A 72,089-nucleotide genomic window follows, 5' to 3' on the forward strand; every position below is an offset into this window, starting at 1 on the left:
TGTTAGAAAGAAAGCTAAAACTTACAAACCATTAGTAAATAGACTGACTTCAACTGGTAAGTTCTGTTCAGCTTCCACCTGCTCTAATAAACTGTATACTTCATAACTTGAGGTAATTTAGCCCATTCAATGAGAGCAATATAACTAGGAAAAGCCTAGTTAAAAGAACATAAAATACTTTTAAAAAGAATTTACTGGACTTACAGACATTGGCAATTGGGCATTTGAAATGTAAAGACTTAAGCTTCTCAATTTTTTTAGGAACCCACACTAGAATCTTTTTTCATGACTAAATTATTAAAGTAATGATGTAACTATTATATAATATATTATATACCTTAGTAAGAATGAACATTTTCAGGAGCACTAGAAGGAAAGAAGACTGGATAAGTATATCGTGGAAACTGAATTGTGACTTGGACAGCATTAGGATCAGGATTACTGTTACATGGAGCACAAGGGTTCTTGTTAAACGAGGGACAATCCATAGTTTAATTTGCTATTGTAAGTTGGACCTTTCCATAATGTCCATAGTGTATGAACCAGTCTGTAATATACCTCTGTAACAATAACAAATCTCTATACTAGTTATATCCTCAACTCATACCTGTGATCAAACACAGGAACCAGTCCCCAATACAAGATATTTTGAAACTCTTTTCTTTGTAGAGTCTTTACGTAATAGATCATCTTGAAACACAGACCATAATTTTTGCAGCCTTTAAAAATAATATTAACAATGACATCATTATTAGTTATTAATAATTATTAATACTTTAGGAAGATTTTTAATCTGTAGTCCAAACAATAATGTTTCATGACATTCAATACTTCCATTGATTGTTTAACAAGTGGTCATTAGTACGCATGACACTACCCAATGGTTGATTAGCATGATAGATAGTTGCTGTAACAATGACTTGTATCTTCTTGCTTTCTTTAGTAGTTGGTATTGGTAAATTATTAATCTGTGATACAATAAGACTAAAGAGAGATAAACTTTAAAAATAAAACACTAAATTACTCACGCAAATTCTTCTACTTGATCCCAAACAGAGGCAGCAAATACTTCATGAGTAATATCACTTTTTTGTTTACGAGCGATATCAGTATGTAGAGGTGGTTGTCCACTAAATGGATCAATGGGTAGCCACTAAATGGATTAATGGTAATAAATGGATGTCTAAAAATGTCTTTTAAAGAAATATTATTAGTAATAGTAACAGGAATAGTTTATGATAACACTTAACAGGAAAGGATAGTAAATCTAAGTGGTAAGGCGTCATTAAAGAGACCATATTTATATTTACTATAATCACACTTCAAACAAATCATGCGACTTCAAAGGATCCTCTAAATATTTTAAAGGATATCGTACATTTAATGAACAGATATTATCTTCCTCTGGGGTTGGTTTTGCGGTCACAGAGAGGTGAATAGGTTCTGATTTTAATATTGACCTAATAGACAATATATATTAGTAATTATAAAAACTATATATTACTTTCTGATATCTTTAAAAGAAATTAATTCGTTCTCTCCATCTAAATAAACTCTGCTCACCAGTTATCTGAAGTGTATATTTGTTAATACTGAAATAAATTCAATATAACATCAGTAGATAATATATTATAATATAACTCACTCATCTTCTACAAGACCACACGCATGAATGCAGGGAAAATGTCCTTCAATAAAGTACTGGCATATTGATTTACTATAATATAATGAAAATTATATAATAATTTTGTATGTAGAATATTTCACTGACCATTGACTTTTCTTACAAGAGAAAACAAAGATTTGTAATGAAAATTCACTTCAATTTTGTTATCATAAGGTGTCTATAGAGATAAATAGATGGATAGATAGAGATCTATTCAATGAAGGTAGCTCTTACCTGAAATGCTAATCTCATTGGTGCTTCTCCTGTCTCTAACTCCATAGAGAGAGCATACATTGATGGATTTCTCTCTTTAACTACTTCATTGAATAACTAATTTAAGATACAGATCATCACACTTCAAGTCATTGTTAATAATCTACCTGTGTAATGTTCTACGAGTCCATTCTACTTCAATTCTGTCATTTTTAGCAATCTTTACTAAGTGAGATATCTCTGATGAGTCACATGATGTAGCCCACAACTTCATCCAATAATACACCAGTTAATTTACTAATTCTAACTAATGTAGGAATTGCCTAAATACAGAAATATAACAGAGTTAATAGCAACTAAACACTTACAACATTGTTTCCCTTGAGTTCAATATTAACAGGAGTAGTTGTACTACCAGTTTCCTTCCAGTGTTGATAGAGTTTAGTTTTGTAACTGTTTACATTTTTAGTTAAGGAGGAAGTTGTACTACAAATAGTTTATAGTTCTACATTTACTACTAAATTTACTATATTATATTATTGTTACTATTGTTTGAAGTAACTAAGATATGACATAACACATGATTAGTCACGTACACACATAGAGGTTACCAAGGATACATTAGTTGTCTCTCATTAAAGAGTTCATACACAGTACCATTAAGTTTATAAGTCAATGTGAACTCAAAATGATCATCAGATACAACCAAATTCTTCTCCTAAAAAGAAGAGAGAGAGAGAGAGAGAGAGTACTATTATTACTATGTTATAGACATACCTCATTTCTTGTTGTACAAGATTTTTCAATGCACCTACTGTTTCAAATTCTAATAAAAAATTAACTTATTACAAAAAACATTATTAAAATGATTACCTCGACAATTGACATTAAAAGATGAAGATTCTGATTCCTCAAGTTGTATCATAATCTTATGAATCTATAGGTTCACATGACAATCACATGACTATTATATTATTAGTATGCCTACTTCAAAATCAGAATATGACACCACCAGGTATATATAGTAGCCTCCTTCTTGGGTCTCTTATCGTTGCCTTTTCTGGTTGTTCTCACGGCCCCTGTTTTACGAGACTTCCAGTCAAATGGATGCTGTTCAGGTCCCGATATCTCAAGAGGTGATTCTGATTCTTCCTTTTTAGAGTCAGTAGATCCTCCAAAACTAAACACTGTTTTTCTCTTTTTTAGTGAGCTTGTAGATTTTTCCTGAGTAAATGAGTCTCCTTTACTTTCGTATGGTCTTTGTGATAATACTATAGCTCTTGGTCGAGGTGGACTAGCTACAGTCAGCTCATCACAGTCATCATCATTGTTGTATCAATTGAAGTAATCATTGAAATAGATCGAGAAGATTTTCCAAACTTTTTCTTCTGATTTTGCCTGGATTATTTTCAGTTGACAAATCATACTTGGTCCTTGTATTTCAATTGTAGGAGACATGGGGAGAGATGAAGGGGAAGATAAGGGAGAAGTACATTCTTCTAACATTTCAAAGTCAGGAGGTGATGGATTGTATATATCTCCTATCATTTCACGTAGGAAATTACTTAGTGTACGATGAGGACGTGGTGAGGGTGAAAGTAGTGGTGGAGGTGAAGCTGAATTGTTCCTGTGAGATAATGTATATAAAAATGTATATAGCTAATATGTTCTTACTCTTTAAGAAGTATTAAAGTGGAACTTGTTTCTTTCTGAATGTATCAATGATATAAGAGACTTCTGTAGGTTTACTTTCAAGATTAATATATTCACCCTGTATGTGTGTGTGTGTGTGTGTGTGTGTATGTGTGTGTGTGTGTGTGTGTGTGTGTGTGTGTGTGTGTGTGTGTGTGTGTGTGTGTGTGTGTGTGTGTGAGAGAGGGTGGATATGCTAATATAATGAACAATATATAACATACTCTGATATTTCCAGACTGACACTTTATATTCTCAAGACTTACATCTGACCACTAAAAATAGATAATAATAAAAATTGTATAAATTGTAGAGTGGAGTGTTATAATAATTAACACAGCTGGTACATACCTAACAACATACAACATACTACTGAGGATGCCCAGCTCGTGGCTTTACTGATAATATTTAGTGAATGGGCGGCTTGTGGTTTTTACTGATAGTTAGTTTGGCTTGTGGTTTTTATTGACATTTAGTTAGTTTATACAGGAGCGCATAGAGTCTTTCCCTGAGGCTATGGGCTCCAGTTAACACGACATTAGTGTATTTAGTTATAGTCATGTTGTCATGTGTTTTGTATCAACTACAATTCTTTTTGATATAATTTCTATAAGTTTTATTTAAGCAATGTGCAGTAGAAATTAGTCATTATGTGGGGGGGTTAATATCAAAGAGAGTATTTTCCTATTTAAAGCCTGATAACTGAAGTTCTCAAGTTCACTACTACCACCATTAACTGTTTATCTATAATGACAATAGATAAAATGGGTAATGGGTGATAGCAGTGAGTCATTCTGGTATCTTGTAAATATAATCTTATTGATTACATTTACAAGGCACCAAAATGACTCAGTTAATAATACATTTAAACATCAATTCATGACCTGACTGAACAGATCAACATTTTAGTAATAAAATTATCTTTATAATCAGTAGGATATCTGCTGATTTTGTTAATTCTTTGCAATCTAGTTAATTTTTGGGAGATATTTACAAAACTGAAGCCATCGGGACATTTTCAAAATAGATCATCTATGAGAATCCAGCAATGCTTACTACTTCAACAACAAAGCAGACTGGCAATATGGCTTCTTAATTAAATAGCATAGTTTATAACGTACATGTGCTACTACAATGATTATGTAGTAGTAAGGTATGTACACTCAAAGTTATTATATAACAGGCACATCCAGACTGTTAATAAACACACACCAAATTGTCAGTCATTATGTCTCCCATAAAGAATGTCAACTACTAGGTTGTTAGTGTGATTGCTGAATTGGTAACTTTGCTACACTACATTACAACATGTGGAGTGAACTGTAACTATCTTGTTACCTCTTGAGTGAGTGTGTCTTTTAATATATTATGTAAGGAAGTGTCAGATGTGTTGATGATAACTTCAGATTTCTTGCCAAGTTTTCCTTCATTTTTCTCATATAACTCCACCTTTATGCAAGATCTGTATAGAAAGAAAGATTATTTTTAATGCAAAACCTCTATTATTTGTTTTTGACTAAAAGTAATGATGCCATCAAAGAGCTACTCGCAAACACTTGTCTTGTTGATGTATTGTACAGCTAGTATGGGAAACTCCTCTGTTAATAGAAAACGCAATCCTTACATTTTCTTATTCTTCGCTTCGGCCATCAAGCGTAGCAACACGTAGAAATTAGCAATTAACAAAGACTTAGCACTAATGTCAGTATATAAACACTGCGCCTGAGATAAACCAAACCCCCAAATTCTTAATTAGTAAATGAAACGAAAAATTACAAAAAATTTTATTATTGTTATTTGGAGTATACGATATTTCCATCTTTAATAACATATTTAATACATTGATCATGACAGGCTAATTGGTATACTAAATGCTCCCATCTAAACAATAAACAAATAATAAAATAATAAAATAACAAACAATATTTACCTAGCAGTGGACAATATTAACAAATCTCCTCTCTTTCCAACTTCAATTGATCCAACATCTTCTGCCATACCTAATGCTGCAGCAGAATTAATTGTGGCAGCGACAAGAGCTTCTTCCATTGTCATATGCAAATTAACGCAGGCTAGATGCATTACTAAAGGCTAGGGTTTATCAAGACACAGTCACCATCAATAACCTCACCATTGACATGCAGTATGCATTAGGATTGAAATCACTACCCAAAGCAACTGCCATCCCTATTAAAAACATTACAGATTTTTAATAAATACATTATATAATTTTGTAAACCTTGGTCAATCATTTTTCTGGCTGGTGGAGATTTTAGTCGTAGTATATATGCAGTCGTTGGTAACAGGATACCAACTGTACCTGACTGGACCATAGCAGATATACCAGAATCACTTACCTCCTCAAGATGGCTGACGGCATCAGCCTCCAGTTCACCAGCAAGCTTAAAGTAGAATATATATAAATAGCAACACATGATAATATATTATACTTCTCCACACTGCATTGGATGAAGCTCATCGCCATGGAAATTGATTTTCCATCCTGCTTTTTTCCCAGCTAGTAAAAATCTCACGTGATTGGTTTCTATCAAACACTCCTTTCTCACAAAATACATCAATATTATCAACATGCAGCTGATCTTGAGCACATTGTTCAACAATAGCGGGAATTTGCTCCTGAAGAATGTGATCAGTAGCCTCTTCAGCTGAACTACCTCTATAATTTAGAAAAATAATCAATAATTATTATTGGATGCTGCATATAATAATATATAAATGGACAAATTGATAAGACAACAGACGTACTTAGGTACAGCATGTGCTCCACAATATGTAATGGACAGAGAAATAGGATGTTCCTGTCGTGCTCTGTTCAATACTTGTAACATTTTAATTTCTGTTGTAGTATCAAGACCATAGCCGGATTTTGCCTCAACAACAGTAGTGCCACACCTTAACATGGCTGAGAGTCGGTCAATAAGAGAAGCATATAGCTGATCTGGTGAAGCCTGACGTACACAATTAACTGTATAGTGTATTCCACCACCTTGTTGATGTATATCCATATATGTAGCACCTGCAAGCTATGAGTAATGATAAATTATTATGGGAATAATTATATTATTATGAGGGAACTTTGTTTATCATCAAATCCAATTGTAAGGAATGAAACAAATTACATTAGTGTTCAAATTGAGATGCTTAAATGTAATTAGTCCTTATTATGAACTTACTTTTAAAGCAAATTCATGTACTCTATCTCCAACCCAAACAGGGTGTGTATGACCATCAATTAAACCAGGTAGTACACAACATCCATTAGCATCAATCACTTTATTAAATGACCAGTTTGAATATTGACTATCTAATTCATCATCATATCTAGAATACATACATTATAGCATAATATGAGAGTTGGAGGACACACCCTACTGCTGTAATACTGCCAGCTTTGCTCACGACCACGCCCACTCCTCTTCCTCCCTCTCCTTCTAATACGGCAATCTCTTTCATGGCAGCTCCTCTCAGAACTTTCTCGCCATTTGCACAAACCTGTACAATCTGGGAAGCTCCTCTAACACGAAGCAAAGCAGCCATCTCGCATGGGGTGGTTACACGTGGGTAGACATACCCACCCTGTTGTTATGGCAACGAAGTAACGGTCTAACGAAAACAATGTCTGGAGCTGCTACTGCTGTTCTTACTCCTCCATCTCAGCCAAGGAAGACAGCATCCCCTCCTCAAGAGAGCGAAAGGACTTCTTTTTCTACCTCCAATCCCTCAAGCAAAATGTAAGATATATTATTATTATTGTGGTAAGGAACCACCTAATTCATAGGTAACTCAAGAGAAAGTGACAGTAAGAATCCATTTATAATGCCACCAGATCACGAGCTGTTTACACTGAGAGAGAAAGAAAGGAAAAAATTTAAAGAGGTGCAAATGCTTAGAATGAACTGGTCACAGTCTTTTTATTATTATAATAGGAAAGAGCAAAAGAACGAATGTTAAAAGTCCATGAAAAATCAACCTATTCCTCACGTGTCAATGCTAAAATGTCATCTCTAAGAAAAACTGTTATTACTCCAGATAGCTCTGATAGTGACATAAAGGGTCTTGATCGAGCTTCAAGACTCTACGAAGATACACAATTTGTACTTGCTACAATAGAGGTAGAGATCTCTTTCCATGTCCATACTTGCATTCTATTCATTGCTAAGATTGTCAGATAGAGAAGGAGGATTTGAATAGCTATTTATGCAAGAAGAGGGAAATGTTTCTAATGCAGGTGATGAATGAAAGCATTAATACATTAATGCATTATTGCATTATTGTATTAATGCATGGTAGATGGATGGAAAGATGCATATAGAATGAATTGATGAATCAATGTCTGTTCCAGTATTCACTTGGAGTGAAGAGAGATGAGATACAAAACTTGAAGAGATACCAAGGTATCGATTATAATATTAACTATTACATGTAATGTGTTTATAGTCAGAGGAAAAGAAACTAGAATCAGCAGAAACATATTTAGAACAAAGTGCTATCATGTTTGATGAATTCCTCAAAGAAAATGACAAAAATTCTGTAGAAGCTATCAAAATGTAATTATTAGATTTCTTTCACACACAAATATATATTTGATTTCTCTAGGGCAGAAGCAGCAACTAAAGCTAAGCTAGAGAAAGTAGCTGAAATCAAGCGACTCAATACACAAATAATGGCAATAAAAAGGTGCAAATACAAGGAGTGTTAACAATATAATGTTATGTTATTGTTTAGTGAAATATCTCGCAATGAAGACCAGTTGAATGAGTTGAAAACTTATCGTCAATTTATGAATGAGTTGGCACCCAGAGGTTAGTAGCTAATAAAATAGTCTAATTTAAATGATATTGTGCTCCTATTATTCTCAGGAGTGGCATGAACAAAAGAAAGAAAGAATTGAACAATTGAAAGAGCATCTGATGCTTAGAGGAAATAGAAGAAGAAGTGAGTACAGTGAGAAAAATGACAATAGTTATTAATGTTGTTTCAAATTTCTGCAGTTATATTTCACAGATCCTATGCAATTACTAGAAATATTCACAGAATTAGAAGAGCAGAACCTTTCTCTTATTCAAAACAGTCAAGAAACAGATGAGGCATTGGAAGAAATAAGACACAATCGTCAAAGTACAGAGCAACGGCTGTAAGTCACATCTATGATCACTCAAGTTGAAGTAGTAACTGTTTAGCAATCATGAAGTGGAGATATTAAAACAACAACTTGATGAATTAGAAAGGAATATACAGAAGGAAGAAAACAAGGCTTATGATCTGGAGACAAAATCAAAGTGAGAGATGACTTAATGGAAATGAAGTTACTTCTGATCATTAGATTATTTTCATTTGGTGAATTCAAAGCTGATGACCAAGAAGCCATGTTGTTAGCACTAAATAAGAAAGTAGCTGATGTGTTCAGTAAATGTATTGGAGTAACTGATGCTACAGCAAGGTGAGTTATATATTATATTATCATAGTCTGTTATGGTGTTTTCTATTGATAGCACACTCCAAATGTTAACAGCTATTGAAGGCCGTATGGAGGAATTGTTTTGAAGAACTGGAAAGTTTTACCTGTTGATAAAGTGGAAGCTGCTGAAAAGGTGGCCATTAATGATATGTTGTGTTAATGTCTATTGTTTTAGGCTAAAGAGAAGGAAAGACGATTACGTTTGAGAGAACAGAAATTGCAAGAACAAAGATTACATCAAGAGGAACGATTTAAAGAGAGCTTTAGAAAGAGCGCAAGCAGATCCAAAGAAAAGAGTAAGTTACCAATAGCAGTACTACAGACAATAATGTTATTAATATGTGCTCAATAGACTGGTAGGCGACTGGTTTATCGATCAGAGCCTCCTGTCTTGAAACGTAAACAGCGTGACAGTGATGATCAACGTGAAAAAGAAGAAGAAGAATTACAATATTACTTCTCTTAATAATTATTACTATATTAACGACATTATAATTTTTTCAAAGAATTATATATACAATCACACAAGTACTATTAAATTTATAATAGTACAGTAAGCTAATAATATTCATAACTCGGAATGACTTTGTCATGTGACGGTCAATGATCACGAGGCTGTGAATAAGATTTAGCTTGATCATCGACAAAGTGAAGGGCTACTATAGACCTCTTTCCTCTTAGCTGAGCTGACCCCTGTACTGGTTTCAGAACAATTTATCGATCATATTAAAGATGTCTGCAAGAAGAAAAGTGCTATTAAAAGTGATCATCCTAGGAGATAGCGGGTAAGGATCTGTTAATCAATGGATACCTTAACATAATGAAAGGAAATGTAGTTAGGATCGAGATAGTCTCGAGGCTAGATGATGTCCTTTATTAAAAGCAAAGTTTGTATAAATAACTATGTTATTGTCAGTTTAGTATATACTTAATAAAGGACAGTTTGCCTTAAATAGCTGAATCTGGTGATGTTTAAAATGAAATTAGCAATAAGTATTTGCTCTTTTGTTAAATTATACTTTGATAACATTGTTTTAATAGAATATATAGAAGAGTAGTGTGTTTAAAAAGTGGGTGTGTTATCAATATTGTCCACCCCTATATAGTTTGGTAGAAGAACTTTTCACACACAACTAAAAATGTAGAAATATTGCTTGCTAATGCTCTCTTGTTGTGACTGCTGGTTCAGCAATATTTTTATCAACACATTACATAGTTCTAAGAATGATCTCTTACTTCACTTTCTGGTTTGTAGAAGGAAGTGATTAATAAATAAACAATAGTTTTTATAACTATGTTTTATTGATAATCACATGGTTGTATTAAGAGTTATGTTGCTATAGGGTGACAATAGTACTTGTGGTGAAGTTAGGGTTAAAAAAGTTTTGGCTATGTATATATAGTATTGTTATGATTACATTAGTTTCAATATTAGCTGTCAGTTATTTAAAAAAAGAAAACAGTAAGACAGTATACAGTAAAAATATACAAAGGTTTACTGAGTACCCATTGGTATTGTTATGATATCATAGTGTGATCTATTGGGACCAAACTATTACTAACTATTTGATTTAACAGTATGCCAACTATGGTAACTATGTAGTGAATATATAATAGGTCTTGTGGACCCAAACATATTCTAATAATTCTCTCTCTCTTTTCTAGTGTTGGTAAGACATCATTGATGAATCAGTATGTCAATAAAAAATTCACTTCACAATATAAAGCAACAATTGGAGCTGATTTTCTAACTAAAGAAGTTATGGTAGATGATCGATTGTAACTATGCAAGTGAGTAAAGGGTTAAATAAAAGTGAGCGTAACTGCTTATCACTCATATAGATATGGGATACAGCTGGTCAGGAGAGATTTCAGAGTTCTTGGGGTAGCTTTCTATCGAGGGCAGACTGTTGGTGTTTTAGTATATGATGTAACTAATGCCAATACTTTTAAAACTCTTGATAGCTGGAGAGATGAGTTCCTTATTCAAGCTAGTCCAAGGGATCCAGAAACTTCCCTTTTGTTGTTATTGGTACAAGATTGATTAGAAAATAGACAGGTATGTGTTTGTCATTGAACAATGTGATGTGTTTGAGCAGACTTTGTCAATTGTAACTATTAAGATTAAAGACAGTGCAATATAATATAATCTTCATTTTTTATTATTTCTTTCTAATTTTAAACTAGGTTCCCGCAAGAACGAGCACAAAATTGGTGTGAATCAAAAAATAACATTCCCATATTTCGCAACCAGTGCTAAAGAAGCTATCCAATGTAGATCAGGCATTTCCAAAAGATTGCTCGAGATGCACTCGCTAAAGAAAATGATGATATTTATAAACCACAAGTTGCCACAGTCCCGATATACGTCTTGGATCAGAACCAACCAGCAAAAAAAGGCAAATGTTGTTGAAGTTTATTATCTATTGTTAATGTACTATTATTACATACAAGTGAATGTGTATTATTATTAGGAGAACATTTCAATAAATTTACAATCTGTGTTTATATAATAATTAACTTTAAATGTGATATTATCACTTGTTCGCTTTTTTTTTCCTTTATTTTTTGTGCGCATGTTAATTATTTAGTTGTGGTTTAATAAAAAATAGTTGATTGTGGTAATTACAGTTATACCATTTCATGAATGCAGACAAGAACAGACATAAAAACCTTAAATGTGAATGTAAGTACTATCTCCACTCTTCCCGGGTGTTTTGGCGGGAATATGGATGATGTCTATTGGCTGGGTGCATGTGATTGTCATGTGAATGAGGTCGTTTATCTGTATGTCCATTTGTAATGTGCATCTCTCGATGTGATGATGTGGTTGTGGCTTCCCACCATTAGATGTATATTGGAATAACTGGGTTGGTCTGAGAAAGAAGGTACAATTGATGAATGATTATTCTCATTATGGTTGCCCAATAAAGAGGAATTGGTACCAGCAATCTGTTGATGATGCCTAGAAGAAACAAGATGATCATTGCCATGGTACATGTTTCAGGTCACCTGCCGTCCAGTAGGTGTGGAGAGACCTCTCTGGGTACACTCATTCTGGAGTTTCCGCGAACACCATTGTAAACCTGAGAATGAGGAATATGCATTATATAATATTCATCGATGATCTAAGGGGCTTACTCTCCAAGCTTTTCTACAATGCCATATTTACCACAATAAAGTACTAAAACAGCCTTTCCATACTGATGAATAACTACAAGAACACGACAATAAAATTCCACCAAAAAAAGCAGGGGACATAAGACCTACCCCTTTGTTAACTTGATTATATCACCAGTAGTCCACAGCCTCAGCCTCATCATTCCATACTGAGAATATGATACTTCCTGTACGATCAGCCACTCTACATTTTCTTACTATACTTCCATCTTTAGTTTTCTGTTGAGTACCTGAAAAAAGTTATATCACGTTTAAGCCTATCTTCCCTCTTATTTCTCTCCTAATTCATTCTAAATTCCTAACATGATCTACTTTTTATCACACACCCTTATCTATAACAATGAATATACAGTGGACCTTTTTTTAAGCCAGGTCTTAGCTCTCCTATGGGCGTTATTCTCTCCTCAGCTGCCATTTTTATCACTATAGCTTACTTTAACTAAGAGAAACCAACCCAAAATAATAATATTTTATTATTTTTTTATGTCGAGATTATTCTCAAAGTTCTCAACTTTGCACAATGTCGCAATGATAAGATTGATGGGCGTGGTAATTATTTTATCCCAACAAAAATTAATATTAGTTTTATAGATTAACAAAAGTATACGGAGAAAATGCACTATAAAATAAGAGCCTTCACAGTCATGTTTGAGAATTAGAATGGCTACCAAAGAGGACATAGGTCTAATCAAGAAATCACTGCAGGGAACTCCGCAAAGGACAAACACTGGAGATCTTACTCAAACTAGAAGTATGATTTTTAAAACAATATTACATATAACTCAATTCTCTCTGGCAGAACTTGATGAAAGGATATCCAACTTGGAGAGCAGTGATGGTGCTGAAAGTAAAAAACCTGCAGAACCAGAACCTATTCTTACTTGTGTGCAATGCTCATTTGAATACCTTGAATCTGAAAAGCAGGTACACGCATGCAACTCCACTATTTATAATATGTGTCCTTATCATTATCTGCAGAGGGTAGCTGTCATTATCACAATGGTGCTCTATAAATGGATGGGTTGGGATTACAAGTAAACTTGCTGTGATAAGAGAGTAGTCGCAATATGATGCAGCCAAGACTATCCCAGGATGCTACAAAGGGAAAGCATCGTTTTCTCAACCATCATACTGATTATGGATACTCGGCCCTACATTTTCTATATGCAAAACCAAGTAAGAGAGAGAACTAAAATCTATCTTAATGTCATAACTATTATTTTTCTTTTTAGGTCCCAATAAGGCTAAAGAAATTGGATGGAGATGGATGTTTGAAGAATCTTGTCACAGCCGTTTGTGAATGGGTCTAGGTAAGTTTCTGAATTTCATAATTTCTGATGTTATTTTTTTGCATGCATGGATGTGACAAGGTTCAGAAACCTTATTGTTTGGTTAACCTTTTTTTTTAAACCATAAAGTCATAATATCAATAGTACAACTGTTGTATAAACAATACTCTACGTGTTGGCAAGACAGAGGATGATAATATCTTCATTTTGGTTTGGACTTCCACGAATTGAATACCTGCTATTTTCAGTTTATACCCCAGAGCAGTTGAAAGCTCTCAACGTAAGGAATACTTTCAAAAAACTACGCAACACATTTGATTAGAAACAGTGATAAAGTTGATAGATACCGCATTATGATTTTCCTTATAGAATTAATATCTTTACTTTTTATAGGAAGACACTGTACCTCTGGAGAGAGATGAAAATGATGGAAAAATGCGAGATGAGGTAATTGGTCAAAGAACATGTGATACGAGTGTCACTTAAATTGCCTCAAATGCACGGCTCCACTAGGTCAAACAGGTTGGATACCATTTTTGACAAGAAGGGCCAGTTATGGCACGGGAGGTTGTGAAAGTCCTCAATGTACCCAACTATTAAGGCCAAGCAAAGATTTTAACAGAGCATAATAATCCAAATTTATTATCACAGACTGGTGGATCATACCACTCTACAACCAGGAAGATACACATGCGGTATATTATGCACATTTATAAGACCCCAATCCTTTTGAATGAACTATCTTAGGGCCCCAGAATTAAAGATAGGAGAAGATTACTCTCAGAACAGGAAGAATGATTATGAGTTGAAATCACAGGAAGGGTAAGTCACACGGACTTGGTGCACTTATAATGTGTCGTTCTTACAGCGGCCCTTGGGTTTCACTGAAACTGCAGTCAGGTTGGTAATACTGAGGTTTCCTTCACTATACAAATCATTTGAAGGGTACTTCGAGTATAATTCTGTCTGTTCTATATGAAATATATCTGATAGGAAAAATGGAATTATGTTCTCTCGCTGTAAGCCAAAGTTACTAATCCAGGGCAAGAGAAATCTCATTACTGATGTATCTGTGTTATTACAGAACAAGGTTCAAAACAGTCATTGCCTCCTTAACCTGTATTTACTTAACTAAAGGGAGAGTGGCTTATAAAAGTCTGATGAGGTAGCTGCGGGTAATTGAGTTCTTTAGACGGCAATTATGAGTGGTTTGATACCATAACTTTTGGCTCAATGGTGGACCACTGTTCTCTGTTAGTAAGCTTACCATCAAATAGAAGGTATTTTACGACTCGAAGCAAATTCTATTGGTCTTTTATCTTAGGTACTCCACCAAGTAGTCAATATGAGGCGACTTGGGCCCCCCCCCCTCATTCCTCTCTGCCTCAACTCTCCATCTCAATTCACCTTCACTGATCAAAACAATGGTTCAGTGTCTCTCCAGTTTTGCACAAGTACTATAAATATAATTACACAGACTAATATGACATAGATGATATAGGGTAACAAACCCTGACATTGCTTCAAGCGAGAACAAAGGGATTAAAAATTGGGCAAAGATGAAGCTGACTTGTTATATTGGACATGTGCTGATGATATTGACAGCAACACAACGCCCAGTGATGTTGCTATTTATAAGGTTTCAAGTATCGTATGAAATTGTTCTTCTGTTTCCACTCCATGTATTTAGGATGAAAATGGCATTCTTTGTTATCGTCCAGCTACCCTTGGTAATGGAGGACAACCATATTATTTAGAACGCAGTATCAAAATCAGCTGGGTTACAAAGCAAAGATAGCTGGCCACGAAAGAATATGACGAACTATCTGATTGGAAGAAGGAGTCTCAAAGGATCTAGTATCATCACCATAATATGCACTGGTTGATTGTAGAAACTGCAACCATGTTGGAGTCAAGGCTCTTGATCATGGCATATTACTATGACAATGGATATGTTACCCAATAGGATTTGTCTGAAAACCCCCCAACTTCAACAACAACGGTCTTTCTCTCCGTCCCTCTTTCTATCCACTGCCAGATGCAACTCCATACACAAAGAAGTCCAAGCGGACGTTACACATATCCATAGGAAGATGCTCTTTCTCTCTTAGTTGCAAGTCAAAGGTGCGGTTCTTGTTTCCTGGAAAGTTTACAAAATGAGTTAAGTCCGTGATAGTCGTGTAATCGTATCCCCCAGTGCACCATGTAAGAAAACGTTGGTGGTGACTGTCAATAACAAAACCAACAAGACCCCCAACCCGGAAGGAGATGGCAAACATTGAAATGTCACACATTCGATGTCATTATGAGGTGTAATATGTACCAATTTTCATAGGCACTGACAAAACCTGGGGTGTATGAAGTTTCGCTATATTCCTGCTTGGTTAAGGGGCAGGATTACAAGGTACGTCATGATGGAGACCATGCTGTTGCAAGGTTCTCGTTCATTGCTCTGATAACTTGGAAATACCTGTCCCACATAACGAATGACCCTAGTGACTTAAATTTACATAGCTGGTAGTTATGAATTAGTACATTTTTAGTTGTTCCAACATTTTTGATACCCATTTTTTAATAAGACAGTAATAAATGAAAACTGGACATATATGATGGAATATAAATACTGGTTATGAGGGATAAATAGGTGCCCATACGATATGATGTCTTTATGATGTCATTGAGGTGATTGTTGGCCCAAATAGATTCAGCAGCTATGTTGGCTCATAACAAATTGATGAGGATGAATCGTTTATGGCACCCTATGTACTTGTATTATTGATAGTAATTAAAGACAATAATTCACGTTTAATAAATGAAGATGTACACTTCGGAAGAAGGGGAGTGGATTCCGTGGTCGGTGTAGTTGATATGTAGTACCTCTGTAGACATCCAATTAGTGTTAGGTTCTATTACTAGCAGATAAAATCAAGGTCAAAGGTTATAGCTTTATTAACCTGTAAAGAGGCTACAAGACTTGTTTCTTTGGACAATACTTAAAGTGATGTAAGAGGAATCCGTGTCACAATAATTACTGTATATACACTAATTTGGGATAGGCACACCCACCAGTGATGTCCAGGATGAGAAATAATGTACATTAGACACCCATGTTGCAATCGTGTTGTCATGTCTGTTATTAAGCTCAAACTGACCCCACGGATTTTACCCACGGATCGAAGAACAAACTTCCTCTTCATTTTCCATCAGAAACACCTAATTGGAATGGTTGTTGTGGCTGACAAAGATAGGCGTGGTTGTACCAACCACTATAAACCTGAGTGTCCAATGAATCTGACATTTAATAACAAGCGGATAGTTCAAATTGATAAAGATCTTGTACTATGTCATTTAGTAGATCATTATCCTAACATTTCTCTTTCGAGGGGTTGCCATTGGCAACACCAGTATCTCGCCTCCAGCCTGTAATGATGTCATAAATTTGGTTAACAGCTGCTACTGAACTAGATGAGTAATTTATTTAGACTCACAAATTGTCACAAATTGACTCAGTGTCATGTGAGGATGGTAGCACTGGCTGTTAATGGTTGTGGTCTCATGTGTTGGCTTCACATCTTTCACTATTCACTTTTCCGGGTTCATAGTAATGGTCCCAATATTGATAGAGGTCCTGATAGTCACAGTGCCATATTGCAAGGGAGCATTCTCATCAATATCAAACAAAGTACCAAATTGCCCAACTTATGAGGATCACTTTATGAGATTTGACTTGCTTAACGAGACTTACTTTGATCACCATCCACCTATCGTCTCGCTGGGTCGCGCTTCCGCCTCCGCATGCAAGGCTATCTTCAAGAGCTTAATGTATGAACTTGTTTGGTGAGTCGTGCATCGGCATTAAAGGATTTTGAGGATGTTGGAATGAGGCTCCTGGCAACAAGCTATACGTAAACAAGTATTGACATGTCCCCTTGATAGCCATATATGGGGCTGTGGGCTCGCGGTGGGGGTGGGGGGGGTGGGTTGTTTCTGTGGTTAAACATTAGTTTCCAACGAGAAGGCACATCGGAGGGCGCCTCCTCGGCCATGTGTCGCTCGAGGCTCCTTTAGGGGGTTCAGCACACGGGTGTGAGGTTCAGTTCTTGTAATTTGCGGTAAAGACTGCTCCAGGGTATCCAACCCTCAAACGCGTGATAATAAACTACGATGTCAATAATCATAATTTGATTGAGATATTTTTAGATGCTTACGTTGTACAAGTGCAAATGTTTGGTTTCCTATGGTCCCTATAATTCTTTGGTACTCCAGGTTAAAGGACGCGCATTAAAATAAAAAAGACACACCCATTCATTAATTTTTACCCTCTCAACATCCATCTATCCTCCCATAGTCATTTTTTCACTCACTTTGCCTACAACAAAATCTAGATTTCCCGCAGTCAAGCTGCACCGTTTAATATCATTCTAATAAGTCTACCACAAACTTCATTTTAAGTTATAAATCTTAACTCTCACTTCTGAACACTTTCGTAAAAGTTTTAAAACAGCCATGTGCATTGTATTAGAAGCACCTAGATTCCTAGTGAGACACCTACAAGACAATAGAATTAACTAGATTAATAAGATAGACGAACTCACCAGAATGATATTCATACTAATTGTTTGTTTAAACTGTAAGAGTGATTTTCTATATCATTATCCTTATATAGGTATGGATATATCAGAGAACCGAGTAATATCATTATTACCTTTGTGTATATTTCTCTCCTGATTACAGATAGAAAACCATTCTTAATTCTTCAACTGTAGCAGGAAGAGTGGACCCTTATGGTACTTGTGGTGATACCATTGATCAGGTGGACCATCATGTGACCGATTTAAACAATAGATAGACCAATCATTTGAAATATTATGTACTGTATCGCATGTAACACAAAATCAGAATGGAACTCAAGTGCTGGACTGGGCCTTGGACCGAGTTGAATTCTATCAAGATAACATATTTGATGTCCTTCAATTCTTTTTAGTTCAACTAACCAGTTCTTATTAAACTTCCGTAAGACAAGTATTAATTGTTAGCTTTACAATCGTTTGTGTGTTTGAGTATATAGGTCAGTCGACTACTGTATGCATCTGTTGTTTTGTCTTTTGAACGCCTGTGTGTGTGAGAGATACAGGACACAACCACTATATATTAACGTGTACCTTAAATTGTTTGGTGAAAGCATTTCTCAAATAAGGTTTCATCGTTGGAGGATAGGACCTAGTGTATGATGACAAGTGTAGGTATGTAGGCCAAATATTATCTAATGAATTACAACAAATTATTTTTAGCATAGAAAATTAAAAAAAAACTAGTGATTACTTACAAAGTTATCTTTCATGAGAGTACCAGATAGATCTTCTGTCAACCTACTCTCATACTAAGAAGCAGTTCAGCTTCACTACTAGCCCTATATGAAGTATGATCTTTGGCACTTTGGCCCTTGTATACGACCTGTGGGATTTTCCAATGAGGTTATACTACTTTACTTTTGGGGCTTGGCTTTGTTTCTCTGTACTCTGTGTGCAATAACAAAAGAATAATGAGGAAAACCCGTCTACTTTAAGGATTGATTAATTCAACCTTTGAGTGCTTTTCTTTGCTCTATCTCGTTTAAGAACCCTTTCCCACCAGAATGAGGAGTTAGGGCTTGTTTCCCAATCCTTTTGTATCCACATCAACTTTATCTACCTTTTGGAGGTCGACTATTTATCAGAACGACTGTCTCTTTCGTTTTAGTTGCACATTCTCGAAGTATTTTCCAATCCATTGTCATCTTTCCATCCACACCTGCAATAGCTCCAAGACTCCATTCCTGCCCGAGGCGTCAGTCTCAGTACTATTTCAATTTCATTATTGGTATCAGATTCCAATTTCAGTGTGCTGTTTTTGAGGGAAAGCATTCAACGTTCCGACTCAAATGAGACAAAAGAGAAGGGTGGATGTCCGCCCAGGCTCCAAAAACCACTCCTATTGACAATTCATCCAATAGAACTTCCTTCTACTTTTCCAAGACTTCTCATATACCATTGATAGTCATCATCATGTACATTTTTAACTGTCTCCTAGCAACAATAGTAACAATAACAGTGAATACATTTTTAATAAGTTACCAATTGTGATGGGTTGTGGCTAGACCATATGTGATACAATTGGATCCAGTATTGTTTCCAAGTACAGTGATAGAGGAGACATTGTGTGTGAATCACATTAAATTGAGAGCTAGCTTTGCGAGGAAGGAGAAAAAAGTGTGCCTTGTAACAATATTAGATGTATCAAGTAATATCTAACGTTTGTATAAGTTTGATACTAAATCGTGAATATGTGTGTGGTGTGTAGGTGGTTAGAGCGAGAGAGAGAGAGAGAGATTAAAACATATGAAAGTAACATACATGTGAACGTCTTTTAAGATAAAGAATTGGACCATTAGAGTGATAAATTTCAATTCCTCAAGTCGCGTCATAGTTGTCCCACACAGATATCAATCACGACTAGTAGAAAAGAGATCAAAATTGAAATGTCCATTTCACAACTTACTGTGGTAACTTATAAATTTGCGTAGTTTCAAAGGAATGCTGGAATGGGCTGGGTTCTTCAAGGCAGGGATCTAACATATAGTTTAAAAAATTTGTAAGGAATTCCCGTTGACATTAAAGAGAGTAGAATATTAAAATTATTACTGGCATTACAACTTACCATTCTACCCCTCCTCTCAAAAGACTGGTTGATAATCATTAATGATAAGGGCATATGAAAGAGTATGTCATTGTATGAGACGAGAACCACACCCACTAGATCGTACTGGCAATTTCTTACACAGCTGGTATCCATGGATATAACATCTCTGGAAACATAGACTCATGTCCAGTTTCTTCATCTTGAATCTCGTCTTCTGCATGCTCAAACCCAAATGCTAAAATCCATAAGTAGAAAAATGGAAATGTTTAATACGCATGAACTTGGATGATATCGAGAGACCCTAAAGTAGGTGTGGTGCTTAAAATCAGATAATTAGAATTGTACATCGGAATAGGGTCGAATAATTATCATCTTTACTATCTTCTCTTTCATCCCACACTTTGCTATCTTCTTCAATACATTCACTGTTGGATCATTTTTTCTACATTCACTAGTTTTTGGAAGAGATTTAGAGTGAGATTTCTAAATTGGATTAATAATTACTGTTATCATTATAATTATAACATATATAAATACCTTTGTTTTAGTTTGTCTTTTGTTCTCGTCTAAACACAGCTTTTTCAATAGTATCTTTGGCCTTTTTTGTACATTCCATCAGCTCTTGTTCTGTTGCACAAGGTAGATAGTATAAAATTATCTAAGGAGAGGAGGAGAGAGAGAGAGAAGAGAAGATTAGAGAAGAGATAATAAAACTACCTGTACTTACATTCATACTAAGTCATCACTATCAATCCTTGTTCATTTCTCTGACACCAAGCGACCAGTAGGTAATGAGTTTGTCAACCTAATCTAATAAGGAGTCCAGGAGTATACCAGTGGACTCATGAATTCAATAACTCTCACTTATTACTGTTTTTCTATCAACCAATTTACCTCCTTCAACCCTCCTTCAGTCGCAAGTGCTACGAATGAGTTAATAAATTGGAGTGTGGTTATTAATAAGATGTCACACCTTTATAATTTTAACAAGACCATTTTTTCTACTCGATGTTTCTCCATAAATTGCCATTATTAAATTTATCTCTTTAGTTGTGTCAATGTCAACATAGCTAATTAAGTAATAAAAAGTTAGCTCCGCCCATAATAAGATATAGAAAACTTACATTGTTTTGGTAGTGACACTCTGTTTCTTCTTCAAGGCTTCATTCTTCAAATGGTTTTCTTCTGGGTGTGGTTGGGGGTGTGGACTAATGAAATGACTGTGATTTGTGTTTTGAGAAGAAGTGCTTGGCTCCTCAAAAATTCTTTTTTGATGGTTTACTAAAACAGATTTAATAAGATTTGAATTTAACAGGTTTTTAATACCGTGAAGTAGTTCTTTGACTTTTTTTTTTTCTTTTTGTCTTTGGATGACCATGATAGTTTTCAAAGTATGTCATACCAGTACGAATTGGTAATGACCCAGACATGTCTGTTCCCTGCGAGTAGCGACTTCCATCTCTATATCTTTAAAATCTTTGTATTTTGAGATTTTCGTTGAAGTACTTTGAGATGAGAAGGAGAGGAGAGAGAGAGAGAGGGGAGATAGAGAGAGAGAGGGAGAGAGGGGATAGAGAGAGAAGGAGAGGAGAGAGAGAGAGAGAGAAGTGAGACCTGAGAGGCAGAGAGAGAGAGCAGAGGCAGAGAGACAGAGAGAGAGACAGACAGACAGACAGAGAAATATAAGAGTGATAGATATCATATGATCCAACCACTCAACACAATAGCTCTTCCATTATCCCTATCATTCATTTAATAATTAATTTGTCAATTTCATTACTTTGTTGTTCTAACAGGAGTGCTAATCAAGTAATACCTGTTGTTACAGTACTATTTTTGATCAATGATTAGAAATCATTTCTGCTAACTAATCGAGACACACGCATCTTTTTGCTGAAAATTGCTTAAAAATAAACATTACATATAATGACATCATTATGAGTAATACAAAATGACATCATAGGTAATTTGTCTATTTTAAATTGCATCATAATAGAAGGGGTATTATCCTTATAACAACTTACTGGCATAGTTATTCCCTCAGGACCACTATCATCATAATACGATAAACCTTGAACATCTAATGGTAATTCAGTTACAATAGAAACAGTACCTAAAATGGATTGACAACCTAGATAAATGGATGAATAAATAAACAGATAGATGTATACTTAAATAAATGGACAAATAGTTTATATTATATTCACTTGTCATTTCATTATCATTGTCTTCCTCGTCGCTAATCAAATTTTAATGTTTTCATATCACTTATTTGATCTCTCTCGTAAGGTTTAAGAAGACGGAAACCTTTGACATCAGATATTGATCATTGTATGTAGTTCCTCTTCAATATAACCTTTCTGAATAAGACTCTGAACAAATATAGGAAAATGAATTCCCTAATAAGGAGGGTGTGGCTAATTATTAATTAATCATCTAAAATATATACCATTTTGGTCATGAGATTACTGCTGGGTTGTAAGTTATGGGTGATGTTGCAGGCAACTACAAAATCTTCCTCAAGGATAGAAAAAAATGGTTGTTGTTTAAGATAGTCATGAGAAGGAGAGAAACGTGTCAGAAAAAATAGTAATGCATTGGAGAATATGTACGATCTCTTTTTAAAAGCAGTATCTACATTGGATCAATAACTTACTAAATGGATATATGAAATAGGTTACCTTGACAACTGCTAGTTCTGCTCGCCTCAACACTACTCTGACATGATGAAAAGTACTCCGAGGATCAATTCTACAAATATTTGTTAGTGACATTAGCTCTGAAGATGCCATTATGACGACACATGCCAATGATTCAAGTAGACAAAATTGAATGTCACTGTACACTCTAGAGGCAGATGAAGCTGCATGATTTTGGAAGAGTGCATGCTCCCGAAAATCTGGATTCCAACTATAACCACACATTTTTCTCCATATCTACGTGAACAGAGAGAGAGTTAAACCCTAGCAATTAATTCTTAATTAATACGAAATAATGAGTAATCCCTATTAATTATATTACTCACTTGTCCTTCATCTTTTTCCATTTGGGGGTTTTATCTTCCTTTGTTAGTGATAATACTTCATCTGTGATATCTTGTCTTTGGTGGTATGTTACTACAAGATCCGTCTCACTCCGCTTCCATCAGACACAACATGTAAGTTTGCTGTGGTAAAAACTCATACCATTTCTGTCCATCTGAAAACTACCAAAACATATTGTCAACACTAATTGAGGGGCAGCATACCTCTAATTTTGACATAGGTTCTGGGGTAAAGAAATGGGGATGAGGGGTTTGTACAGTCTGATGAATTTTTGTACATAGAAGCAGCTGTCTCCATATGTATTCTTTTTTGTATCATGGGTTAGCATTAGGTTAGGGAGAGAGGAGGGTGTCGAGTTGATAAGTTACAAGAATAGGTTCTCTGGAGTACAACCTTAAAAAATATCAGTAATGGAACATGTTTAAGGAATAATTCCACCTTCTAGACCGGAGAGAGCAATTTTCATCGAGTGCAGAAGTGATGACTTCCATCTTAGTTTTTCTAAAAGACTCATTCTCAATCATCTACGCTCATTTCTAGAATGAAGGTATAAAAAATTTAAATGAAGAAAAATTTTGAGTGATAAATCGAGCAAAAAACTCGGTAGCTAGATCTAGGCGTGTGGCCACTCCCCCTCTATTTCATTCAAGTAATCTTGTCAAGTAGATTTTGAACAATGGTAGGGCTTTTGCGAGAAGCTGGAAAAGAGATAGTACAAGTCAAAAATATCACAGGACGGAGAAAATTTACTGTTGCAGTTACCTGGTTCTCACAGTCCAGACTCGGCGGGGATACCTCCCGCCGCCCGGCCGCTCACTTCCCTTCATTTAAGAAACACTCACTCTCTAGAAATTGTTTTTCTTCTCTCTAGGTAGTCAATAAATACAGCAACTGGCGCATCTGAAATCTGAATTTACGAGTTGCAGATAGGGCTCGAATTCAATCTAAAGATAAACAAAGTCAGCTGCAACCATAATAAGAATATAAGATATACATGTAGATAAAACATGGGGTGTTGTGGTTTAAATCTGTGCGTTTCTTCTCACCTACAGGGAGTGTGTAACCAATTTATACTCCTCTCTAGTGTGGGATTATAAGGTGAGTTTTCTATCTTCTCATAATGCATAATACTGTAGAAACATATCTAGATGTATTTTTATTATTTTTGTTTAGTAATAAAATTTATTGTATAATCGGATATGTTATAATGTTATAATTGATTACTACTGAAAGTTATTTTTATATATATGTTAACGTGTAATATTAGTTGTGTAAACATCGGCATGCACTTCATTTTATAACACACATTAGCACATTTATCTAATCATTCCAGTGCATAGTCTAAGTCAACTATCATGCATATAGAGATATCTTTAGGGGTAATATCATTTGTCTTAAAGTAACATTTTGTTCTTGTTCGCTAGTTTATATAGTTTGTGCTGAATGTTGCTTTTGAAATGGTTTCTTGAAATGACAAGTCATTTTTTTTAGAAAAATATTTTAGCTGGCACCAATGTACAAGATTATCAAACAACAGTTGATTGCTATTAAGGAAAATTAACCAGCTTACTACAAAACCATTTTGTCTTTATAGACAACTTGTTCATAGAACAATAATGGAGATCAACTTTTCAATGCCTGACACCTGTCATTGAAATAAACTCAGGATGTGTGAAAGGATAAGCTAATAATGATGTAGACATGAGTGTAACCCTATAATTTGGAGGTTATTAGTACCTCATAACCAGGAAGTAGCTGTTTCAGATACAAGCCAAACTTGTTATGCTATCATAATATCTGTACTGGAGGACTTTTTTTATTGATACATGAATACCTAATACATGTTATAGTTTAATTTGTAATAATAAGTTATCATATAACACACATCTGGCCCATACAATATTGGGTATTTATCCATATAGTTGCTTCTTCTATACTGATTGTCGTTTGTCCATACTAGATCTGATAAGCTCTTAACTAACAACGTTCCTATATTGTCTAGTGATTAGGGAGTATTATATACATATGTTAATAGACATGACAATGTTTTCAATGGACTCCCTTGTGTTTATTTCTCCGACTGTTTCCTGTTAATGTTCGCATACCATCTCTTAATGTAACCCATTATCACATGACGTATTGTACAGGCATGTTTACGTAAGGGATGTTCCCTCTAACTAATGTAAATTTGTTAGTAATTACATGTATATACAGCACCTGTGTTATTGTATCTTTTTTGTTATAGTTGTGTAGTTTATGGCAACAGATAACAAAATTTCGCAAACTGGAGGAGAGGTTCCCTTAGAACCAATGAAGTTCTCCTCATGTTGTGGATAATTCTCTTTCTTCCCAATCATATCCTGAGCTAAGAACAAAGAAGATGAGATACGAGCAAGATGTCAGTTTAAAATCATTCGTTTTATTAAAAGAGATAAGATAGTCTTGACGCTCAAAATGATGAGGTTACTACTAATGGACTATAATAAATAAAAAGAAGATGGTGAAAGACGAAAGTCGGAGTCTATGAAATTGAAGATGAAGAAAACACTAAAAAAGCCAACAGAATTGGACACTGAAGAACGTGTTGTGAACTCTTCAACCCACAGGTCGCTTTGTTCGTTATGAAACTTGAAATTTGGAGGGCGTGGTTCTTTTAAAACTGTTTACAAGGCCTAGATACTGAAACTGGCGTCGCTGTGGCATGTGTGAACTCCAGGTAAGTACATTATGTATATTATAATCATTACATTATGTGCTAGCACAGTACAATCATTACATTATGGCTAGCACAGTACCCTGGTATACTCCGATAATATTGTAGTATAATTAGTTCATAATATATTGCACAGCATTCTAGTATATTAGTTTAGTATATTGTATAGTATTCTAGTATCATTAGTTAGTATATTTGTATAGTATTCTAGTATATTAGTTAGTATATTTGTATAGTATCTAGTATATTAGTTAGTATATTTGCACAGTATTCTAGTATATTAGTTAATATACTTGTATAGTATTCTAGCTAGTATACATACACACGCAGAACATTATGTAGTATACTCATGCAACATTCTAGTATACTTTCTAATGTGTGTCCCCCACTAAACAATGTTATTTCATATTTAGACCAGCTATAGTAAACAATTCCTGTCGTGTATGTAATATTTTAGTTATCAAGAGAGTTTGACTGCCCATATTGGTATAACAATGTAATGAACAGCTGTGTGGCCAACCAGCTGGATAATCAAGTTTGTAATTATATTCATAGTAAAGTCCATTGATTAAACCACATGACTTTTCCTTTATGACATTATTAATTATTCATTACCTACCATTAATGGTATCGTCATATGCCATTTGCTATCATACCAATAGATATAGTTATTTATTTATTAATATTATAATATATTAAAACTCATTTTAAAGGTCATACTCAGGGGCACAAATCTCTTTCTCCTCTCTCTCTCTCTCTCTCTCTCTCTCTCTCTCTCTTTCATAGGAACACAAATTTAATAAGGCTGAGCAAACACGTTTCAAGGATGAAGTAGCCATTTTGAAAACATTAAATCATCCTTACATTCTCAGACTATTTGACTCATTTGAGTTTTTCGTCTAACAGACAAGAAAAGGATTTTTAGTTCTTATCACTGAACTATGACATCTGGAACACTAAAAGTAATTGGAGGAAACCCCTGTAATTATAATCTAATCAAATTAGAGGGAGGTCACAACCTATTATTGTGGTCTAAACAAAGTTGTTATAATAATAATACAGTTATTTCCCTGTTATAATATTTATATTATTTTCTTAGTAGTATTTTATGGTTATTTTTTTCTTGGTAGTACAACTGTTAGGTTGTTTTGGGTTTCCTTGTTCATATGTGTGACATTACTGATAACTCAATTCTATTCTGATGATGTAATTAACCACTGTGGTTTGTAAAATGTACAATATAATTGTATTGTAATGTATTGTATGTATTGTAATGTATTGTAATCATATATTATAATGTACATGTATTCTTGTATATACTAGTATAATGTAGTGTATATATTGTATAGATAGTTTATTCAGTGTTAAAGTTTAACAGGATAGTATTTTAGATATTAGAAGTCTTGTCTCTCTTATGTAATGTTTGTACTTAAATAGTCACTATGACCTATTAGGAATGTTCTAATGTTCCCCTGTCTGCTTTCTGTTAGGACTGCATTCTTTAAATGCCTTTATTTTAAAATGACATATTAAACTATCATAAGTGTAATTTAATGATTATAAATGTTTATAATGATTTCCATATTTTGAAGTCAGTTCATAGTTTAGGAGCAGGACAGCTGTGTGATTTCAACCATGTGTAACAGAGATATCAGAGATGAACAGAGTTATACACAGATATACAGGGTTATACAGAGATTACAGAGCTATATAGAGTTAATACCCCTGTAGTGTTATTGGTATATTTTCAAGGAGGTGTCTTAATGACCCCTCTACACAGAAGTCTACCAAATGTTATGTAGTAATAATAAGATTAGATGTAAATTAACAGACAATAAAGTCAGACTAATTGATGTTGGTCTTTGTAATGTTTGATAATGTTATTATAGTGTCCATTTTAAATCTTGTGGTCACTCTATTTGTTATATACATCCATTCTGCAATTTCTGTAATCCATTTATAGATTGTCAGTGTGTTCTATGTATCCATTAGCATAGCTTTTCAATTATTAGCTTGACTCACCACACACACGCACGACGCATGCACGCACGCAGAGTCAGGCTGAATAGTATGTGATATATGAGCTATATGGGGTGGGACATATTATCAGTAGTTTATTCCAACAGTCACAATGACCAGTTGTTATCTTGCTATTGACAGTATGTCCTCCTGTGAATCTTATTGCTAAAAATCTTAGATCATTATGTGTAATCACACTACAATTTTCTTGTACAAGTAATATAGTATTCCCTTGGGTTAATTCCTAATATATGATAATATTAACATTGTGGTATGTTTGAAATACCACTAGATCACAAAGGAAAATTTTGATGTAATGTGTGAATAGACTTTGATCTCTCTCTCTCTCCCTCTGTCTCTTCCTCTCCAGTTACATGCGTCGTTTGAAGTCAATTAAGTTGAGAGTTATTCGAAGTTGGGGTCGTCAAATACTGAAAGGGCTCCATTTCCTACACACACGAACTCCCACCCATTATTCATCGTGACTTGAAATGTGATAATGTTTTATTAATGGAACAACTGTTTAGTCAAGATTTGTGATCTAGGATTAGCCACTGAAAAGATCTGATGTGAAACAGTCATTGGTTAGTCCTATGTCCATCCATCTATCCATCTGTCTAATATTCATCCATCCATCTATCCATCCATACAAATATTTATCCATTTACATATAACCTGTATATATCATTCAGGGACACCTGAGTTTATGGCTCCTGAGATGATATGAAGTATAGTGATGAATCTGTTTGACGTTTTTTTGTGTGGGTTAATGCTTTTGGTAATGTGTTTATTGGAGATGTGTACTAGAGAATATCCATATCAGCGAATGTAAAATCCAGCACAAATCTTTAAGAAAGTCACCTTCTGTGAGTGTTTTGTTAGTCTTCTCTGTTTAACCGTTTTTCTCTCTTTATAGGGTATACGTCCACAGTCCCTTGATAAAGTAGGTGACCCAATGAGTAAAGGACATCATGAAGGTTGTATCAAAGTTGGCCAATCTGAAAGGTAATGATAAAATATGTTATTAAAATAGACAGATACCTGTTCAATGGACAGATATTTAGTGTCATTTATCGTAGGTTTACAGTACGTCAGTTGTTGGATCATGAATTCTTTGCTGAGGGTGATGTCAAAGTTGAAGTGATGCCAGAGACAGCACAACAAATAGATAACATCATGTTTCGCATGGAAGTCCCTAACAGAGAGAATCGTAAAAATGGTCAAGAGAGTATGAATTTTTCTTACAATTTGGGAAACAGATGTTCCAGAAATGTCGTTGATGAATGGTAAGTCTTATTTCATGTATCCATTTTAATTCATGCATCTATTTGTTTAATTGTTTGTCCATTATAGATAACTATCCATCCATTTACTAATCATATATCCATTTACGTAGATCAAATCTGGGATTTTACGTGAAGAAGATAAAAAGTATGCGATACTTCAATGAGAGAGTTTACTGATGTAGCTAAACAAAAACGTCAAAACAACAACTCAACACTGGAGTGGGCGGAGCTTCTGTTGGAGTGAATTCAGTAACAACCATGGACTATTAAAAGAAGGCACTACAGTAGATGACAAGCACACCACCCCCCATCTTGACCACAGACCTGTCCACTCCTTGACCAGAACTTCATAATCCACCGGTATGTGTAAAGAAGTGAGAGGAAGTTAAAAATATATACAAACTTGGTCATTTCTGCATGCTATTAAACGATAGAACAGTCGGAATGTCTCGATATATATTACATTACTCATAAATCAGTACCTGTACATATATGGATGCAAATATGGTCACAGCAGAATATCATGTATTATATAACTGTATAGGATGTGCTTTAGACTTGTGTAAGATTTCACTGTGTTTGGGATATAATGTTACTTAATGTAGACAATAGTTGATGTGTGGTTATGTGACAACATAGTTTTCATATTTGCTACATATTATCGACTAGCTGGGTAATCAGCTGGTCTTGGTATGTTGTTATTGTTTAGCTATGGTTGACTCCACCCCTTCTCATTGTAGCCCAAATTACTTCATCATTATCGAATACAAGCGATGACAGCACAATAGAGCCAGAAAAGGTTACTGGTTCGATGCCTTTGACAGAGGCACCAAGTTCCAATGGTGGTTCGCCAAATATAGTTCATTCTACCAAAACTGTTGATACTGTTATTGAGGAAGATTCAGAAAGTGGAGGTGAGGGAGGAAGTGAAGATGGTGAAGCAGGGAAGAGTTGTAGTAACAAGGAACAATCCATCAATAATAAAACCTGTTGAATCAATATAATCATCCATAACATCATCAATAGCACTACCGTCGCTTAGTAAAGATGGTAACTATAGTGAAGACAAACCTGAGGATGAAACAGGGAGACAAGAGGTTGTGACCATGTCTGACAATATCTCTCCTCAGGAGACCACACCCATTAATAACTCTTCAACAACAAGAACAAAAGGAACCTACAAAAATAACAGTAATTAATTACATAATACCTTTAATAAAAATTTAAATTTAAATTTGATTCTTTATAGGTTCAACTACTACCAACTAGCCAACCTCAGTCCCAGACTGCTGAGACTCAGTCTCAGTCTTTAGTAATTCAATCCCAAATTTCCATGCAGACATCAGATGCCACCTCTGAGTCAGGAGGAGGTACCAATGGAGGAGGAGGGGGAGGAGTAAGAAAAAAACCTCGTGTCAAGGAACCTAAGAAAGGCTTGAAATTGAAACTGATAGAGAAAGCTGATAATGTTGTTAGTTGCTCTTTAGTTACTAGTTCTGGACAAATGATCAATTTCCGTATTCTCCCTGACTATGACAAACCACGTGAGATATCTCAGAATTTGGTAAGTTCCTATAATTTAATAATAGACATTCAATTCTTTTTTTTCTAGATCAAAGCTGGTCACCTCACTTCAAATGAGGAAGAAGAATTCATACAACAATCATCTCTTCTCGTGGACAGACTGCGTAAAGGAGATAGCATCAGTGAAGCTCAAAAAAGTGTTGACAATCAACCTACCATTGATATGAGGAAACATCGTTCACTCAGCAATGCAAAACTGATTCTTCTGAACCTAAAAGAACTACATCTGTTGAAGGTGGCAAAGATAAGTTAGGTAGAAGCATCAGTGATGGAGTCTCTCAAGCTCTGCCTGCTGTTAATAAGAAGGACACTCCTCTTTTGAATGATAACTCTAGTAGTTCACCTCTTCCTCGAAAGAAGTTTGTTGTCACTGATGTTACGACTGATAAACAAGTTGCTATCACTAGTCAATCTTCGGCTGATCGGTAAAAATAAATGGAGTATGGATAGACAGGATGGATGGATGGATTAATGGGCAGATAGACAAATGGATGAATAGACAGATTGATGGATGAATGATTATTTTTATTATTTAGAGTTCATAGCTCTGGTACTCCCTATACATGTAACTGAAGTAACATTTGGTAGTATTACTACATCTTCCCCTCCTCCTGATTCTACTCCCTCATTAGTTTTTACCACTAATGAATAATACATCAACTAATGATAAGATTACAAATTTTCTAGATATTGAGGAATGTACCTTACCAACAAAATACTACTACACAATCAACTTGTCCTATTACATTGGAATCATCCTCCTTGCCCAGTATTACATCAGATGTAGTCAGTCAGTCCAGTATAAACTGGTGTGACCAGTATAGTGAGTACTAGTTTGTCAGCTCCACCTTCTGTTGTATCATCTGCCACCTCATCATGTTCTAATCTACGAATGCAGGGGGCGTGACCACATCAGTAGTGACTGTCAGAGATTCAAGGAAGACATTTGAGATAGAAGATGTTATGGATATTAGTGGTTTGCAGGATGATTTATCATGTGAGGGATCAAACAGATTCCTTGTCTGATTCACAACGTCAACAAGAACCTGGTTTACAAACTCCTGACAGCCAAACAAGTACTAGGATGGTGATTCAGGGGGTGTGGTTAGTCAAAGCGGTCTTGAAAGCTTGTCATCTCAAAGTATCCAATCTGACCCTCAATTGTCAAATGATGAGGTCACACCTTCTTATTCTCAAATTGATGGGGTTGCCTCCCACACAACCCTTACTTCACCATCTACAGCCATGCTGAACGTCGCCCACTCAACAACCTACACTTCAGAAAATATCGCAACCTCAAATGCAGCCCCCAGTCACTTCTATTCCTTTGTATGTCCCTTCTTCTGTTCAACCTCTTCCAAGCATGACCAATTTTCCTAACCATACTCTGTTAGAAGAGGGTTTTGCTAAAATTTCTTTATTACATGAAATTAATGTTCAAGACCCTTCTATGAATGAACTATTACATCAGTTAGAGATCTACTTTGCTACATCAGGACAAAACCCCGCCCATACAATGTTTTCAACCAATGTGTCATCGACAACTCATGTACCAACAACTCAAGTACCGTCATCTGATGTACCTTTGACCTATGGACCAGTGACCCAATCATCATCAAGTAAGTTCCTTCAACCTATGTACAAACGGACCCATGTACCGCCAACTCAAGTATCATTATCTGATGTACCTTTGACCTATGGACCTGTAACCCAAGCATTGTCAAGTAATATTCCTCCAACCTATGTACAATGGACCCCATGTACCATCAACTCAAGTATCATTGGCACACGTACCATCAACAGTTCCATCTCATGACAACTACCAATCTATGGTAAGTTACTAATTATAGAAGTGGGTGTGGTTTATTAATTTTATAGGCCCCACCTCCTGCTGATTCAGACCACAATGAATGTGATACTGATCTGTCATTTATAAAGATGATGACAGAGTAAGAAAATATATCTATATTTGTATAATTATATTACATTATTATTATTATAGGATTAAAGAGGAAGAGAAAAGACTACAAGAGAAAAAACGTCTTCTTGATCAGTATCCGTGTATCACACAGAGCACGCCCAATTCTAATGCACCACCTACTCTGGTACTGCTGGTCAGTCCAGTTTTACTCACAATCCTTATCATATGATCCCCACGACACGTCAGTGATGTCTTCAGGTAACCCTGCCCTCAATGATCGAGAACAGCTGAGATCATATTCGTCAAATTATTTTCATGGTGTTCCTGTATATGGGGCTAGTAATTACTCAAGCTTAAATGCACCTCCTGAACCACGGGAGACAGTATTACCCCCGTGGTTCTCCCAATAATCCATCTGATACACTCACAAACAGGCTGCATGAATCACGATCTAATGGTGTTTATTATGGTCACTTAATGCAGGGTACAACCTGCTGTAATGGGTATAGGTCCCATGATATCTCATGAACCACCATACCATGGGTCCACCTCAAATTATCCTGCTCCTCTGCCTAATAATGAATGGGACAAGCAATACAGAATGCATCCTACAATGTATTCTCATCAGTTCAAACCTTGTTGCCTCATCATGTGCCCAATGTACAACAAGGGTACCAGTCTCCTATCCCTCCAGAAGGGGCATGTCCAGTCCCAATAGATTAGATGTTGGACCAGACTATGACATACAATGACTACACAAAAAAAGATGACAGAACTTTGTCTATTGTCATCTCTTAACGCATCACAAATTTTAAATCATAAGATTTTATTTGTTCTCGTTCTGGGAATCAATTTTTTTCTCTCTCTCTATTTCTCACAGGGCATTAACTTTATTATTTATTATTGTCACTGATATTTATTGATATTGAGGTTGAAACTATTGTGTTCATCTTTACTATATGTGTGTATTATTATTGTTATTACAGTGTTAGATTGCATATTACTGTACTGTGTGTCAACTAAATAGACACTTCAATTAACAGATCTCTGTAAAATTCCTTAAAAGATTTTAAATTGAGAGAGGTTTTAAAAAGTGTAACTTAGTGGTTCAAAAAATAATGTAGGTGTCACTTTAAAAAGCAGAATTTGAAATGAAATGGCTATTAACATAATCAATGTGTTTATTTACTTTGTCCCTTAATAATAAATTTGTGAATCAAAATTACTAATATTTTACAATCACAAAAGTCATTAAAATAATACACCATTATTATATTTACAATAAATCAAGTTATTAACCCTTAAGATGTAGGAACAGATTAGCATTGTATCACGACTATCTCTTCACTAAAAAAGTGATTAAGAGATACTCTATCATATGACAGTCATGTGACTATCCTATCAACTAATCAGATATTCCCACATAGTACTTTACACCCTCTGGTAGCAACAAGGAGGACAAAGAGAATCTAAAAAAGGACAGTTTGAATTAACATCTTGTCATATTGTTACTTACAAGTTCTTGGTCCTCCATTAGCCTAACCAGAGGGTGCTTAACCTCAGCAACCGTCAGCTGAAGAGTCTTCTTTTGAACTCTTCGTAATAGAGAGTGTTGTAAGTTCTCAGAACATGTTGGATGAATACCAATTGTACTATCAAAATCAGATTTCCTAGCACCCATTTTTATTGCTATAGCATAACCCTGTGTTATCTCTCCAGCATTAGGACTTATAACCTGGGTCCAATTACTTTCTCCTGAAACGTAGAAGAAGATTTAATTTCTCTCTCTCTCTCTCTCTTACATTGTCAGCTTTGTTAACAATTATTTCATGTAACAGTCATCATTGCGATCAGCCACAGTAAATTCTAGTGGTTTAAAGTGAACATGGTATACCTACATATAAAAATAACACAGCCAATATAAATAAAATTAACAAACTGTAAACATTGCTAGTAACCATTGTCCACTTATTTTACCTCTATATTTGTCTTTGCCAAAAATAAGTAGTGCATCTTCCTCAGCTAATCCAATACATCCATACTCAGTGGTGTACAATACAGTTGTTGGTACATTGATGTAGTCACAATTAACTTTGGGGGGTCACCTGCAAACAACCGTCTCGCTAGACATCGACCTGCTTGGATAGCTAATGTGTCAACTCAAGTTTTCCTTGTTGTACCTCTCCAATAGCATAGATATGTGGGACAGTAGTCTGTTCATAGACTGTAGGAATATAGCCATTTCTATAGAAAGATACTTGACCTTAAGGTATTGTTACAAAATATGTTACTTTGTGACTGTTACTCCAGCCTTTTCCATTCTAGGTCTTTAGTATCTGGGTATCGGCCGATAGCGAATAATACCTGTGATGTCACAATGACATCATTATTTATACAAAACGTCTTACTGTATTAAAGTCAGCATGTCCCCTCTTTACCAGATTCTAAATTTTTTTTTGTAATGAACTCGGAGTAATCGAGGAGGTCCTTCAGATATTAACTCAATCTAAAATGTTCACAAGTTAGTTAAATTGTTACTATAGCAACAGTATTACCCTAGTAGGAACAGTTTTTACGAATAAACTTGACTTTGTTTCTTAACATATCTTCTCCGATCATAGTAGCCATTTCCTACGAGTGACATTAATTAGAATTGTGATAAATTCAGTCCTCACTTGATCAATCCTCTTAAGAGAATAGATCGTACCATACACAAGTATCAAAACCAAGTTTAGTGAGGAATCCTGCACACTTCTAATGCCACATATGATTCACCCACTACTAGTGTCTTCCCAGGGGTGTGGTCATTGAAAATATATCGTCACTTGTAATACCATATTCTTTAGCACCAGGTATGTCAGATAACGAGGTCGTCCACCTGGCAGAGAGGGAGAGAGAGAGAGTGATAGCAGGACAATCTACAAAGATAAACACACTTACCAACAGCAACTACTATTCGTGCCCAGTAGTTAAATGTTCTTTACCTTGTGTATCAAGATACTACACAATATAGAGTATATTGCACTACTATAATACACCATAATATTAGTTATTACCAGCAAAGTATGAGGCTCAAAGAACTTAGCTAGTCCATTGACATATTTAACTCCTTTGTTACGAAGTTTAGATCGATAACTCCAGTTAAGTGAACGAATGTAATTTTGTATGGCCTCTACCATTTGAGTCCATGTATGACTCACTAAAAGAATAAAGTACACTGTTAAACAAATATGTAGAAATGGATGCAATTTTTAAATAAAATGGACAGACAGAGGTAGTACCTTCTTTTGAAAACGTCCATCCATAATGTCTAGCATCATTGGTTGTTGTCCTATATTACAAGACATAATTAAACATTGTACCTCTCTATTGGTACATACCTAGTAATGAGGCTTGATGCATTAATTTCTTAGGAATACATCCCACATTAACACAGGTACCTCCTAATCCCCATGAGGTACCAACGGGGGAAGGTTTAACATAGTCTAGACAAAGGATTTTAGTGCCTTCTATTTTAGCAGCTTCCTATAGAAATGGATGCCCCATCCAGATTATAGCAATTATGCATAGCTAAGCTATAACATGTTTAAAATGAACGATTCTTTCATTGTTTACATACTTATTAAGATAAATTAAAATTCCATGTCAAAAATAAATTCTTTACACAATTTTATCAATTCTTTAACATGTATACAATTTAAAATATGATTATATGAGTTGTATATTATATATATACCATATACCTTGGCACATGCTAGGCTCCTGACCCTCCTCCAATAACAATGAGATCATAGTCATAGGGGTGGTTCACAAAATAATCTCTTTTCATTGTACCCTCTGTAATAAAACTTGCCAGTATACCTTTAGTGAATGAAGCAATGATAGCATCACATCCTCCAAAATGTTGTCCATTAATAAAGACATTAGGTACTGTTGATTGACCACTTATTTCAGCAACAGCTTTTTGGATAGCAGTCCCTTTTGCTATAAAAGAAAAGGGGATTGTCAGTTTGAACTACTTCAATAGAACAGAGAGGGTAGTTAGTTACCTCACCTACAACATCCAATTCTATTGTAGTATAAGCAACACATTGAACATCAAACAATCTCTTGACCTGTAATACAATAATACATTTATCATGGCTGCCTGACAGATGCTGACAGAGCAGCTGGTCAACTCACTCGTGCACAAAATGGGCAAGTTGTTTTACTATACATCAACACGTGAGTATTTCGTATCTGTTCTTTAACTTTTGTTTGATTTCAGCCATTTCGTCTTCTTCCACCTCTGTTTGTTCTGGCTGTCCCTAAACTGTTTTGTCGGTGGTCCTGCATCCCCATAATATAACTGGGTGAACCTTGTCGCTTCGTCTTTGATCAGTGAGAGTGATAACGCCACAAAGAGATGGCAAAGCTCTTCAAAAAACTTACAAATAGCAGTTATGCTCCAAGTCTCCTTAAAGATACTATTTAATATTCATTGATAACTTTATACAACAGAGCAATCACTGTATCACATGATCAGTATGTATGTATACACGTGGTATTAGTAAATATTTGCACTATATGTTCCTCTGATTGTGTGTATGTTGACATGGAAGAAGTCTCAAAACATGATAACAAAGATGACCACTACCATCTCCCAAGAAGCCACGTCTAGTTGATGAGGAGGAAGAGGTGAAAGAGAAGGATGTCGTTGCTATGGAAATGCAAGACACCAAAATCTTGAAGTGAAAGTGTATTTTTTAATGGAGAAAGATGTTGGTATTACTGAATATGTTAATGAGGAACCATAGTCGATTCTTTGCAATATTAAACAAGGTATAATTAGAACCAAGTACTGCATATTATGGTATATTCTATTTTGTCATAGATATTCTGATTTAATTTCACGAGATCACACCCACAGGAGATATAGTACAACTCACCACATTTGATCTTCCTGACTCCACCCATGTTAGACCCTCCCTCTCATATTATTATATATTAATACGCATATATAGGAGGAAGGACTCAACAAAACACTAGATACATTAATAACGGAAGAGGACCTACAGAAATTACAGGAACTTTACGAATCTAATGATCAAAGTCACCATGTTGAATTACAAGTATAGTTAATTATTAATTTGCACTATTTTACAGTAAGCAGGTGTCATCAGCTTCTAAAGAGTCTAGGACATTGATACATAAAGGAATTAGAAAGAAGTTTCCTAATTTAGATAGTCGAACTATTACTGAAAATGATAAGACAGTTATTAGAGTCTTTCTGCGTGGCAAAGGTGACATCATTATGATGTTATTGTAATAGTGGATGGTATGTTTTGCTTAATAGGTTTATCAAATAGATCTAACTGGCCTCGCACTATGGCGACTATGTGAAATGTGTCTTGTTTAAAGAGAACAAGATACAATGCAAGCTGTTAACATACTTGCTAAAATGTTGAGGTGAAACTAAATAAAATTTTACATGGATACCCTATTCAATTTTAGAGTCAAGCCATCAATATTTCAATATGGTGGTACAAAAGACAAAAGAGCAATTACATCTCAACACATTACCATATACAGGTCTATATATAATAGGTGATGTCAGTATGACATCATTACATCATTGTAGGGTTTCTCCAGAGAAGCTGTTAACAGTTAATGAGCCAATGCTGGAATAAAACTTGGCAATTTTCAGTTAGTTGCTGTACTTGACAGAAATATTGTAGTAATATATGGTTATATAATTTTGTAGATATTGTAAGCTATCAATAAAACTTGGAGAAATTAAGGTAATCATTTCACTGTGGTTCTGAGGTAAGTTACTGTGTGTGTACATATGTATGATAAAGATTTTGTTCTTAGAGATTTAAGAGATGAGAGTGAAGATGGACAGTCGTCTTGTGGATTAGAGGAGAGAGTTGAATATATGATGGAGTCATTAAAACAAAAAGGATTTTTGAATTATTTTGGAATGCAACGATTTTGGAACATCCATTATACCAACTCATCATATCGGCCGGTAACCATCAACGATGTCATTATGACATCACCATACTGTATAATGTAGTGCACTCCTTCACTCAGACTGGCAAGAAGCTATCGACTTAATTCTTAGCCAAGAGAAGGAGGTATGTTATATTATAGTAACATCAAATATCAACATCTATTTCACAGAGCCACTAGATGTTCATGTCATTAGACATATTATCAAGAAACAAAAGATGTCACTGGAACACTTGATAAATTGTTCTCTCAAAAACATAACACTATAGAAGTCCAGCTGCTAAAAGGACTTGAAAAACATGCCCAAATAATTTGCTGGGAGCTTTGTATTTTGTACGTGTTACATAATGTTATGTAACACACTACAATTATCTTGTTCTAGATACCTAGAAACACTCGTATGATGTACGTACACAGTTATCAGAGTTATGTATGGAATAGAATAGCATCATTTCGATTTAGAAATGGTGGACTGAAACCCATACCTGGAGACCTGGTTTATAAAAAGTCATGTGATGAGCAGGTAGATATCCAAGACAGCATGATGCATTCCTTCTGTATATTCATCCTCAGATCTAGAATTACATACTCAAAATCTCAACTCATACTTTCATTCCATAATCCACTCTGTTTTTATTTCTAGAGTTAGTGAGGTTATTAGAGATGACAGTTGTTCTTTATATACAATTTATGATGTAATATTACCTCTACCAGGATACAGTGTAAAATATCCCAACAATATCAGTAATTAAATATAATACATTAAATGTAATTATATATTTTGTTAGTTGGTGAGGAATACCTCAGAATACTTGCTGAAGACAATTTATCTCCTGAGAAACTTCTACACAGAGTAAAGTAATGATCATGTGATAATCATGTGACTTGTTGACATGACTCTTATAGAGATTTTGCTCTCCCTGGTGGATATCGATACCTGATTACCAAACTAGACAATCTGGAATGGTTGGTACATGTAAAACATGTAGAAAATTATCATTTAATTAATTAATATTATAGGGAGCTATTACAATATGATGATGTCACTGTTCCACTTATCCAATCAGATTGGGATGTGTTAGCGGCAATTTGCCTCCACCAACTAATCATTGTAAGGACACTAGCTTAAAAAGTATTTAATAATTAATTTAATAAAATTGTAGCTGGCAGCAAGACAGCTCTGATTTTAAAGTTCTCCTTGCCTTCTTCGACATATTGCTACAATGGCTTTAAGAGAAATTCTAAAACATGATACATCATCACATTTTCAAACTCAATTGAACAGTTATCAGATGATATTAGATTACAAGAGTAATGATAGTTAGTTATTGTTAGGTGTATTATGATAAATTGAAAATATTAAAACTATATATAAATTATTATTAATTAGATTATAATGTAAAGTTCAATTGACACAAACGTAAATGATACTTGAGATATAGAACATCTTTTAGTGTAAGATGCTGAGAGAAAGAGAGAGAGAGTACAGCCATTTGCTTGCAATGCATCTTACTTATGAGGATATGACGGATCTGTTAATAGTTGGCCCTCTCCAAGTCCTATGTAGACAAAACTAATCTCCATTATCATTATTAGATATATAATATACTTTCATTGGTACTACTTGGTGTACTAGAAATTATCTCTGCACTTTGTTTGTGTTTGTTTTCTCTCTTTTATCTTCACCATTTCCTCTTCTTTATCTGTTTTGTCAAGCCGTATAAACTATAAAAACAATTAAAAGGACACAATATTAGTAGCCATTTTTACATCACGATATTTCTTTAAATATAGTTTAAGTGGTTCTACATAGTTTTATCAAAACCCAGTGTAGAGAGAGCAAATAAAATGTCATCTCCTGTTATTGTCTTTCTCTTCTCATCAATACATCGATCAGATGCCTAAGAAAATAATGTTAAGGAAAAGAGTTGTGTCATTAAGTAGCAGCTGTTAGTTGGAGGATACTCGCTGGTTAAAAAACTAATATATTCCGAGACACATTCTTGCATGCATTCTTTGGCATCTTTTGATACCTGTAAATCATAAGTAATGTTGTGATAGGTTATTAATAAATTATTAATAAATAACCTTTCCACTTTTAGGGATAGCATTTCTCATAGTCCTTCCAATATTGTTAATAGGTACAAATCGATCCTAGAGCATAAGATAATAAGTAAACACATGTATGTACATGTATGTATATGTATGTACATGTATATGTACATGTATGTATATGTATGTACCTGGTCTCTGTATATGTAGTACCTTGTACATAGTGGTGACTTTTTAGGTTTTGATTTAACAGATGAGGGTTCGTCTAATGGATACTCAAATCTCAAATTTTGTGGGTCAGAACTCAACTTGACAGAGTTAGTACTAAGATCTATGATATATAATGTAATTGCTAACTTGAAGGAGTGGAATACCTTGAGTTAATTGTGTCTGCTGTTCCATAACTGACTCTAAAGGACTTTTACGTTGGACAGGTTGGTGATATAGTGTGTGTTGTTCTAAACTATTACTGTAGTAGTCATTGTCTCAACTGATCTATTATTATATAGACTTGTTGGTAAAGGTGAGCTTTGATAAGCTGATAATTCATTTGGATAAAAAGATTGAAGAGTGTGTTTATTGGATGAGCTAGTCATTAAACTTAGTGTGTCCTGTGTTGGTACATTAGTATCGAGGCTTCTCTCTAGTTCAACTATTTCCATTGGGTCACTTAATGCAGCTGTCATGACTAAAGAGGTAAAATTAAAGGGAGTAAATATTAGAAGTATAATGCAAATTATATTGGTGACTCATTCTATTCCTACCCCGCTAATCTACCTTATCAAGAATCTGGTTGGTCAACAGTGAGCCAAGAAAGGACCAATCAATTGACAGGCAGCCATCAGCCAATGAGATTCTTCTATCTTCTAATCGTTGATACTTCTCCGTACATCTTTGGTATACTTCTTTGTAATTAGCCACACCCCTTTTTAATTTAATCATTATTTCAGGAGTTTTCCCCAATGAAGATAATTATCAAATCTTTGAAAGGTCCTGAGGAGACTATTGAGGTAATAAATAATGTTATTATATAATTATAACTAACTAATAAAGGTTAAGATGGCTCCATGTTATTAAAAGACTTACGAGAAGCATACGAAAACAAATTGGAGTGCTGCAGTCTCTTGTCGACTGCTCTACAAGGGGAAATCCCTGAATGGTGAGCAATTGTTTGATTGTATTAGCATATACAATAATATATAGAGTCATCAACATTGGATTCATATGGAATATCAGATGGAGACAAACTACATGCCATCTATAAAACATCAGGTAAAGCAACAATGAACACTACATATGATATTACATGTACATATATATAATGTACATGTATATGTGAATTTATTATGTATGTATTATGTTTGCTTCTGTAGGAGCCCAGGCTTTGCCAAGAACTAAATTCTGGGAGTATCTGAAGACGTTTCTTCTCAAGCATTTCAGTGAAGAAGATGCTGTTAAAATAATGGACTGCATGAAACAGGTTGATATGATGTGTTGTATTGTTTATTGATGTTTATCTTGTGTAGGAAATTCGACGTAGGATATATGAGGTTGGATTAGATATAATTGAGGGAAACTGCAGCTGCAAATTTGAAGCTGATCTCTTAAACTCAAAACTCAATACTTAATGTGTTGTTCTAATTATACGTGTATTGAAAGTAAAATTAAAATTTATAGCTTCCACAGTTCCACTACATCAGCTGCTGTCAAATGAATCTTGTTTTAGAGAGAAACGACTTCTGAGGTTTGTAGTGACTAGACGTAAAATCTACCAGTAGCTATGGCAACGCACAAAGTGCTTCACGATTTTGTGGGTCAAAATAAACAAATGTTAACTGTAAAGCGTGGAGACTTGGTAACTGTACTGAACAAATCCAGCAATGGATGGTGTACCGTAAGAGGAAGTGATAACCAGTCAGGTCTAGTACCAACCAGTTACCTGGAAGCTATTCTGGTTAGCAATTAATAGTGGCAGTAATATATATGTTGCTAACAATATAGAAAAGACAGATTCTTTAGCGAAAGGGACACAATTTGTTGTCATTTATGGGCTACAAAGGAAAAGATACTCATCAACTTACTATTACAAGTGGTGATAAAGTAAATATAATTGTATTATTAATAATCAATTACTTTATTGTAGTTGTCATTAATTCAACAAAATACTAAAGATTGGTGGTATATGAAAAATATAGCTACTGGTCAATCTGGATTAGTTTCCTGCATCTTTTATCAAAAAATGGAGGAAGAACAGAGTATTGAGTCTTTATCAAATGAAGTAAGTAAATGGACAGATAGATAGTTGATGGATGAATGGACATTTAGATGAGTATGTAGTTACAAGAATGGACACAAAATTACAATGGTATTTAAATTATGTAATTAATATTAATAATCTAATATTATTGTAGGCTATAGAAGAAGTTCTACTTTCAATTGATCAAGCTATAGAGAAGATCCAAATTGATGCATCTGCTACTGGTAATATATATACTACACAACAGAAGAACACTTTACAGTAAGTAGCATAACTTACATATGTATATTTATTTATGTATTGTTATGTAATATCTAATATTTTGTAATAACAATTCTTGTTTATTTTGTAGTGGTTGAATAATAAACATATTAACTTGTGTACATATTTTATTCGATAGAACGTTAATTGCCCATCGAGAGAAGGTTATGAAAGAAAGAGGTGTGGTTACTTCACCTACCCATAAAAGCAAAGTGAATCAGTCTCTTAAAAATACAATCAGAAGAACAACAACGTCGTAAAGCTCCACCCCCTCCTGTAACAGCAGAGACAACTACTTCTACTGTAGAATCAGTTAGTGTAGAACCTTTGGATCTAGCAGGTGTCCAGTTAAAGAGACAAAGGACATGTCTCCTTGACACGAAATCGTCCCAAGAGTGAGATGTATGCAACACGTCCTGCTCCCCCACCACCTCGGAGAATTGATTCATTAAACCTAGTTTAGTATCTCCATCTCTTAATAAATATCAGCAATTAATGAGGAAAGTTTGGTTGAAAATAAGACAATATCAGAAGATGCTCGAGTTCCTAATGAGAAAAAAAAATTGGAAGCATCAAATGAAGTTATTGATGATAATTCAAGTGAGGAAGGAACTATGGAGGCTGTAAGTCCAGATACTAAAAGACGTATTGCTTCATATCTCTCTCGAGCTGGACACTCACTGCAAATTGTTGAGGAGAACACAACTGAAGAGAAATCCATTCAATTGCCAAGTGAATTTCCTCCTGAGGTAGCTGCCGAAATGATAGATGTTGTACGAAACAGGTAACCCTACTAATAATAAATTATTTGAATATATTATTAAGGACTGGACTGAGTCATCCAAATCTGCTTTGGCTGTAGAAGGTCTCTTACAATTTATAGAAGAGAAGATACCTGTGATATCTCCTGTCATGGATGGACTGTTAGCAGCACTACACACTTCTCAAGTATTTTAGTAGCAACATGTTTTAATATTTTTGTTTTAGATGCAGGAAAAGAGGCAGCTGGAGATACATTTGAAGGTAATCAGGACTTGATGAGATTGAAGGAGATCTTTTTTGAGATGCAAGAGGTAAGAGATGATAGTCAACAACGTGTTGGGCCGTAAGAGATGACAGTGAAGCTATTGACAACACTTAGAAGAGCTATTACAAATATTGGTAAGTCACTGAGCTCAGTAACTGATACTATATATATGTTGTGTTAGTATGATGCTGATCCTGCTGTGTCAAAGACAGCAATACAAGAAGATAAATATGAAAATGTTCTTACACTTATCTCGTATTATCAATTGGAAAACATCGTGTTCCATTACGTCTACTTTTGTTAAAAGTGTTTGGGGCATTATGTACTTTGGATCAAGAGGTATTAGTGGTTATGTTACAATCAGTGCTACCCAATGAAACTTGGACATGATATTCAAGTGAATTTACATGGTAAATGTTGCTGTAGTTGTTACTATTTTAGCTTGCAAATTCTATTTTTAGAAACTGAGAAGGCTGTGTTGTCTACCGTTGTATGCATAATGATGTTCTCAACATCTGAGGATGTTCCATTACCTGTATGGTGAGTGGGTGTGGCTTGTAACTAGGTTATGCCTCTCTTATAGATCAGTGGGACTTGGAGTACGTCAAATTTCTTTTAGAGACTATTGAAAATCCTCCTGACTCTGATATTGACGATGAACTACCCGATGTCTTCCTTAATGTCTTGCTAGCTTTAATCAACATTTTGAATGTTAGTTATATAACATGATATTTGTTTGAAATGATTTTCTCTTTTTTTTCCTTTTGTAGATCCTTCTAATAACTTGGTTATGCAAGGTCTTAAGGAATCTTCTAATCCTCGTACATTTAGTGAGAAAACTGATGTTACTTGTCAACAGAGGAGGTATTATTATTTCACACTGACAGTATGATATAATGTATCTTTTACAGATGATCCTGTATCTATTACAAAACCATGTTGCCCTGATTCTCTTACAAAAATACTACTTGACTTATTTGCTGATGAAGTTACATCTAAAATATTCTACACAACAGATCTTATGGTACTAATTGACATCATATCACGACAGATTCATGACCTCTGTCCTGGAGAAAAGGTATTGTGTAATTGCTTTCAAGTTGTTTTTTTATAAATACTTTTCTTTTGATAAAGTTACGAACATATTATCTGGAACTACTTCATCGTTTACTTGGCTCTACAGATTACACTGATCATCGTCATAGACAGGGAGAAATTACGTCTTGTCTCCAACGGATAATGGAGAAAAGGAAAAGAGAGTCAACCCGATCAAGAAGCAGTCAAGAGACTTTTGGATACATATCCTGATGTATTTGGTAGTCAAGACAGTAGTATCTAGATGATAGTAAGTACTTGTATATTCCTCTATTAATTTTTACACTTATAATTGGCAGATTTTTAAGTTGTGTGTGTTTAATTCATCTTAGTCTGAATATTAGTGTTAACGAAATTAAAATTTGATTGAAAAATGGTTAAAATTTGAATCCTTTTGATTTCAAGTCACTTCTTGCTTTCTCTATATCTTGTTTTAATTCCTTAGCTGCTTCAGTACAGTCATTGAATGTCATCAAATTATATCCAATGTTTGCTAAGGAATAAACACTAGATCATAATAAAAATAGTTGCTAATGAAAACTGTAATTATATATGGCCTTAAAAATGAATGCAGAAATTAGAAGGTAATAAACATGTTGTACTTACTCCAAGACACATAATAGCATAGAGTGGCATCTAAAGATGATTATTATAATTAATAATTATGGGTATTCTGTACTTACTGGTACTAAGACTTCATATAGCTGTGGTGAGAGAGTCACTGGGAACCATCCACTTAGCAGTCCATACCACACTTCCATGAAGATAGCTCCAAATGCTAGCCATTGTACTAATTTTGTGCAAACTACCATATTTATTTATTAGCCTGTAAATTTTAACTCTTTTACTACTGTGTGTAATTATTATTGTTGTTCACGTGATGAGGACTTGGAAGCAAGCTCGGATATGTGGATTTTCAATTTAAAAGAATTATTTATTCTTTTAATGATAACTGTCTACACAAGAAAAGTCTAAAATAAGTATTTAAGCATAAAAATTTCAAAGTTTAGTTTGCTACACTGTTGCAAGACTCTGGTTGTTAAATGCAGTACTAACAGGTTCAGTATACTCCTCTCTTTGCAATTGACTCAATTCAGTAGCAGAAGTGTATGTTCTTCTCAAGCGACTTGCATCTATTGAAGTGTTTAAAATGCTATTACTATAAATAGAAGTGTTTATACCTTTAACTAATCTTGATTTCTTGCCACTTTACTTCAGTTGTATTGTAGTACATTCAGCATCTCAAAGTAAATACATGAACTATTGAGATCCCAGGCAACACCACGTGGAGGTAGTACTACATTGTTGCCCACACTGTTGGGAAAGAGAAGAGAGATAAGAATTATGTACTTGGAAACTGTGAAGTCTTATTTAGAGGGAGGCAGGGAGAAGACGACAATTTTGAATTTGAAGTTACATGTTCTTTGGATTCATCCAATGTTAACTGTGGGATAAATTGTAACAAAACTTACAGATGGAGCTCTGATATGATCCACTGTAGGGCACTTGCTAACAAGAAACTATAGGAAATATTTTAAAGAACTTATCTGTCATATATGGAGGAGTTCTTGATAGTTTCCTTGTGGCACTTGTACTGTAGAATTTAAAAATTGTAAGGGAGACTAGAACTTATCTGTATAATGGCGGGAGTTCTTGATCAACAATTGATCTCTTCTTGATCCACTGTAGAATTAAGAAATTGTAAGGGAGACTAGAACTTATCTGTATAATGGCGGGAGTTCTTGATCAACAATAGATTTCTTCTTGATCCACTGTAGAATTAAAAATATTCTAAGGGAGACTAGAACTATCTGTATAATGGCAGGAGTTCTTGATCCACTGTAGAATTAAGAAATTGTAAGGGAGACTAGAACTTATCTGTATCCTGCAGTTCTTGATCAACAATAGATTTCCACTTGATCCCCTGTAGAATTAAAAAAATTCTAAGGGAGACTAGAACTATCTGTATACTGCAGTTCTTGACCAACAATAGATTTCTTGATCCACTGTAGAATTAAGAAATTGTAAGGGAGACTAGAACTTATCTGTATCCTGCAGTTCTTGATCAACAATAGATTTCTTCTTGATCCACTGTAGAATTAAGAAATTGTAAGGGAGACTAGAACTTATCTGTATCCTGCAGTTCTTGGTCAACAATAGATTTCTTCTTGATCCACTGTAGAATTAAGAAATTGTAAGGGAGACTAGAACTTATCTGTATAATGGCAGGAGTTCTTGATCAACAATAGATTTCTTCTTGATCCACTGTAGAATTAAAAAATATTCTAAGGGAGACTAGAACTATCTGTATAATGGCAGGAGTTCTTGATCCACTGTAGAATTAAGAAATTGTAAGGGAGACTAGAACTTATCTGTATCTTGCAGTTCTTGATCAACAATAGATTTCCACTTGATCCACTGTAGAATTAAAAAAATTCTAAGGGAGACTAGAACTATCTGTATACTGCAGTTCTTGACCAACAATAGATTTCTTGATCCACTGTAGAATTAAGAAATTGTAAAGGAGACTAGAACTTATCTGTATAATGGCTGGGAGTCCTTGATCAACAATAGATTTCTTCTTGATCCACTGTAGAATTAAAAAATTCTAAGGGAGACTAGAACTATCTGTATACTGCAGTTCTTGATCAACAATAGATTTCTTGATCCACTGTAGAATTAAAAAAATTGTAAGGGAGACTAGAACTTATCTGTATAATGGCTGGGAGTCCTTGATCAACAATAGATTTCTTGATCCACTGTAGAATAAAAAAATTGTAAGGTAGACTAGTGGCTAGGAGTTCTTGATCAATGATAGATTTCTTCTTGATCTGCTGTAGAATTAAAAAAACTGTAAAGGAAACTAGAAATTCTGCATACCAATCTATAATGTGACACTGCACTGACTAAAATTCAGTTGGATAGTACTGATGACAGGAATACATCAGATTATACTAACTTACTTTTGTTAACAAATCTGTGTCTCTACTAATACAGAGAATGATCATGAATGAAGCTATAGAAGAAAAACTAATGAAATAAGACCCGAAGATTTAAAAAACTGGCTTATTAAATTGTGGTGATAGGCAGTTATGAAATTAAATTTGACCTGGTTTTTTGAAAATTTGTGAAGCTGTCTTGGTTTCAAACTTTAAAAATAAGCTAAGCTGTCTTTAAAGGCCCGATCTTAACATAGCAATCTTTAAAAGTAAATGACCAGATTTGAGGTAGAAAAATGACATGTGAACTTAACAATGCCCGATCAAATTATCTCAAAAAATATGTCAAATTCAAAAAGATAAAAATATATGTAATTTTTTAAACACCGCTATACTGAGGCTAAGCTATATTTAAATGCCCGAGTTCAATAACGTTCAGCTGTCTTTAAATGCCCGAGTTCAATAACGTTCAGCTGTCTTTAAATGCCCGTCTCAATAACGTTCAGCTGTCTTTAAATGCCCGAGTTCAATAACGTTCAGCTGTCTTTAAATGCCCGTCTTCAATAACGTTCAGCTGTCTTTAAATGCCCGAGTTCAATAACGTTCAGCTGTCTTTAAATGCCGACCGAGTTCAATAACGTTCAGCTGTCTTTAAATGCCCGTCTTCAATAACGTTTCAGCTGTCTTTAAATGCCGAGTTCAATAACATTAAGCTGTCTTTAAACTTGATCATAGCAATTCAGAAGCAATATCAGGAATGCTTGTTTGAAGAGACTCTCGAAGCTAATGCTTGCAGTGCAATAAGGCAGTAGCAGTAATATACAGAATAGAGTAATAGAAGCTAGTCCTCATGTACTACGGGTACACAGAGATTTCACTAACTTCTACAATACATTATATATTAGGACTTCCATCTCCTTATAATGAACTGTATTAGTGCCTAGTTCTGTTATAGAATGTAGTAGTACATTTACTGTCACATAGCGTACAGTTACTAAAACAAAAGACAAGGTAACTCACAGTTTGAAGGAAGACAAGACAAGACAAGACAAGACAAGCAACAACAACAAATAAAATAAATAAAATAAAATAAAACAATACAGAGGTGAATGTGGACATAATACACCCAGTAAAAGCTGGGGAAAAACTAGACCCAGTAAAAGCTGGGAAAACTTAATTAACCCAGTAAAAGCTGGGGGAAAACTTATTAAACCAGTAAAAGCTGGGGGAAAACTTAATTAAACCAGTAAAAGCTGGGGAAAAAAGTAGATGGGCCACAAAAAACTAGACTACATGCTCAAAATGTATTAATTATCTAGACCTAACAAAACTAGGAGCACATGATACCTTGTCGATCATGCACTCCTATCAAAAACTAGATGACCCAGTCTAAAAAAAACTAGATGGCCCAGTCTACAAAAACTAAATGGCCCAGATACCGTCAGGGTCAAAGCCAAGCTGTGGGCCTGAAATGATTTCTCTACCGAAGCGAACACACAGTGATAACCCCAACTAAGCACAAACAAATCCCTTAGATACAGCGGTGTATCAACAAATGGACTTGTAACAGAACATAGGGAGATGGAAGTCTATATTGTCATGAGCCGTTAGCATGCAAGTCTTCACTTTAGTCCATCATATGTATGTCGTCCATCATGCAACTACCCAAATACATGAGACAGTGTACACTACATACATGAACAGACTTACACATTACCATAATAACCAACAACAGCATCAGGGCCTAATGTTCATCAGCTCTTCTCTTGGTCAAACAGAGCAACAGTGCATGCTTGGACTTTTTTATACCACGTTTTTTTTTTCCGGGTTTTTTACTGAGCATGCGCAGTAAGATGCAAAACCTGAGTTACTTGGATTAACAAACCAGACTTACCAGTTATTGCATTGTATTAGGAACAATATGAAAGATAAAGACAATGCTACCATACTATTCAAAAATGAGGCAATCTGATTGGTCAGTAGGCTACTATTTTTCCCGCTTTAAAGTGTTGTACTATAATAAGCAAATATTATTATTAGAGATGTAATGTTCATTGTTGGTTACTTACTATGCATACTTATCTGGTGTGCCATGTAGATAGTAAAATGACAATAATTATTGAAAAAATTTATTTCAAATTGGATTATTGTGTTTCTTTTCAAGTCAATGTGCATGTGTATTCACTCTCTTCTATTCAATTTTAATCTCGAATGATTAATTCTAATGAAACTATTGCAAAGAACACATACGGAGGTGAACGGAAACCTTCTAAAAATTTGTACAGAAATGTAATGCGCCCCAAAACAGTTAGTCCGTATACTAGAAGACATTTAATATCCTGAAGTTGACGGAGATATCCTAATCAGACAACGTGTCTTTGTGGGTGTTTATTATTGTGTTTCTCCCTTAGTTTTAGCATTCATCATGAATGTTTTGCGAGGTTCAGGCTATAAAAAAGACGACGAAGAAGGTAAAAAACAGTACGGCTTTTGCAATAATTCTAATTTTTAATTTCACAGCTGGTAAAGGTGGGCCTTTTCAGAACATTGAAAAGAGTACTGTACTTCAGGAGGTAATATAAACTTGTTATATTCATTATTTTATTTTTATATCTAGGCTCGAGCATTCAATGACAACGTGATCAATGCTAAGAAATGTACTCAGATACTAACAAAGATCCTTTACTTGATTAACCAGGTACTATGACCACACCCATTAACCACACCCCACATAATTATGCACATCAGGGTACAACTCTTAATCCTACTGAAGCAACAGAAACTTTCTTTGCTATCACAAAATTATGGCAATCTAAAGACATTGTTCTTCGGCGGTTATTTATCTGGCTGTTAAAGAAATGGCAAAGATTGCTAATGATGTAATTATTGTAACTAGCAGGTACATATGATTATATACCTACTGATAGACTATATTGTTTTGTGTTTAGTTTGACTAAAGATATGACTGGAAAAGAAGATCAATATCGTGGCAGTGCTATACGAGCATTGTGTGTGATTACTGATGTAAGAACTATTGTGGATGACGTTCATATAATATACTTTATTGCTCTCTTTCTCCTCAGAGTACCATGGTACAAGCTATTGAGCGCTATATGAAGCAAGCTATGTGTTGATCGTAATCCAAGTGTATCTTCTGCTGCACTGGTGTCAGCATTGGTAAGCTCATTAAAATGGATGAATGGTCACTGTTAATGGATGTATAAACAGCACATATTCAACGAGGGACAATTGAGATAGTGAAGAGGTGGGTTAATGAAGCACAGGAAGCCGTCTCCTCCGATCATCTTATGGTGCAAGTAAGTAGCTAACAGTTAATAATAATAATCATTGACTGACCACGCCCTTTATTAGTATCATGCTATGGGATTGTTGTATCATATTCGTAAACATGACCGTTTAGCTGTGACTAAAATGGTTACAAAGTTGTCACGATCAGGTCTACGATCTCCATATGCCTACTGTCTTCTGGTCTGATATATTCAAATGATATTATTTTGCAATTAAAGTTTCCTTTTTTAGATTCGAATTGCTTGTAAAGTTTTAGAGAGTGAAGAGAGAAGTAGCAACAATATGTTGTATGATTTTCTAGAGTCTTGTCTTCGTCATAGGAATGATGTGAGATCACGTGATTGTCATCCTATTATCACATGATTTATATTATTGTAGATGGTAAACTATGAAGCAGCTCGTGCTATGGTTAATTTGAACAATGTCACAGCTAAAGAACTACAACCAGCTGTATCAGGTATTAACTCGACTGTTGGTTGAGGTTCTTTGACTTTTTTATAGTTCTGCAAATATTTTTGGGTTCTCCGAAAGCTACGACTCGTTTTGCGGCTGTTAAAACTCTCAATAGAGTAAGTGTTTTTTGGAAATGTAGTCAAATATATTGTCTAATGTTCATTAGATTGCAATGTTACATCCTGACGTGGTTACCAGTTGTAATGTTGATTTGGAAAAAAATCTTATTTCTGACACTAATCGTAGCATTGCAACACTAGCCATTACTACTCTACTTAAAGTAAGGACTGGTTCCCATTCTCTCTTGATAAGGCTGATTCTTATACTAGACTGGGAATGAGGCTAGTGTTGATCGTCTCATGAAACAAATCACTAGTTTCATGTCTGAAATATCAGATGAGTTCAAGACAGTTGTTGTCGAAGCTATACGCTCTGTGTGTATCAAGTTTCCACGGAAAACATCACATATTGATGAAACTTTTTGGCTAACATGCTACGAGAGGAAGTCAGATGATATTATAGATAGAAATTTAAAGATATCTTAATTTGTTTAGGGAGGATTTGAGTATAAAAAGGCCATAGTGAACAAAATAATAGCTATCATTGAAGAAAATGCTGAAGTCAAAGAAGCAGGTAACATGTCTTCTCATTGAAAATCAAATGATTTTATTTTCATTCATAAGGCTTGGCTACTCTTTGTGAATTTATTGAAGATTGTGAACACACTGAATTGGCTAATCGTATTCTCTATCTCCTTGGAAAAGAGGGTCCTCGTACTACAAAACTTACAAGTATATCCGTTTTATTTACAACCGAGTTCTCCTAGAGACTGCCATGTTCGAGCAGGTAGATATTAGAGTATTAGTGCACACGCACACACAATGACACTACTTTGGGTCCTTTATCTCTTTCAGCTGCTGTAATGTCTTTAGCTAAATTTGGAGCCTCTTGTGATGAACTATTGAACAGTGTTTTAGTGTATTGGAAAGGTGATTACCTAGTCTTTAAGCTCCACCCATTAAGACACACTTCTCATTAGATGCCTCTTAGATAGTGATGATGAAGTAAGAGATAGAGCTTTTGTTGTATTTGGAGGTCTTAAAGCAAAAAAACAGAAATCATTATCGTCTGCTTACATATTAAACCGTAAGTTCTTTTAATAATAAAGTCGGCGGGTTGCTCCCAGAGTATGTCCCTTTAATAATGGCATCATCTGGTTTTAATTACTTCCCGCTATAATAAATCTACGCACTCGCCAGGCCGACAGTGTGTGTGGTCAGCCTGAACCGGATGATAGGAACATCATCTTATAATATTAATTTATTAATTTTAACCCTTTATAGCTTTGAGTGTTTCTGTGGTTGGACTGGAAAGAGCACTTTTGAATTATTGTACTTCTCCTAATGAGCAACCATTGACATAAAGACTGTTCCATAGAAACTACTCCCCTCACTGAAATGCCAAAATGTAAGCCACACCCACATAGCCTCTAATTACATGAAACATTAAATATTGTGTCCCATTTAGCGATGGGCGAGGTCAACCTAGTGCCTCAGTGCAAAAGACAACTGTTCCAGCTGCATCTAAACAAGATGTGTATGCAGGTAAGACTTGTATGACGTACATGGAGCCATCTCTCTCTGTAGAACAATTGTCAGCTATACCTGAGTTTGCTAAGCTAGGTCCCTTATTTAAGTCTTCTGATAACCTGTTGAACTGACAGAGTCTGAGACAGAGTATGTTGTGCGATGTATTAAACATACTTTCTTAGATTATATTGTATTTCAAGTAAGTCAATTATAGTTGCTCAGTGCAAATAAACCACACCCACTTGTAGTTTGACGTCACTAATACATTGAATGACCAACTGCTAGAAAATGTGAGAGTTGAAATGGGAAGAAGTGGACGGTTTCTCAGTCTTATCTCAAATTCCCATTCCTGTTCTACCTATAATCAGCCAAAGACAACATACACTCTTGTACGACTAAACGATCCCTCGAATGGTGGCATTAAATGAAATATCCTGTTATTTCATGTTATATTTCAGTTGTTGGAACATTTCTTAACACGTTAAAATTTGTTGTCAAAGACTGTGACCCAATTACTGGAGAACCTGATGACCATTCAGGGCTACGATGACGAATATGTGGTATGTGTATTTTCAGGATACTCTAGGATACTATATGCGAGGCAACACTCTGTGCAGTCACTATATTAAACGGGCTAGTTCAATTTGTACCCTCGCTATAATAATGTTGTACATTATACCACTATGCATACTTTTAATATGTGTGTATTCATAGTTGTGCATTTGTACACACAATGTACATTACATGTACATTCTATAAAGAGAATTATTGAGAAATGATTCTTATAATTTTTTAGCTAGAGAATGTCGATGTTGTTTTGGCTGATCACGTGCAACGAATTGTCAGCCTAACTTTGCTGCCTCGTGGGAGGAGATCGGAGAAGAAAACCAAGTTGAGGAAACATTTTGCTTTAGGCTCAATGAAGGACATAACAGGTATTATAATCACAGTAACCATAGCAACAATCAATAAATAATTAAATAGATGCAGTAAAACAGATTACGTCATTTCTTGGTATGCAACCTTGTGAGCGTTCAGATCAAGTAGATGCTAATAAAACATCACATACTTTATTGTTAGCTGGTGTATTTCGTGGAGGACACGATGTTTTGTTCGTGCTCGACTTGCTCAGACGCAACAGGTGACAATGAAGATTACTGTACGTAGTACTGATATTAATACCTGTGAACTGATAGCAGCTGCTGTTAATTAATTGAAACTATAATGAATTTAATGATGTCATTATTGCATCATTCAGTTTGTAGTGTTTGATAGTGTAGTAATTAAATATTAAATTGGAGGATTTTCTTCCTCATCATCTTCTGAGTACTCAAACACCTCTTCACATGTCCTTTTGCTTGCAGAAGCTATTGCATTTGCTAGATCTTGCATACTAGGTCTTCCACTCTCTATATCCTGTTCTTTCACATGATAATCATGTGTTTTATCAGCATTAGTCATGTGACTATCACTTGATGGATTACTTTGTTGCTTAGATACATGTATAAAAGTATGCTTAGATACATGTATAGCAGTTGGGATTCATGTGGTGTCACATGATCGTGTGATTTATCAGTACTATCAATTGACAGAATGTTTTGAGGATCATGTGATGTATCATTGGTGGTCATATGTGTGTCAGGTAATTGAACAGTAATCTGTTCCATAGGACATTGATCTCCAAGTTTTAATTTTTGGTGTGTTCTCGTTTTCTTTCTTTCTCCACTTTTCTTACTGCTAAAACTGAATTTAATTCACGTAGTAAAGTAACTGACGCTTGCTTCCATTCCTAATGTAAAAGGATGCACAATGGCACAAATGGTATGTAATAATATAACTGACCTCATTTTCAACTATCAAGTTCTGATCTTGTAAACAAAGATATATCCTCAATATTAGTTACATAAGCCTCATAAACCTATCATAATATATTATATTGTGACATCACAATATATTATATGTGATATCATAATATATTATATATAATGTGTGTCTTTACAAACCTTCTCATCTTCTATTTCCTCATCTTCACTCTCTTCAATTATATTTTCCATTATATTTTCCTGTACAATGTTTTCCTCATGTTCATTTTTTCTCTCAATAATATTATCTAACATTTTAATTATTAGAATAATTTATGAATGTGTGTTCATTACCTGATTTAATGGGTGTGGTTGATGGGTGGAGTTGAACTATAACATGATTTAAATGTTGTTCAGCTGCTATCAAGTTATTTTGTATTGCCTTGATTTCTATAGTACAAAATTATTGTGACTGTTATATTACTGTACCAATGTACCATTATACCAATGTGCTATTATAATACATATGTACCTTCTTCCAAGTATATTTGCTGGACATCAGTTGATAAATTACTTTCTAATTCTCTTAGTCTATAGATATAGTTGAAACATTAAGTTGTTACAGAAATTATTTCTTATACTCACTTAATTAGAGTTGTGTGAGTATGAAGATCAGCTGCATGTAACTCTGCTTTGATAAGAGATATAGGATTAGTTACTTGAGATGTATGATCTGATGTATGAGTGGGTGGAGCTTTGTCTGGATCACAAGACAATAAAGGTATTTTAAAACATGACACTCACCTAAAAGAAGAGGTCTTTGATATTCCAAAGACCATGTCAGCTGTTTGCAGGATTGACTTATAAACAATCTTACCTCCTTCATCAGTTGTGTAGCAGCACTCAGATTCAATTTATTAACAGCTGTATTAGACTGAGGTAAAGAAAGATAGTCACTTTTCTTACACTGATATTCTTTAATAGACTCAACTACAAGATGGTGTCCTAACACTAAAATCAAACGCTGTAAAATCTCAGAGTTTAGCACTGCAAAAAGACTGGCTGTATTCTACATTAGATGCAGTAATTATATCATACTATATTCCTCTCCTTGCCTTCAAAGATTCCAGAGATAAAATATTGTTTTGTCTTCGTGCTATGGAGATCTGTCAAATCTCTGTAAGCTAAATATGAGGGTCTATCATCAGTGCCATATTAAGTTGGTATGTCTCCACTAAGACATGGGTAATCCCTCTAATCAGTTGTATACCATCATTACATGTTTGGTAAATTCGTTCTCGTAATTGGACACACTGATAAGATCTACTACGCCGTTCAATTCGACTAACTGGAACTCCTCGGATAGTTGGCCTGGACATAGACATATATGCACATAATATAGAGGGTGTGATTATTACTAATTAAGTGGTCTAACCTTGTAAATCCATGATAGACAAGTTCTCTTTCTTGTATCATACGCAGACCTTGTGTCAGTAGACTTAGTAATGTTCCGTTTCACACACATAGCCCATGATCCTGTCACCATAAAAAGTTTTGTCCGTACCCTATGGAATTGATCTACCTGATAATCATATGACATTCAGTGATTAATGAACTATAGTACATTTATGAGTAGGAATATGGTTGCCATAGTAACAAGTGAAACTATTAATATTAGTAGGAAGTTGGCATTCCCAAGTATTGCCATTAATAGTATAAATATAGCTACAATTAATGAATAAGTATTGGGCTAAGGAGAGAGGTAGTACATGTAAATATACATGTATGATAAATTCTTACGGGTACTTTGTTGGTGTATTAGTTGATGTGGTAGTCAGTAATGCTGAGTTAAGTGTGAACTCTAACAATTGAATGTCTTCTTCAGTGAGAAGGGAGGAGTCAATTATAGATCTTATAAGACTTTGAATTTGTAACTAATTATAAAGAACTCATTAAAATAATGAGATCACATTTTGCAGAAATACCTCTTCTGACCACCTGCTTACCATAAATTGTCTAATCTCTGCATTAGTTGTCTCCAGTGGTTTCTACCATTGTCTAGGATCCTTTTGTCTCAATATTGGTTCTCAGACCACTGGGCAGTATATTGTTAGTGACATCACCAATAGTGTTGAAAGAGCGGCAGTTCTTCAGCAGTGGAGAGGTCTGCGGGTATGAAGATATTATATTTTATATATAACAACACAATAGAATCACTTCAAATAAACTACATCTCCCTCTTCATCCATGTGTCCCAGACCCTATTCTTGAGATTATTTCCTTTCAGCTGGGTCTTGGAAGTTGGAACTAAAAGTATGGCAGAACCAATAAAAAAGATCACAGCTATTAGCCAGAGAAGGTTATCCAAATTTTTAACCCTTCTTTGCATTCTCTTATGTAAGCAGAAGGTACATGTTGTGGATTGATAGTAGTGTAGCGTAAGGATTTTTATTTGTTGTAACATAAAAAGAGAGACAATGATACTTTACATTAGTAATATGAAATTAACACAATAAAACCAAATATTTTGACACAAGCAGACAACTATACTATTTAGTGTCACACTCAGTATACAGAATTGTCAGTTATCAAGTATGCTTATAATACGATTAAAACATCAACATAGTAAGATGCAGCTGTGTTGGTGATACAAGGAGGCTGCAATCTTATATTAAACACAACATGGCTATAATTTATTCACGAATACACGTATATAGTTTGACGCATGCGTGGACCCGTATGGGGTTAACAATGAAGATAATGGCACTCATAAAGATGAGGTACTCTCTAATTTATTATCTGTACTATAGCCACTATTATAGACCCTCCAATGTTGTGTTACCAACATGGTATGCAAAGTTGAAGATGTCCATTTAAAAACGGTAGCCACTACTGTTATTAATTCTAGTATGGTTGTGTTATGTTTTACTTCGGATAGTCTTTTTATCCCTCTCTCTCAAGATTTCATCGGATTACGCAATCTGAGGAATTGTTTTACCTGAAGGGAGGTAACGAATCACATGATATCACAGATTTATTGCAGATGTGCACCGCTACCAAGTCATGGCCCCCCCTTCATCAGTAGATGGATGACAAGGAAAATAGAGTAGATTATTGAGTTTGTTATAATAATCAAAAAATGTTTTCAATAGGAAGAATGGTGGGACAAAATGATGAAAATGATATAGAATCAGAAGTAATTAAGGATGCCGCATAATTAATTCAATAAAATATAAAATGCCCTTATATTTTTAATAGGAACCAACTCCCTGTATTTTCAGAAATGGTCCAGAGAATAATCTGATAGTATTCAGTCCCTCAATGGAGCTGCTTTTCCCAACTAAACTGGAGTTCTCCTATGGTTTACAAACAGCATAACTATATAGCTATTCAGGTCATATACCAAAGGATGCTGCATGGGTCGTCGCTGACAACACTCTCAAATCGCACAGTGACAGATGAAGTTATTTATTATTGTTTTTAAGAGTTCAGACTGTATAATCACATGATATGACAGTCAATGTATGATATTGATAAGCAAACTACTTTATAATTAAGGCACATAGATCATGTTATATTGGAGCTGGAAGACCCAACCTTGTCATATACAGTATGGTAAGACTTTGTTATGATCTAATTGTGTCATTATATTTAATAGCTCTGTTTACGACGTGGACTGAGTACAGCTGTCAGGAGAGTTTCGTTGTTTTATAAAAGAATGTTATATATTGGTGTGTTCTTCTTACATCCATCTTAAAATAGTATACTTTTTAGGAGTGAGTCAAAGAGATTGCCTCTAACACTTCTTATAAACATTTAATGGACAATGATGAGTTAATTATAACAGATATCATAGTTCTATAAAAAATTATATTTGAATAGAGTTCCCCTGAAAAAATTGTAAGTACTACTCCCATATATTGGGTCTGTAATCATGTTTATCTTTATGTTCAGATACAAGGGATGTTTAAGACCCCAGACAGGTATGGAAATATAACAATATAATTTTAGTTGAAATTTATAGGGTAATGTGATTTTAGTAGATTTTGGTACTTTTATCTCCTACGACAAAACAGCTTCTTATTCAAATGGGAGGAGCTTGATCAGATAAGTACAAGTGACAGGAATAGTACCAGAACTCCGGCTAATAGAAGATCCTATGGGAATCACACCATCACGCTGCACATGTTCGACTCCCTAAGGTATGTGAAGTTAAATCAAAACAGTTTATTTCTCATTGTTTTTTAGGATGTGTTGTGATTTAGCAGCTGGTGGAGATATACATAAAATAGTAGATCTATGAATATGGTATGTCTGTTTGAATAAGGTCACTTTATATAAATGTTTTTTTTTAATAGCAAAAATACAGCAACAAAATAATGATAATTGGACATTAGCAACATATGTTATTACAAGGTAACTTAATTAATTATACATAATAATGTTAGCTTGTTATGTAATAATGCTTTGCACACAATGTCACAATTAAGGGGCGCAAATAATTCAGTCCAGCTGAATTGCATTATCGCTTTTACAAGAATAGCGAACCACAAGACTGCCACCCACCTGAGGGAGGAACCACATCAGGACATGGCTCATCTCCAAAAACTCTGTTCATTGAGATGTACATGCATTACTACCTAGACACGCCCACTCAACCACTGTACGACTTGCTGCACTATGGCATGTTCCTAGGTGGAAGTTGCCATAGTTACCAACAGAGGGATTCCATAAGATACCCAATCAATGTTGGTGATAACATGCTCATTAGAACATTTCAAGTGGGCATGTCTATCAGTTTCTTTCCAATTACAGAGTGGATCTCCTCTGGTTGTGTTCCTCGGATTATGAGATGATATTCACCAGACACAAGTCCATTTGAAGATAGTATCCATCACTTGATGATACCCATTTGGGTGACTCCACCCCTTTGACCGGCTTTATGGAGAATTTGATTTGAGTAGATAATTTTTTTTTTTGGGGGATCTGTTGTCCCACACTGTGAGGTCACTTAATCCATAAGATGGTAAATTTAAGAGGTGCTTGGCTTCCCATTGGTATAGATACATCACATTTTAGAGATGATAGCGTACATCAGATCAGAATGAAGGTTCTCACTACACAAGACTGCTCTGTAAGCCATTTAGTTCTCCAGGACAGGATCATCACCCCAATAGTACCTCTTGTTGGTACAATACACTCCGCTGTGTTAAGACAAAGATCCTCTACTGTCTTGAGACTATGTCCAACATGACAGCTGCTTGTACGATGATAACCACATGTACCCACGGAGTTACCATAAGAGGCAAATTGGACTGAGCAATGCCCTTCTCCCCCTTCCACAACTTAGCTTTAGTCTCCATGTATTGGGTAAGTTAGGATGTGAGTGGAGACTGATTCTTCAGCTGATTTTCCACACTGGAGACCTCCTTTACGATGGCCATGAGTACTTAATTGGATGTGGGTGTTCCAACTGGATAGATGCAGCTGATAAATCGAATGAGGGTGGCAGGATAAAGATCTAAGCTTTGTATCCATAGCTACCCCTTGTTGCTTTAGACCAATCATGTCTGTCTGATCCACCCACTCACACTGAGAACATGTGATGATTACGTGGAGTCCATAGTACTGCTCCATTGTGAGAGTTCCAAAGTTCCCATATAGCTGTCGCAGGTTCATCTGGATTATGAATCCTAAAACCCCAACTAGGATAGCTTACTTGAGTGACAATCTCCATAGCTATGTCATGTCGTTTGACTACATTAGTCAACACTGGAAGAAGAGCTTTGGTTCCCACTATACCAGCTGTCACATGAGTGTTATCAGCAAGATTTCTGTTAAGAAAGTTAGCAATGACTTCTCTTTGTCATTGTTGGTACAATATTTAGAGCTAGAGGTAGTGGTAGCCACTTGAAGATCATCCCATATATTTGTAATTGGAGTAATATGCTTGTTAAATTGTATAGCATACTTTGAAAACATATTTTGTAGTCGTACAGCATTACCGGTATCACTTTAGAGCACCTGCTATTGTCGCTATCTGTTGAATATTTTGCATGAAACTAAGGCTGACAAAAATGAGTATCTAGTTTTTTGTATGGAGGGGGAGGGACCCAATCACCATAACGACCTGGTATCATGGGATTCCTTTGCTGGGACTTGAGAGTCTACTACAAAATCAATATAATCCAGTAAGTTAGAGTAGTGATTTTCTTGCGGGGTCTACGTCTCCATATTGTTTCCAAAGAACCCATAACAGTTTGAGGGAAGGCTGCACCCAGGAAGGATTGACGGACGACCTCCACCGTGATAAAAGGGAACCACATCGGGGAGAGGACCCTTTATTTGTTCGTCAATCATTAACATTGTTCGGTGCGGGAAAAACTTGCCATTTGAAATTAACGCCCATAGAGTTGCTGATAATCCAGCATCACCCATCCATCCTAAACGCTCATTACGTTGGTCACAATCTGTAGGAAACACTCATCAAATTAGAGAGTTTGTCCTTTTTAAACATTTTCTTGTATATTGTTTAAGAGATCATTTGGAGACATGAAATTGACTATTTGGTTTTAAGGTTTGTATTTACGCGTTTCTTGTATAGATCAGTGGGTAGTAATTTACGAGGAAAATTGTAACTAAAGCATATCGGAAACCGTGGTATGTAAAGGTTGGTTGATATGATTTCTCAGTGCCATTTGATTGTAGTAGTAGTCAAGCTGATCTGCATCACGTAGGTTATCAAAGAACAACGAACCATCTTCTTTTTACCATAAGGAGGATGCATGGGTACTTCAGCAGTTTTATCTGTAATACTTGACCTTTAGCAAGCCTCAGCTACATTTACTACCAATACACCAGCTGTGTTTATTACCAAAATCAACCACTGTTTATAGTGGTCATTGATACTTTGAGGATCAACAGATATACTTTACAGGTTTTGTCTATCAGTCCTGTCTCTGCAATGTATGGCATTTCTGGTTGATACATCACACCAGCTGGTCTGGTGTTTCAATGGCCTTCCCCACAAATAGTTGGTGTTGTCATAGCATTGTAGACTTCGCCTTATAAACTGAACTGGACTCAATTTTGATGTTTGGGACATCCAAGTATTATCGCTATAAACAATAACTGGGTCCACAGAGTCTGTGATAAACACAGTTAATATAAGGCGCAATACAGAGGGATTTTCATCTGGTACTGGAGATTTGTCATGTGGTGGAAATTCCAAGTGTTTCGCCATCCAGTTCCTAACATTATAGCAATGGGTATATCATCATGTGTCAACATATATGAAGATACATCAAATACCATATAGGGTACACGTATTTCATAATTAGTCCAAGGGAGCTAAGTAGACAGGTGGATCAGCTCGTTGATGAAGATCAATTTCATTGACCCAAGCTCTGAAGTAACCAAGACCAGAGACATACAGCATTGCATTGGCAACACTCTTACCCATTGTTGGAAACTTTTTAACAAATGTAGGTGTTGTGTCCATTCCATCTGGGGCTGCTATCCATTTAGCCTTGCTCAATCTTCTTGTGAGATAGTCACTGCTAAGAAATGTCCTATCTCTTCACTTTGTGCTGCTATTCCATATGATCCCACCAAATGACTCGCCAAAAATATACTCTTCCTCCTTGAAATGGTGGTCCGTCATATCTTATTTCTGCTGTTGATTAATGTTCTTTCTCACTCCACTATCCCAGATGATTTTTTAAAGTCAATATCTTTACTGACTAATACTTCAAATCCTGTCGGGTTGCTCCTCTCTCTGTATGCGCTATTGACATGAAAAGAGAGGGCGAGGATTATCTGTAGCAAAGTGATGTCGTTGAGTTTTTAGCTGTTGAATTGAAAGACAACAAGGTTCCTCTCACATTGGAGGTTATATGCTGGTAAGGTGTACCGTATGAACGGTGCACTACAAGTCCTAATATCACTATTGCAATTTGGAAAGCCATAAACATTGACCTTTTTGAAACTAGCCACACCATCAATATTGTTATTGTGAAAAATTTATGATAATCGGGCATATCGAAGAAATGGTTAAGGTCGTACTGTTCGGTGACTGGGAGAGGATTGTAAACAGTGCTATTGCACTACATTGGTCTAGTCTCGACTTTAGAACACATCTTTAGCGAGTTAGTACTTCAACCTTTCTCCGTACTTCGTTCTTTACTACCTGCTGTATTGGGCTTTTTGTTCGGCAGTGCCATTATATTGATTTGGTCTTTCTGAGACAGAGAGTGATTCGATTCTTTTACAGTATAATGGCTGGTTCTTAACACCACGGAGTTATATAAACAGGGTATCCTTTAAGTTATAATGGCTGTTTATAATGATATTTTTTTCTCAAGGTATGGTATTTATTGATGATATTGCTGCTTGGAAAGAAGCAACTCGGAGCCAATTAAATATCAGGAGTTTCTACATCACTACCTGTACCATCATTAAAAAGACTTGTAAAAGGTGAATTGAACTATCACCCAAAGAGTGTAATTGTTTATATATTACAGGTATCTTGAGAGTGTGCGACCTTTGCTATCAGATGAACAATATCAAAAGACACAGAAGATGTATGTTATCTTCTGGTTATGCTGACCTTTATCATCTCACAATTTTATTTAATTAGGTTTTTGTTAAAGAATTTCAAAGAAAGGAAGGAAAGCGTTTACAATTCTATCTCAAATTAAGGTCAGTTCTCTTGTTGTGTGTGGGCCTGCAGCTCTAAGCAAACACAAGACAAAGGTCACTAATGTGACGTATCACAACTATACACTTTCAACTCGAGATAATTGGATTCATGGACCCTATTTGTGTTCAAAGGAATGCAATATTAATGTAATACACTTGATATGTGTTTTGTGAAAGGTCAGCATGCATCTCTCTCTCTCTCTCTCTCTCTCTCTCTCTCTCTCTCTCTCCCTCCTCCCTCTCTCCTTCTCTCCCTCTCCCTCTCCCTCTCTCTCTCCTCTCCCTCTCCCTCTCCCTCTCCCCCCTCTCTCTCTCTCTCTCTCTCACTCTCTCTCTCTCTCTCTCTCTCTCTCTCTCTCCCTCCTTTTCCCTTCACATACAGATCATGGATCATCGTAACTGGATCAAAGAGTGGTGGGAAGAGTACATTACTTTCGTCAAAGAACACCTATTGCTTGTTAGCACATACTTTACTATACCATATATTTTATAGTGTCTTTAAATAGTAATTCAAACTATTACTGTATTGTAATAAAAGGCCTTCATCACCACATCAATTAGACAGAGCTGCTACATTGATGTATCTCGCTGTCAAGTATGTAGTTATAATGGATAAATGTTTTGTATGCATGGATGTATATGTGTGTTATGGATGAATGTTTTGCATGCATGTATGGATATATATGTGTGTCCTATGGATGAATGTTATAGATGTGATTTGTTTGTGATTTTATTAATTAGATTTACAAAAGAATTTGAAAAGGTAACATACCAAATATGATGGCACTAGACCTGGTCCCTTTTTGTATGCATGGAACTAAATATTATGCCAACACAACGAGAGTACCTGGTCGTGAAGTTGATAGATACAAATATAAACATCACTCTAAAGTTTACCACAATGTTATATTAAGGTATACAGTGTTCTATAACATAGTTGTTTCATTTGTCATTTAGACAAGGTAAATTTTATAAGATACAAGTTGTTGCACAAGAACGGATGTGTCTTGCCACGTCACCTCATAAAGAAGCAGCTTGAACAAATAGTCCAAATGGCTGGAGGTAAGAAGCAGAAAATACATCTACTTTATTGTATATACTAATATAGATGAACTAGATAAGACGGTGTGTAATGGCCTTTACAGCTCGACCAAGGACAGAATGGGCAGAAATTCGTGAGAGACTTGAAAAAGATCCTGTTAATAAGAAAATCTGGAAGCTATTGATTATTGTTATCAATTAGTAGTTTGGAAACAGAATCTGTTCCAGCTGATGTAATAATATAATGTGCTGACTTAACCTTTGACCTCTTTGACCTTTAGGATTATACAGCTCGTTCCAGAACAATGTTTCATGGCAATGTGTAAAAAGATGGTTTGATAAATGCTTTACTTCAGCAGTTTATGCTAATGGTGTTGTTGGATCAATATAGAACACAGCCTTTTAGATGCTACTGTAAATGATGTTCTATTTATAGAAAATTGTGATATAACTATTCTTTGAAATAGGTTTGTACGCAAGTATGGGAGTTTATGCTTCAAAAAGAAGAATATGATGAAAATGGTCATATCCCTGAATCAGAATAACAACACTGAAGTTGAATTAGATTTTGAACCAATGCAGTAAGAAAGAAATGACAAGTATAGTCATCTCCCCCTTATTAGACTTCATTGGAAACTTAGAAGGGACTGGAGGAAGAACTTACTAAATCAAAAACAGCTGTTACGTGATATGGTATATGTTAATTTGATTCTTTAGAGTATACTAATTGTTAGATGATGACTCTGATCTTATAATAACAATACCAGGTTATGGTAAAGCTGTACAAAGAAAATGTCGTCTTAGTCCTGATGGGTGGTTCCAAATGGCTTTACAGCTGGCTTATTATCGTTTGCATCATTGCTTTGTGTTAACATATGAATCTGCAAACACAAGGTAACCATAGCAACATGTGGGCAGACCTCTTAATGTTTCTTTTAGGTTATATTGTCATGGTCGTACAGAAACAATTCGACCTGTCTCGATACATTCAAAGCTTTTGTGGAAGTCAGTTAAATAGTATTGTGTCACATGACTGTCACATGTAAATAGAGCATGAAGACCCAAATGGTTAACTGTTGAAGAACGTAAAAAGCTTCTCAAGAAAGCAATTGAGTGGGTGTGGTTAATAAATTGGATGATATCATAATGACTCATGTATATAGGTACCAGGGAGAAGTATAATTTGAGGCAATGAGAGGTATGGGGATAGACCGTCATCTCTTTGGATTATACATTATTGCAAATGGCTCAAAACTAAGATCCAATGCCAAAACTATTCTTGATGAGGTCAGTCATCTTAGTTGCTCCATTAAAAAATCATTTAATAAAATGTTCCAAAATGTTCTTTCATTTTAATAGGCTTTTCAATTAAGTTTGTTTTGTCAACATCACAAACACCAGTTCAAATAATTAAGAAAATTTGCGTTTAGAACGCAGTACCATTGGAGGAGGGTTTTGGGACAGTTACTGACACAGGATATGGGTTTTCCTATATTGTCGTGGGTGACGACACAGGGTAAAGATGACAGTTTGATAATTGGACTCTTAAAATGTTCCAAAAAATTGATTACTAAATCTACAAATTATTATAATGTCAATGAACTCTTGTATTTCTAGTATTTTATTGTCTATTCATTGTAAGAAGTCTTGTACTACTACAAGTTTCAAATGATCTCGGGAATGCCATTGTTTACTGCTTTTGACGACATGAAGGAACTCTATGCAGCTGAATTAGCCACACCCATTTCTAAATAAGTCATATTCTTACACAAATATGTGTATCTTTAATGTGCATTGAGGTTGTCATAGCAACATAGCACCACAAGATTGTTTTATTGTGTGAATATAATTATATTTATTTATAACAGGAAAACACATTTTTGTTGTTCCAGTTTTTTTCTTTTATTCTCTCAATTAACAAACGATATAAAATATTATTATTATTATTATTATTAAGTAGTTTTAGTTGACATTTGTTTATTAATATTATTAGTTTTTTTTATATTCTTACATAGTAAGAAGTAATATATTTTTAGTGACCAACTATTGTAGCACTTTAATGAGTGGAAGACCAGACTCATTTAAAATCTATATTGTCCATGTGAACAAAAGTTGGCAATACTGCAGTCATCTTTTTCATATATTTTCTGGATCATGCGTCGACGAGCTTCATCTGTATTTTATAACAACATTTCTGAGCAAATTTATTTCTTTATACTTACATCTGGTATTTGCTTTGTCCAAAGGTATGTCTGGTTTGAGAGACCTTTATTCATCATCAATTTGTATTAATTCATGTTCTAATTCTTTAATCTTGTCACTATATAAAAGTAAAATGACAACATATCAAACTCCACCCACTTGGTGTGATATAATTGTCTCCTGCAATTTTTTCTTAGTTGTTTGATATTTTTCAATATCATTTGCCAGATCTAGTACCTCTCTTAACAAACCTCTCTGACTCCATTTCCTTTTTTCCATTTCTTTCTCACCCAACTAATATGAATAGATCTCATACCTATATCACTATAGACTCATTCCTATACCATTACAGACTCAATTCTATACTCTCTTTTCTATGTCCCATTGCTCCTATATACATGTCCACTCCACTATATTCCTAGACCATGCCTATATTTATACCAAGGCTTATCCCTAAACCTATTTTTTCATATGACTGTTCTACTTACAATTTTCTCAGTCTCCGTGAGATTATCAGAGCTATCATCTGATATCATTTATGAATGCATATGTTAGCTATTATAGCATCTCGTAAATGCAGTAAGTTTTCAATTTGCATATGATAAAGAGATTGTTCCCATTCCGCTTCTCATCTTTGCATCATTTAATATAAGATCAGTGCATTCTAATATGAGTAAAATGATCTTTTTCTTACAATTAGAAATAATTTTATGGTATATACCTATCATTTGTTCCATAATCAGTAGTGATGTTTCAGCCTGTTGAGCTAGTGTTCCAATCTGGTTTTCCAGTCTTTGATACTTGATACAGTATTACTATATTCAGCATCAGCAACATCCTGAAGATTTTTCTTCCTTTGTAAGACTAACAAGTTCTTTTTCTTCTTCTTCTAGTTGTTTCAATTCTTTCTAAACTTATCCTGTAAAAGAAACTATAACCACACCCCTTTTTACTTTTGTCCCCTGCTTACCTGTTTATGTCGATTATTTCACTATTCAGTCTGACGTTTGATTGCTCGCTCTTTTAGTGTAATCCTTTTTGTGGATCCCTAAATTGTGTAAGTCTTGTAGAGATTTCTTAGTGAGATATGTTCCATTATTAACATGTTCCATTACTACATGTTCCTTACTACATGTTTCATTATTACATGTGCCATATTATGTTCATTACTACATGTTTCATTATTACATGTTCCCTTATTCATGTTCCATTACTACATGTTTCCATTATTACATGTTCCATTTACATGTTTCATTATTATTGTTCTATTCTTAATGTTCCATTATTACAGGTCCAGTACTAAATGGTTTCATTATTACATGTTCCATATACTAATGTTTCTTAGTTACATGTTCCAGTACTACATGTTCATTATTACATGCTTTCAATCTTACATGTACCCTTATTACACTGTGTCATTAACTACATATGAGTCTTACATGTGTCCAATTATTACATGTTTTCATCATAATGACATGTTCCATGATACAGTTTTTTCCGTATTTACATGCTCCATATTACATGTTTCATTATTACAGTGTTCCATTTTAGATACATGTTTCCTTATTAAATGTTCCAATTACTACATGTCCATTATACATGTTCATTATTACATGTGTTCTTACATTGATCATTATTATATTACGGTAGTATATAATACTGACTATATATACAGTATTGTAAAAAGTTGTATTACCAATTTTGACCATGTCATTGTGACAATTTTCTTAATAACATTATATTCTTGTTTCTCTCATGTAATTCATCATGTGTCGATCGGAGGAGAGCAAAGAGCAGGGACACTATGATTAGTAACATTATGAATATCATCAAATCTCAACACTATAAAACAGTACTATTATTAGTAAAATTATGATATCATCAATACAACAATATAAACAGTACTATTTATTAGTAAAATCACATACTCATATGCAGTTCATGAAGTCTCTCCATGGTACCAAAACATTCTCTTCCATTATCGTTTGTTGAGTTGGCTCGTGATGATTCCCGAGCTTCAATCAAAGCTTCATCTGAAAAAAAGGGGAAATAAGCAGTTACCACATGTACCACATTATTCCTTTACCAAGATATGATAACATGGTGAGTCAATTTATTTTTATGAGATCTCAACATCAGTCTAATAGTCGAAGATCCACAAATTCGTAAAGGCTTGTCATACAGGTCTAGTTTCTCTCGGCTTCTACGAGACAGGTCAAACCTGTTTTGAGCATGCATTTTCGTCCATAATCATAAGAGGTTTGAGTACTTTCTGTATTTTGATACGGCTGCAAAATGTATGGTTTGTCCTTCTGTTGCCATGGTAACCACTTGGTTTGGGGCTATGTTAGACTTTTGGGGTTATTTCTGAAATGGATGCATAAATTCAAAAAATGGACAGTCCGGTAGATATTGCGTGGATAAATTTACCATCTCCAGAGCCAGCTACTGGAACCTGACCTCATTTCAATTTCTTTGACTTTATCAACAATAGCATGATATCTAAATATATAAAATAATGTCATCCATTCATCATCTATATATCACTCCATCCATTCCCAGTTTTTGCACTTTTTTTTTCATCTATCAATTACCTAAATGTCTGAGGACCAACAGTATTGAACGATGTTCCTCGATTTGTCCTGACTACTGAAAATAGAGACGTTCATTTTGTTGCATTAATATGCATTAGGGCACTATTAAAATATATAATATATAGTGATTGTAGATGATGGAATCATTATCAGTGATAGGCAATCTATCCTATCCTCAATATGTCTCGTGATGGACTACTCCAGACATCACTATCTCGATCAGTGACAAATGAAAACTCTCAGTACCCCTTGAAGAGAACTGAAGACTGCTTTGAGCAGCCATTGCTGCAAAACTTTGGATTACAAATTTTCTAAGGGAAATTCACCGAGGATGAGAGTGCGGTTACTTGGAAGTGGGTGTGGCTCATACTGGACACCACCCTACTCTGAGCATGGCTCACTTCAAGGGAGCTCCTTCTGAAGGACGCTAGAGCTGTTAGTTTATTGAAAAAGAAGAGGAAAAAGAAGAGAGAAGAACTGGAAAAAAATGAAGCAGAAAATAGCAGAGGTGAACAAATGAACTTGCATCGTTTAATTTAATATTATTATTATAGGATAATTCTGTGAAGAGTAAGTTGAGTCAAAGGATAAATACATAAAGTCATTATGACATCGTTGAAGAAGAACTTCGCTCAACAAATGTTGGTAGGATTACATTATATTGTTAACAGACGATACAACTTTGACCACACCCATTTAGGAGTAATGACATTGGAAGAGATGAAACAGCGGATGAGAACAATGTAGTTCAAGAACGAGAAAAAAAACTGCAGCTGCCCTCTCTGCTGAAGAGGCGAAGCAGTAGTACAGTACACTAATCTTGTAGTTAGTTATCCTTTTATATAAGACAAACTGCTGAAAGAGGAAGGCATTTAAGGAAAAACAAGAACTTACTAATCAAAAAAAAGGAGTGAGGTTGTAATTTGAGATGATGGACGAAGATGAAGATGATGATAGTGATAAGGATGAAAATAAGGGACAAGTAAAAATGTAAGTAAATTCTTTGTATATTTGCTCAGAGACAAAGTATGATCATTATATCTAATAGCACCACTCCTGTTAAGAAGAAAAAATATAGTACACTCGGTAAAAATCCTAATGTTGATACCTCCCTTTCTACCCGACCGGAGCGTGAGGTGAGGAAATGTGGGGAAAATACTATGTGTGATGTGTGACTGTGAAGTATATGATAGGGTGGTGATTGTGATATATGTGTGACTAAGTTATATGTGTGATGTGTTGATGTGAAGTATTGGATATATGGTGATTGTGATATCATCTTGGTTGACGGTGGTGTTAGGAGAAGGAAAAAGCAGAAAGAAAGAAAGAGAACAAATTAGACAAGAATGGGTGGAGGCACAAGGATCAAGATAAAAAGTTTGAATTCTAGTGGCCATTTCATAATCATACATCCATTTTCTACAGATGAAATTATCCAAATTACATACAGTTAGTGGATGGTAGGGACATAGGAGGAATGTTAAAGTGGGTGTGGTCCAACTGTTTAATAACCATCAGAAAAATTCACTTTATACAGATGAAAAAAGGTTGGACACTATACAACACATTCTTACAAAAGTGTCTTTGATAACATGCGGGAAGGAATTAAATGTAACTGCGGGTACGTATATCTGTGAATGTAGTGAATGTATAATTCGTTATAAGCTTGTAGTGTTGATAACTGAGTATATAAAAGAAGATTTATTATAACTCAGCGTTAGATAATATTATAAATTCTAATTCAAAATATTTGTCAATTACATTAGGCATTATGATTTTATGTAAAACAAATGCGAGTGGAAAAGGGGTAAGGAAAACTAGTTGTAAAACGGTTTGTTAAAACCAGTTATGTCTCAAAGGCCTCTCTTTAGTTTTGATGTTAATGCAGACATCAGATTAGTCAATTGATGAGAACATGAAAAGATGGAGTAAGAGGGACCTCCACGTGATAAATACATTATCGTTGTTGTCTTGCGGGAAATTGTATTGAGAAGTTGGATGAACAAATAA

General features: G+C 35.0%; 3 protein-coding genes and 2 pseudogenes across 3 annotated transcripts; 3 read left to right on the top strand and 2 right to left on the bottom strand.

The window, feature by feature from the left end:
• Positions 1-5,364: 5,364 nt before the first annotated feature.
• Positions 5,365-7,129, bottom strand: LOC121391951 (probable imidazolonepropionase). Its single transcript, XM_041523396.1, is given in 9 exon segments — positions 5,365-5,452; positions 5,502-5,662; positions 5,703-5,758; positions 5,811-5,973; positions 6,022-6,096; positions 6,098-6,248; positions 6,338-6,615; positions 6,766-6,913; positions 6,960-7,129. Coding segments are annotated over 9 exon segments (1,290 nt in total).
• Positions 7,130-7,207: 78 nt separating this feature from the next.
• Positions 7,208-9,516, top strand: LOC121391946 (cilia- and flagella-associated protein 100-like). The gene is given in 17 exon segments (XM_041523394.1): positions 7,208-7,316; positions 7,371-7,468; positions 7,519-7,722; positions 7,761-7,820; positions 7,935-7,986; positions 8,034-8,139; positions 8,189-8,269; positions 8,318-8,394; positions 8,452-8,456; positions 8,584-8,726; positions 8,773-8,871; positions 8,916-9,032; positions 9,085-9,133; positions 9,136-9,183; positions 9,226-9,300; positions 9,302-9,346; positions 9,403-9,516. Coding segments are annotated over 17 exon segments (1,482 nt in total).
• Positions 9,517-34,323: 24,807 nt separating this feature from the next.
• LOC121391947 lies at positions 34,324-37,720 on the bottom strand (annotated as a pseudogene).
• A 3,938-nt stretch (positions 37,721-41,658) lies between these two features.
• On the top strand, positions 41,659-49,201 carry LOC121391948 (NCK-interacting protein with SH3 domain-like). The gene is given in 13 exon segments (XM_041523395.1): positions 41,659-41,707; positions 42,184-42,290; positions 43,222-43,291; positions 44,316-44,423; positions 44,426-44,458; positions 44,461-44,489; positions 44,537-44,626; positions 44,629-44,694; positions 44,944-45,070; positions 45,126-45,190; positions 45,192-45,219; positions 45,267-45,433; positions 49,070-49,201. Coding segments are annotated over 13 exon segments (1,071 nt in total).
• A 1,613-nt stretch (positions 49,202-50,814) lies between these two features.
• LOC121391949 lies at positions 50,815-54,953 on the top strand (annotated as a pseudogene).
• The last annotated feature ends 17,136 nt before the right edge of the window (positions 54,954-72,089 follow it).

This window comes from Gigantopelta aegis, unplaced genomic scaffold, assembly GCF_016097555.1.
Source record: "Gigantopelta aegis isolate Gae_Host unplaced genomic scaffold, Gae_host_genome ctg3147_pilon_pilon, whole genome shotgun sequence".
NCBI classification, from domain to species: domain Eukaryota; kingdom Metazoa; phylum Mollusca; class Gastropoda; order Neomphalida; family Peltospiridae; genus Gigantopelta; species Gigantopelta aegis.